The sequence below is a fragment of the Agelaius phoeniceus genome, chromosome 1, assembly GCF_051311805.1.
Source record: "Agelaius phoeniceus isolate bAgePho1 chromosome 1, bAgePho1.hap1, whole genome shotgun sequence".
In the NCBI taxonomy this organism is placed as follows: domain Eukaryota; kingdom Metazoa; phylum Chordata; class Aves; order Passeriformes; family Icteridae; genus Agelaius; species Agelaius phoeniceus.
Window position 1 is genome coordinate 34,284,029 of NC_135265.1, and position 72,089 is coordinate 34,356,117.

General features: G+C 40.4%; 1 protein-coding gene and 1 long non-coding RNA gene across 5 annotated transcripts in view; both read right to left on the bottom strand.

Annotated features, from left to right (window-relative positions):
* Positions 1-14,830: 14,830 nt before the first annotated feature.
* LOC143693658 (uncharacterized) lies at positions 14,831-53,462 on the bottom strand. Of its 4 annotated transcripts, XR_013181603.1 has the most exons (8): positions 53,236-53,462; positions 49,955-50,064; positions 48,671-48,711; positions 48,401-48,565; positions 46,296-46,385; positions 43,710-43,839; positions 42,556-42,675; positions 40,075-42,346 (listed from the first exon to the last, which is right to left on the bottom strand). It is a non-coding gene; the product is annotated as an uncharacterized LOC143693658 (long non-coding RNA). The 4 variants fall into 4 exon arrangements; XR_013181600.1 differs by lacking the exons at positions 48,401-48,565; positions 49,955-50,064 and adding an exon at positions 14,831-16,141 and having other exon boundaries at positions 42,201-42,346; positions 53,236-53,406; XR_013181604.1 differs by lacking the exon at positions 48,401-48,565 and having other exon boundaries at positions 53,236-53,454.
* Positions 53,463-63,328: 9,866 nt separating this feature from the next.
* The window catches only part of SKAP2 (src kinase associated phosphoprotein 2), a 120,628-nt gene continuing 111,867 nt past the window's right edge, over positions 63,329-72,089 (bottom strand). Inside the window, exons 12-13 of the mRNA XM_054633499.2 lie at positions 66,168-66,269; positions 63,329-65,761 (exon numbers count right to left, since the gene is read on the bottom strand). Coding sequence (XP_054489474.2) covers positions 66,177-66,269 — 93 coding nt within the window. The 3' untranslated portion in view covers positions 63,329-65,761; positions 66,168-66,176. The remainder of the gene's footprint in view (positions 65,762-66,167; positions 66,270-72,089) is intronic.

Below are 72,089 nucleotides of genomic sequence, written 5' to 3' on the forward strand. Positions count from 1 at the left end.
GGAAGAGCCAGGCACCCAGCAGAGCTGCAGCAGCACTTCCCTGCCCGGAGCAGGTGAGGGTTCCCCCATGCAGACACTGATGGGAGGCAGGGCTGGGGTATGACCTGGCTGCCCCTCAGGCTGCTCTGCTCGGTGCTCTGATGTGATGGACAGAGTGCCTGGGAGCTTTCACCAGGCTGTGAGAGGCTCTTTGTCTGATAAGCAGGCTCTGCAATGACTGCTGTAGCTCCAGATGTTGTGGCTTACAGGGTTTGGGAATTCCTTGTGTTAGAAATGTTGGCCTGGGTTTGGAGTTCTGGAATTTAATTTGGGAGAATCCTTCCAGTCATCAAAAATGCACCATGACCTGACCAGCACATCTGAGTCTCTCTGGGTTTGAATGTACTCACAAGGGTTTGTTGTGTATGGAAAACACAATGTGCCAGAGCATCTCAGGCCCTGCCAGGGCAGGGCAGAAGCATGGCCCAAAGCACAGAAATTAATTGAGCCTCTTGAAGTTCATTTGAAGGTCTTCAGGGCCTGAACCGTTCTGTACTTGGTGCAGTAGTGCACAGGGCTTTGAAATGTGGTCAAACTTAAAAAGCACAACTACTTGTCTCTCATAATCACTGGCAATGCTCTAGAACTGACAAAAAGTAACTAAATCCCTTTTCATGTTGCTATCTTTTCCCAGTTTGGGTGTCAGGATTGTGCTGTATGCATCTTAATCTTGTCTGCAAGACACATTACTGTCAGCATTATGAGGAGAATATTTTCACTGTAACACAGGCTTTTTTTTAATCACAGGAGTATGGATCAGTTAAATTCTGCTGTACATAATGGACCAATTTTCCACAAAAAAAGTCAGTAGAGGAAAAGAATTTAAATGCTAAATTAACCTACCAACAAAAGCAATGTTTTAGCCCAGTGCTTTCTTGATGTCCAGAACAGATTTTGCTAAGAGTAAGCTTTATAAGGAATCTGTGTCAAAGTAGATCTATTATCTGATAGATAAGTAATGGGCTTCATCAGTCATTTTTATCCATGGGAAGAGGGCAAAGGATGGAAGAGGAAAGTGATGGAAGAGGAAAGTGAGTCTGTTGGAAGGCTGTCCATTGGAAGCATTACCCAGACAGTGAGATTGCATGTCTCTATGCAGACTTGAAAAGACACAGATCATCAGATACCAGAGCATGCCTTTGAAAATGGGTCATAAACATTAGAGGAAAGGATGCAAGGACAAAGAGAGTACCACAGCATTGCACTACAGAGGTTATGTAAGTCTCTGTGTGTCTGTGTGTCTGTGTGTCTGTGCATGTGTGATAAACAAATCTGTCAAACAATGATATTGACTTAAATGATTGTTTATAGCAATATTGCTCAACACTTTTTCAACTCCCTTCTTGAAACACTGCTGGAAACTATATTAAAATACACTGTACAGTAGTGTAAAACACATGGGGAAGCTGAAGAGGCATGCAGCAGTGGGGCTGTGCCAGCTACTGTCTCTCCAAAGCAGTAGCTTAACCCATTTCCAAGTGCTGGAATTCAGCTGTCTGCTCCATCAGGTTGACAGAACTCACCTGGGATTGTCCATCAGCCAGTCCCATGGTATGGTCTAGAAATCAGTATGAGTTTGGGACTACAGGCAGTTTAGATGCTGTCACACTTTTCTTAGAAGGTGAGCTTGCTTAGGACACAATGCAGTTCAGCACATGAGCATCATATATATGAAGTGGTGCCTTCCAAATGGCAGTATTTGCACCCTGGCTGTCAGAATTGGGTGTCACATACCACCACCAGCTCCAAGGTGAAAAATGGTCTGTAAAGACAGCTTACCACAGTTTTTGGCTGATGCTCCCTCCTTTGTTCATCTCACACTCACTTGAAAAGGAGTTCAAATCAGTAGTTGACTTCAATAATATTTCTTGGGGGGGGGGAAAGTGAAGTAACTGGAATTTAAGAAGTTGATGAACTGTGGCAGCAGAGGGTTTCTAGAAGCTCTTTGTGTCTTACTGCCCATAAGAGGGCTTTATTCCTTCTATGACATTCCTTCTATGACTCAGGGGCATGAAATGGGAATCTGGTAAGAAAATAAGTGTGTTTGTTCATACTGCAGGAAGCTTGAAACTGAGATGGGCAAATAGCATGTGCAAAGTCCTAATGCTATGTGACATATCAGAATTGCATCACGCTCCAAACACAGCAGAAATTAAGCTGTTGGACAGTTTGAATTAACTGAAAATAGAGAGCATTTCTGAGCCATTTCCTTAGTGTTGTCTATATTAGAAATGTTGCTGTTCCCCTCCAAAATATGTAAGCAGATGTCTGGCTGGAAGGTAAATGAGCACTCAGGGCTCATCCTCCCCACTGAGGTAAAAAAGAAGCCCTGTGAAAGACCTCCCACATGCTCTGGGAATGCAGCCTCAAGCACCTGGGGTCTCAATGGCTAAAATATTTTTACATATTAGAGGGTGTATGGAGCCCACCAAACACATGTACACACATATTCCAAAATCCTCTATGTACTTGCTTCTGAACAGACCTTGACATTTATCATAATCTGCCAAAACCAGTATACACTTGAGGCTGGAAGATGGAATTGAGTATACTCTGACAAAGTCTGCTGTTGTACCAAACTGAGTGGGGTGGGGCACACTTCAGAAGGCAGAGCTCCCCTGAAGGAAGATCTGGATAAGGAGGGAGACTGGTCTAGCTACAAACTGATGAAGTTCAACTAAGACAAGTGTAAGGTCTTACACCTAGGAAAACATAATGCAGGACAGCAGCACAGACTGGGGTCTACCCAGCTGAGTGGGGCCAGCTCTGTGGAAAAGGGACCTGGGGGTCCCTGGTGGTCAACAAGCTCAGTATTAGTGAACTGTGTGTTTCTGCAGCAAAGAAAACCAAGAGGGTGCCAGGTTACATCAACAAGGACATCACACTGAGGTAAAAAGTCATTATTCCACTGTACTCAGACATTGTGCTGTGGATTAACACCAGACAGAGCCAAGGTCCATGCAGTTGCTTGGTCATTCCCCCACCAGTGAGACCAGGGAGAATATAGTAAGCATAAAGCTAGAAAGCTCATGGATTGAGATGAAAAGAGTTTAACAGAGAAAGCAAAGGCCATGCATGCAAGCCAAGCAAAACAAGGAACTAATTCACAGGGAGGTGTTCAGCCATTCCAGGAGATCAGAGCCCCATCACATGTAACAGTTACTTGGGAAGACAAATGCCAACACTCCAAATGCCCCTCCCTTCCTCCTTGTTTCCCCCCACTTTATATAATGAGCATGATATCACATGGTCTGGAATATCCCTTTGGTCAGCTGGGATCATTTGTCCAGCTGTGTTTCCTCCCAGTTTCCCATGCTCCCCAGCCCCTCACCAGCACGGCAGAACAAAAAAGCAGAAAAGGCCTTGGCTCTCTTCAAGCCCTGCTCAACAATAACAAAAATATCTCTGTATTATCAACTGTGTTTTCATCACAAATCCAAAACACAGCCCCATAGGAGCCACTGTGAAGAAAATTACTACAGGAAAAACTAGCGCAGCTTGGCAGACACACCTGGAATACTCAGTTCCATTTTAGTCCCCACAGTGCAAAGATGTGGACAGGCTGGAGAGGGTCCAGAAAAGCTGCCTCACATGTGATCCTGGATTAATGCACACTTGAGGCATTGCAAGTGATATTTTCCTATCAGGTCAGCTTAAGCACCACATTTAAAGCTACCGTGAGTATCATAGAGGGGTTACAGAGATACAGAAGAGCTTCAGACTATTATTATTATTTTTATTGGTTAGTGCAGTTGTCCAAGTTTCAAGAGGAAAGGCTGATGAAATTTATAGCTATATTAATAATCTTCATCATATCCTCTTTTGCAGATCCCTCTTGCATGTTCCCCTAAAACCCATGAGATCATCTGCTGCTTGTTAATGGAAAGCAGTTTATTTTGAAGGAGGAAGAACTGACAGATTTTTGTTCCCATGAACTGTATAAGAAATCTAACAAACCAAATGCAGATGGATCAATACAGGCTGTTCCTTATTTATCACCCTCTGTCTTCTTCACTTTATTTTTATGGCTATTAAAGATGCTATCATTGATATACAATTTTTGACTGTCTCTATATAATGTACACACTGGACAATGCTGCCATTGATATTCATGTAAAATGCTGGGGTATTGAATGGCCTAGGAAAATGCTGTAGCCTGTCTTTCATTTCCGCTGCATGAAATTTAGCCAGGGCTGGATCTCCACTGAGTAACATTTCTGTTACACTCCAGGAGGTGCAAGGGAGTTTGATCTTTGCTCTGAGTATTTCTGCACTCTCAAGTGTGCTTGAGTTTTCTTTTAGGTGGGACTTTAGCTGGGGAGTTCTTGGGCTCTCTGCTTCATTAAAGTCATTCCCTTTAGACTTTTGATCACCAAGAAAGAGCAGTGATTTAGTTCAGCCCTTTGATTATATTATTTCAACTAAAACTCACTACTCGCTCCAGATGAGGAGGAGTCACGCTCCAAACCATGACATTTTATCATGAGTAAGCAACTGGTGGGAGCTGAGTGAATCCGAAGCTGGCTGTGGCTTACCCCTGCCTGCACCGACTGACAGCATTGTGTCAGCTAATTTGGCTGTCAACAAGAGAATTAAACCTGCTCATGGAAGCATGGGTATCAGAGATTAAAGCCTCTACACTGCAGTTCTGATTGCAATTCTGGGCAACTGTTGTATTACACTAAATAGTTTAGTAGTTGCTCTGCCCTGGGTAACGGGAATTTGGTACTGAGGGTGGTATGTCATGTAGATTATTCCCCCTTCCTCACCACATGGTTTCTCCCCATGCTCTCCTTTCTACACCCCTGGTGGTCTGCCCCATGGATCCCCTCCCCTTGCCCCTCCCCAATGGCATCCCATTGGCCACGGTCCTCTTTCCCCGCCCCCTTTCTTTTTTTTTTTTTAAAGGTCCCCCTTTCCCCTTTTTTTTATCCCTGGGGGATAAAACCCCACTGCAGGTAAAGGTTCGGCCTCTTTTGCCACCTGGGCGGTCGCTGTGGCCAGCAGTGTCCCATCCCAAGCCAATGAACAGGATAAACTCATCCCCACGCGGCAGTGTCCCATCTCAAGCCAATGAACAGGATACTCATCCCCACATGGCAGTGTCCCATCCCAGGCCCATAAACAGGATACTCGTCCCCACATGGCAGTGTCCCATCCCAAGCCAATGAACAGGATACTCATCCCCACGTGGCAGTGTCCCATCCCAAGCCAATAAACAGGATAAACTCGTCCCCACACGGCAGTGTCCCATCCCAAGCCAATGAACAGGATACTCGTCCCCACACGGCAGTGTCCCATCCCAAGCCAATGAACAGGATAAACTCGTCCCCACATGGCAGTGTCCCATCCCAAGCCCATGAACAGGATACTCGTCCCCACATGGCAGTGTCCCATCCCAAGCCAATGAACAGGATACTCGTCCCCACGTGGTGGAAGAGCGCTCCTTGTCTTTTATCTTCAGGCCATGCAGGTCCTTGTGGGCTTGGGTTCCAGCTAACCAGATTGGACCCATACAAAGCCCAGAGAGCCACAGATTACTGCAGGCAACAAAGTCACCCACAAGCTAGTTTTAAGCGAGTCACCCTAAGACTGGCAGCAATCTGGAAGTGGGAAACCAAACTCAGCAATGACTGGTCACCCCACTGCTTTGGGAGATTTACAGCCTGCTATGTACTTTCAGTTTAGGATCTGAGATTGGACTGAAACTGGGCACGTGGAAAGCTTAATTTTCCAGGTAAATCGGCTCAACTCTTCTTAAAATAAAAGCAAAGAAGAACAATGCCCTTACATTCATCAAAAGCAGTTTGAACTGTGCTTCTGCAGCAAGATTCACTTCAGATGTCAGAATAAGAATGTGATGCAGGTCTGGCACTGGGTAACTAGTGCTGTGTAGCTGGGAAATCTGGTCTATTTAGGCAGCCTGTATTGATTGCAGCAATCTTTTCAATTCTTAGTAAGAAGAAAATTTATCCCTTTTCCCAGCTAAATCTGGGGTAAGCAGGTAGAAATCCAGGGCTAAAACCTTAAAATAGAAGGAAGCATTATTCTAGTGTCTCAATTTTCTAGAAACAAATGCTGTGGCATTTAAATTGGTGCATCTATCTCTAGCAACCCAGCACCTCTAATCAGTTTCTCACCTTTACATTTGAATGCAGTGAAGGCAGAGGTACTGCATTTACAATTATAGCAGATTACTTCATCCCTCTGAAAAGACTTTAAAAGATTAGAACACATAGATTATTTATTAACTCTTAGTGAATGTATTTCTAGAATGGGAACAACATATTGCATCAATGTCTAGTTCCACAGTTTAACTATTTTAATTAAGAGGGAAATGTATATTGCTGTAAGGAATTCAGCCCACATACCACTGTGCGAGGCTTCTTCCTGACTGTTTCCTTTTTAGTACAAAACTTTTGTTCCTTTAAACTCATGTTAACAACAGTGATCTTAACACTGGAATCTTCTGTGATAACTCATAAATAACAGTTCTGGCTGAAAAAAGGCTGTTCAGCCAAGCTATCCAAAACTGGCAACCCAACAGTTTACTTGACCCATTTTGATCATAAGCATCTGATTCACAGGTTGGCAGAGAGATTTGTGATGGAGTTGCACTGCCAGCTTAAGCCAAAGATTCATGCTGCCTAAATAACAAAAAACAAAACAAAACAAAAAAAAATAATAATCTTGTCTAAGTTCATGACAGCAACTGCAGTATATCCAGAATTGTTTTCCTTCCTTCTTGGTTTTTGTAGCAAGTCCCTCCCCTACTAAAGCCTTCAGTTGGTTCCTGGATTGTAAACCAGCATGCCTTAGAAGTGGTAAAAAACAGATGAGACAAGCATAAACATGGTGTTCCAGACCTCCAAACCAGGTGCCAGTCCAGATGAAATATAAAGATGTCCACAGCTAAGCAGAGTTTTCCAAGGAAGGCGGAGACAGATCACGACCCATCTGCTGTGAGTGGAATGCCAGCTCCTTCCAGCAAAGCTGGGGAACAAGAAAGAGGCAAACACAGCCCTGGATGCCTGCAGTAGCTGATCAGCCCTGGCACACTGCCGAGCCACAGCCTGGACTCTTCCATGGGAAAAAGCAGGGATCAAAGTCAGGAGACACAGAGAATTCACTGTGATTCACTTTGACAATGTGTTGTCCCAACAGGAAAACAAAACAACGTAATTTAGGTGCTGTCAGGACAAAATGTCACCTTTAAAGAAATGGAGATCTAATTATCAAGGTATCGTTTGGTATGGAACAATTCCCAGACATGGTGACGAATTAAACCCTTTCAAAGCCATGTAAACGTATTTTTCCTTTATCTCTAGTGCTCACAATTTTCACCTGGGCTAAATGGATCAAGCCTAATGATTGAACATTTAAAGACACACTATATAATGCTTCTAGGCTTGGTGTAAAGTGTTATTACATGCTAAGATGCTAAGGACTAGTTTCACCTCAATGTTCTGATTCATTAAACAACTGCACTTGTATGGTGCCATCCTTGAAAGATAAGGCATATCTGCAAAATGCAGCAAGAATTTGCAGGATTACACCTGTATGATTGGGATAATTTGAAAGGCACAAGACCTAAGAACCAGAAAGAAGGACCATCAAATTCATATTAGTCTATAACAACAGGACTTGTTCTGCTAAATAACTGAGCTGCTTTTTTAAGCTCTTCCACTTCACTTCTACAGTGGTGAACTCAAGAACAAAGTGGTTATCAGGAATCACCAAGGTGGTCTGAATAAGAACTGTCTGAAAGCCTGTTCAAATGGAGCATGACGCTTTGGTTCCAAAAATATATTCTTTGTTTTGTATTAAGAAGAAAGTACCATTTGGATATGCACTTTCACAATTCACTGAAATATTGTAAATGGAAGACCTTGTTCCAAAAATTTTCACCACCCAATTTTTTTTTCCTTTTTTCTGGACAAATATACTTTGCATATTTGGACAGGCAAACAAATTTGTGTGTACTTATTAAACCAAGTGCTAAACAATTCTATGGCTAATCTGTTGCTGGTTGCTACAAATAAAGGTAATTGTAACCTGAAAAATTACAGTTAATTACAGTTAAGAAAGGCAACTGTGGAACCTGGTTCTGCTTAGTTTAAATCCTCATCTTTCCTCTGGGCCAAATCCCAATATCCTTTTATGCAGTCTTTTGTTTCCTCAAACTTCCTTTATCTTCTAGCTTAAATTCAGTGCATACACTATAACAGCTGCTGAGGTGTAGTTATGGGGCATAGTGGGAAAGGAACTCTGAGCTAGCAGTAATTTGCATGTTTCATTAACTAGATAATCAGGACACTTGGGCAAGTTTTTTTTTCCCAAGGAAGCATTCTTCACCTGGATATGTGCCATCTCTAAACCCAGAAACTTCTGGTGGAAATGGATGTCACTCCTGAGTCCAGAATGAAAACTTCTGCCTGAAAGCAGACAGCGAGGCACGTTCTCCTCCCGCCAGGACTAAGGGCTGAGCAGGTTTTTGCAGCTGTATCTTATCCCTTCAAATGGAGCCTCTTGCCACCAGCCTCTTCCAAGGTGGAGTTATGTCCACTTCTCCCGCCCCTGTACACATGGAAGTGGTTAATTTCCTGGGAGAGCTGCTCTGGCACAGTGACCATTACACAAGCCTACAAATATAATACTTGGCAAGCGGGTTCCAGTTGGAACTGGGTACTTCAGGGATGTGAACACAAATCTCTCATGGTCCAGATGTCAGCACTGGACTTGTGGCTGCTGGTGCATGTCCTGTTTTGGGACACCGTTCCAACTCCCTCCCCTTTCTAGCAACCAGGAGAGGCTCAGGCTCTCTTGCACAACCAGCCCCACATGCAAATTCCTCCCCTCCCAAATTCAGAGCTGAAGCCCAGGCTAAAGCATTCTTATTCCTGATAAGACAACAGCAGATTAAATGGGATGAACTGATCGGCTGTACTTCTTGTAAAGTTATCCCCAGAGATAAATGCACAATGTTGTTATGGAGGCTGTGGTGGTGTCTGCAGCGTAACTAAGGCTGACAGACTGCTTGCATGTGGGTGGCTGTCTCCTTTCCAGCTGTGACCAGCTGAATTATATCACCTGTCCCACTTGATATATTAGGATATGCTCAAACTCAAGATGCATGTTGCTGCAATAAGGAAATTAATGTCCACCACTGGAGGCAATTAATAATGATTAGGAGCAAACCAGCAGGGTTAAATCTGTGCATTTAACAAAGTGTTCATACAGCTTTTTATACTATACTTCAACCACTGGGTTCTCTCAAATTTCTGCTCCACTTTGGGGGGGGCTAGGACAACCTTATCTTAATTAATGTGTAAACTTAGTTGAAATGTCAAAGTTGTTTCAATAAGACATGTTTATTCATTACTCAATCCCAGCTTCAGCCCCAGTAGAAGAAAGCATCAAACACACCCAAGTGAAAAGGTGTGCACAAAAAACCCATAAACATTCATCTCTATGTCCATTTTCATTCAGAACAGCACAGCTCTAGGCATTTGTGTTTGAAGTCACTGCATCTCTTTGATTTCTGGACTCCTCAGCTAGCACACTAAAAAGCGACAGCAAACTGACACATGGAAAATTTGCAATGCTCAGTTTAGAGCAGCTCCTTAATTACCATAGAAAATGGTGAGTGATTGGTTAATAATTTCCCTTTTGTGGCCAAAATATGATTTCAGATATGAATATTGGGCATCTAATAGGAACAGGATGCTCTTGCATATTTCAAAGCTCCGGATACAGGAAGCCTTGTGGTGTTCAGTGCTTTGTGGACCTCTGTAAGAAGCCACTCAGTATTGCCAACTTAGGTACTGCAAAACTGTTGTGGTTTCTTAACATGTAAGAATTTCCTCTTGTGCAGTTTTAATAATAGTAAGATTCCTTAATATTCCTGAAATTTAGAGCATACACATAGAGTCACAATTCTTTAATTCTGCCTTTTGATTTTTTATTGACTTTTTGACATTTTCCCACCATCTTTTGAAACTGCAAGGACTTAAATCTTGATAGGGCAGGCAGGGAGGGGAGGCAAGAAGCTACAAGCTAAAGAATTCTGCAAAAATTTAAGAAAAACATCATGATTGCAATAAAGTAGGGAGAATATGCAATGGGGTGCATGATGACAGGTAAAGTACTTAACTTCAAAATCTACCTCAAGTCAACTTTACTTCTTTGTAGTATTAGGCAAGCGTTTTCATCAACACTGAGGGGCAAAGATCATAGATGTCACCAAACCAATGAGCCACCCTTGGCAGTAAGGGTGGGAATAAGGATGATGAAGGAGAACCACATTTTAAAAAATACTCCTATTCACATTTTCCATGTTACCTATATCTTTCCAAGTTTTTTATATAATAGATAAAAAAGACTCTAGATAGACTTTATCTATCTGTAATAGATAAAAAAGACTCTACTCCTTTTTTATTCCTGTGGACTATGGCTAGGTGATTTGTAGTCTCCCAAATAGTTTGCCTTCAGCCATTTACTCTGGCTCAGTATAAATGCTATGCAGAAACTCCTCAGAATAAAACTTTGTACATTCAGTACTGATATGCCTCACAAGTGCTGCAAGTTCTTCAGGTGTACACTGTCCAAATTAGGTTCTGCATGTGAATGAAAATACAGAAAGTGTTTTGCTACTAGTAGATAAGAAGTCGTACATTTGCTCATCTGGAAGTATAAGAAAAGATTTTTACTGAAGTTAAAAGTGATGCACCGTACCATCAACTGCAGCCCAGTTGATAAAAAGGACTCTGGGGCAGTTAAAAAAAAGGACTCTGTTAGGAAAGCCCCTTTGAAACTGAAATATCAGATTTTGGGGGATGTTTCGTGCACTTTGTTTTCATAGTGGATCAGCACACTGTCATTTAACTTGCATTCAGTCCCAAATACAGAATTGTCAGACGTTTTTCACTTGTCAGAAAAAATCTATTTCTTTGGTTTTTATGATGATGAGCAAAAGAAGCTGTACAAAATACATTTCACTGAAAATAATAAAATAGTCAGGAAGGAGAAAGAGCCTGTCAGATTACTTGAAACATATCCATTTCTGGAATAGTAATACAGAAACTGAGGTAAAAATAGAAGGGGAGACCAATAGGCCAGGCTGAATGAGCTAGGCAGAGACAGCAGAAGTGCTCAGCAGACACGACACTGCTCTCATCAACCTGGCCCAGAAGGAGTATTTGCTATTAGATGTAGACTCCTGCATAAAACATGGTGGTAATGATTACTCTGAACTGGCTCCTTCTTGTGAAGAGAGAATTGCACTGACAAGAAAAATGGGGCTATAAATATTATTTCAAGACCAGGAAGAGAGACCTTGAAGGGATGAGATACAGACCTAAGATATTTCCTCTCCTGTGGCAGGGAGGACTGTCATGAAGGTTTCCACATCCAAATTGTTGTTGACTGCACGGAGAAGTGATGATCTTTAATGACTACAGTGATATTTATTGAAGGAGAAATCTACTCTGTGCAGTGTGCCATTTCTGAAGAAAGTAACTGATGACAGATAGGAGCTGGGAAAAAAAATAAGGAAAGAAAGACATCTTTCAACTGCATGAAAGGAATTCTTGAATTGATTCAAGTAATTCTACCTAATTATCTGTAAATCTAGGTTCCCTTGCTGACATACAGGGCAAACCAAACAAGAAATGTTGTATAAATTTTAAAATCTGGTTCCATGATAATAATGATAATAAAAATAAAAATTAATTTAGAACTTCTGAAGGCCAATTGTTTTCAAGGTAGACCTGTTTTTTTGTGACAGCTATCACCATAAATCCATGGGTTATCTGCTTTGTCCTGAGAATTGTATTCTTCATTTGCTGAATTAGACTTCAGTGTACAAATGAGAACATAGGTAAACATAGTAGGTTTCTATGAAAGTTAATTTTCTCTGCTATTATTATTTTGACTTAGTTGGCTTTCAACAATTATTTATGCAGACCTATCTCTCTAACCTAATCAGTTTCAAGACATTTTTCTGCAGTACTCAACCTTGGGTGGCAAAAGAAAAGCTATTATTTTGAATGCTGCTTTATTGGACAACAACCACAAGCGTATAGGGAATAATTGCTTAATCTTGTTGTTGGTTTTAAGATATGAACTGTAGCAGGCTGGACTGGACCAAAGAAAGCAGCTGACATCTGTTCACAGGTCCTCAGGCTACGTTTGCTTGATCTTTCTTTATCACAGTGCCTTGATCTAAGAACAAGGAGTGCTGTGTGCAGCTGGAGGATGGAAACACTGTGATGTTTTTTACTTTGTTCATTGATCTGAGCACTGCTGTACACAGATCTGAAGGGTTCCGGTGTGTTTCACAAATCCCACTGAAATCTACTCTCATTTATTCTCTTATTTGGCTATTTATTGTTACCCTTTTTATCCCCAAGGGCCTGGACATGACATATGGGTTCCCACTAGCATTTTTCAAACACTGTGTCTCTGTGGCTGGGTTAATAAAGAGATGGTCAGCTAGTAGCCTGCTTTTAGATTATTTTTTTCTTTCTAAAAATAAAGTTGTGCCTGATGTTTATTTATAAAGCTGGTAGAACAGACTGAGAGTAATTCCAGTTTCTGCAAGTGGAAATTGGAATGCATTATTACTGGGCACTAAATGTTCGGATGCTTTTCTGAGATCCTTAAATCTATTTCATTTCCATGTTGACAGAGATATTAGACAGCTGTTGGAAAATCTGTCCCTTCTTTCAGTGCTACAACAAGAAAGCTTTCCATTTAACTGCCAGGGTTCAATAAAGCTCTTTAATGTACTAATCAGTGTTGAGTGAAGTGTAGGAGAGAATAAGAAAGAATTCTTTCACTTCAATTTTTGTGTGAAATTTTGTCAGCTTTTTCAGCCTACCAGTGTCACTCCTGGCCATGTTCATGGTGGCCTGGAGGGCTGAAGCACATTTTCTGGTTGGTTTCCCAAGAGCTAGGAAGCAGTGTGTCTGTTGGTGGCAGATGTAGCAAGGTCAGTGAGAGGTTTTGCTTTCTGCAGGCTCTCCAGGATGGAGAGGGAAAGTCTCCCCACTCTGCCCTCGGGGAGGAAAGGGCGATCCGACCTTCTTCCTTCCAGACACATTTTGGGGACTGAGCAACTACAGTGCAGGCTTTTTTCTCAAAGTGATTTGAAGTCTTGTGCTTTTCCATGGTGTGAACAGCATCCTAGAAGAGATTGCCTTGTGGCCATCTCCTCTCTCAGTTGCAATCAAGCGACATCACTATGGAAACCACTTGCATGGAAGAATAACATTAGGGAAGGCAGTCTGTGTTGTTAGCTCTCTTTGATGCAATATGTATCTTAGTCTTTTCTCCCAAAAGTAGAATTAGTGTCTGGCTCTGTTCTTTATGGGAGTTCTTCCATCCCAGCTGTTTTGCTTCCCTACTTCCCCAGGCCATTCTTTCCTGACACCTGATTTTTCTTTCTCCTCAGTGTGCTCTCTGAGAGCATCACTCCTTGGGCATTTCACACCACCAGTTCTGCTCTCCCTTTCTGCTCCCACCCTCTCCAGCCTCCAAGCTCTGTTGACAAGATCCAGGCACACTGATGGCTTTGACCTTAAAAAAAAACAGCCCTCCTCTCCTTTTCTTCTTCTTCTTCTTATGGCAGAGGAGGATGAGCAGGTGAGGCATCTCAGTGATGTCCTCTGCCTTCTTCCAAGCGTCTTCATTGCAACTTTATGGCTGTCTGAAGAAAACAGTATCCAGGTGACTACGAGAGTAGCTGCAGAGAAGGATCTGCCTTCATCTGAGCTCTGAGGCCAGCTTTTTTGCAAGGAACTGTGGAGGCAAATGCAGTTCCTGCCTCCCAGTGCATGGAGCTGTTGTAGGGAAGTGCTATTGCAGGTATACACCTGTCTGTCACAGAACATTGCTAAGATAGTTTCCTATGAGACACAGCTCTGATGTAGCATTCAGCAGGCCAGTACCTTAGAGGAGGGCATTTTCTCTCTCTTCAATTACCAGTTGATGCTTAAGGGTTTTTTTGCTTTTTCACATTCCTCATATAAAAAGTTTTTTGAAAGTAGAGTTTTTTACACTTCTCAGTGGCCTACTTTAGATATAATAGTCTATTGTATGTGCTTTTAGGTACTTTAACAATGCAGCCCCCTTGCTTTCCTGGAAAATAAGCAATTACTCAGAAATACATGGCTGAAAAAATATGTCATTGGTGGTGACTACTGAGAAGTAGAGGACTAACTGACTGACTGACTGACTGACTGCCTGGGTTCTCTCCCAACCTTCAGGCCTCAGCAACCCATGACATAGATCCAAGACTCTGTAAAGCTCTATGTCTCTGGTTAGTTATTTGTAAACTATAGATCTTTTTCTTAAGAAATGAGTAAGAGGGTGTGCAGCTCCAGACTCCATGTGTAGATCAGTGTGAAATATTATTGTAACTCCAAAGTGTTAAATGCTGTCCCTTTTTATGGCATGTGATTTCATAAGTTCAAAAAGAATGTATAAATGTATTTTATAATAATTTTCCAGTGGGGTGTTTGGCCCTCAAAAGAGTAATCTAAACCAGCATGCAAGAAGAAATAAATATTTTCTGCTGGTGTAGGCAGTAAGCACATGAACACTCTGGCATGGGTGTAAATGCTGTGCAATTGTTTGCTATTAAAGTTTTAAAATCAATTTTCCGATAGCCTTAAATACTTGGGTAAAACCTTATAATAGTTTGGGCAATCATTTTATCTTTTATAACATAATGGGAATTCAGGCGCATGGTTATGCTAAAATCTTTCCCGCTTGCATACCTCTTACACAGATTACAAAGAGAATGTGTTATAGACAATAAAATCTAGGGGGGGAGACTTGTCATCCCTTTTCTCTAATGCCATTAAGCACAGAGACAGTGACGCTGGCCATTGCTTTGTAAAGGAAAAACAACAAGTTTACAGTTCCTCATTTCCCATGGCAAACAGATTGCTTATTTTAATTTTGAAAATAAAACGATGGAGGCGATGTGGGTCTGTAAATAAGAGTGTGCATCTCAATTTTCTGCAAATGCTTAAGTGGTTTACATCTGTTTCCTCCCAGTTGTATTTCTCAAACATGAATTTCCATTTTAAAAAGAGTCATAAAATCACTACTGTTTCTCTGTGGATCTATTAGCAATAAAATAGCCTACAGAGGTTTGCACAGCCATGGAAAATGTACAGTGATAATAGGCTGTCCTGCTGTTACATGGCTTATGCAAACTTTACATTTATCACTGCGGAACCATCTATCCGCAGGGTTGGAGTACAGCAAACAACTGAATAAAAAAGACCAAAAGAAGGAAGATGATACAGGAAGCTCTATATACACATCATTAATCAGACATGATGAATTCCCAAACTTGAATATATGTTTTCTCAGAGCCAACCAAGAGAAAAAAAATGCTGATCACAACATGAAATGTAAAACTTTACATAAAATTAATCTCCTGCAAACTCATTCTGCATTAAAGGACAGAGAGACAAAGAGAAAGAGAGAGGGGGGAGCATTCATTATCATATCTGCCTGTTAACTTTCATTTGTAGCACTCCTGCTATCCAAAGACTAGCATCTCATGGAAAAAAAATCTTGCAGGCTGATAGTAGAGCCATTCCACAATTAGCAGAAGTCAAAGCATCAGGAGTGTGAAAAGGCAGGAGCTGCAGCCAGGCCCAGAAGGATCTCTAAGCCACCCACCAAGATCAGAACAGCACTTTCCATTAGCCAGCCATGAAGCCAGTGCTGTCTCAGTTTGACATCTGCAGCAGAATAGGGATTTACAGCCAGTTTAACTTCAGCAGAAGGTTGCCCCTGGTCACCTAAGTTCAAAAAAAAAAAAGCTAGAACTGGCAACACCAGAATTATAAGTGGAGGTTTTCAGAGATTTGCCACCAGAGAACAGAAGCTTCACACTCTTCTAATTTCTGCTTGGCCCTGGGTGGGCTGCAGCTGGAAGTCCTTGACAATCCCTGGCATCCTGGCCACAGTGTCCATTTGCTAGCTGTGCCTGCAGGGGTCACCAAGGAGGGTGGCTGGGGAAATTCTGTTTTCCAGTTTGTGACTGGTTAGCATCTTCCACAGGAGCAGTGGGCTGCAGCTCCTGCAGGAGAGGAACACATAGATTAATCTCTCACCAGAAAGCTTCACTGGGCTGTTCCTTGTTTGCTTCAGTCTAAAATAAATATTTATCAGGATGAAAGCACCTGGCTGTTCTTTATAGATGGCAGAAAGCAACAGTAATATTATTGGATGCTTATTAGCTAAAGGGTAATTACAATCAGAGGAGGAAAAGGGGAAGAGGAGACAAATAAAAGGGGTAGAAATGTGGTTTCTAGAGGAGTCAGGAAGACTGGTGAGAAATAAAGCCACTCCCCACTTGGATGGATTCCTGCCACTGTATGAGCTGCTATCTTCACAGCATGAAAGTCAGAAAAGCACCCAGTCCAGGCACAGAACATTAATCTGGTTGCCTAAAGAGAGTAAAAAGGTGAATGAAGAGAAATGATTCCTCAAGAGAAATGTAAGATATATATGAGCTCAGAAAGAGCAATGACTTTTTGTACATTACTTTGGAGTCAAAAGCAAATTGACAAAAGTTCTTTTTTGAAGGTCTATGTGCCAGCTTTTGTATAAATGCATCATCTTTTTCTTTCATCATGAGAAGAATGACAGCAGCTTTTATCACTTGTAAGCATCATGCTGGAAAACATGGAACAGATCTACTGCTGTGGAGTCATAGTTTCAAGAAAGTACCTCTGTGGATAAATTTGGTACTATAAGACCTTTTCAGTGCTTTGGTGGTTTTAGCTGAATGTCAGCATGGTTGGAAACTTCAGTTTTGTGAGTAGGAACTTGGCTGTTGACTCTTTTAGGAGAGATGAGTACATCTCAGTGATAATAAAATACTTCCATATTTCAAGACCAGCAAAATATCCTCAATCAAACAATTCCATCACACAGGAAGAAGCTACTTTTCTCTGCCCTGTCAGATGATACACTGGCATTTTTTGTGTGGCTTTAAATATCTTGAAGGTTTGTTTCTTCAGCTAACTCTTCTGTTGGGGTCAATGCACAGTGTGGTTGCTTGGTTATCTCTGGGTATAATTATTGCCCAGTGATTTTTAGAGGCAGAGTTACTGAGTGCTACAGTGCTGTGGCAGTCCTGACAGTCTGCAGTCCTCGTCTCCTCCTGGAGATGACCTTCCTGGGAGGATATTTTTGTTCTGGTGAAGAAGCTTTGACACTTGAAATTATTATAGGAGAATCCTTTCTAAGGCTGGTAACCAAAAAAGGCAGACCTAAAGAGCAAAGCAGGGACTGATACACTGAGTCAAGAAAACAGTGCTTGCATGACATCTGTCATCAGAGCATCAACAATGCACAGGACCGTGTTGTTTCTCAGTACCTGCCAGTTTTTCATCTTGGACAAAGAGTTATGAGCAAGAGTTTAGCAAACACTTAGGGAGCACAGGAATGCTTTTCAGGTGAAAAAGCAGGGTTGTGGTCTTGGGCAACAGGATTTTCACCATTGGCTGGCTTAAGATTCCATACTTGACTGTCATTAAGGCTCACATACTTTGTTAACATGAGTGTTACAGTTAAATTCCAATTCAGTTTTCAGTAATAACCCCTTTCCTGTCTAACAACCCTCCACAGTTTCAGCTGGGTGAAAGACTGCACTCATAACATTCTGAGCTTTTCTGTGCATGGGCAGATCTCCACAGCCCAGTCCAGATGTGGCTGCAACTTACATGTGGGCAAAATGATTCACAGTTTGCCAGGGCCTGTGGATTCCTCGATGGGGAAGAGTCCCATGTGCCAGGAGGCACATCCCAAGAGTCCATGGATGCCATGCAAGAGGCAGAAAGAAGGGGAGAGATGAGCTGTAGGAAGCCCTAGTTCATGACAATTGGCTTTATTCTCTTTATAACTAGGCTTAAATGCTGATCTCACACTCTGAAGAGAACAGAAAAAGGGCCAGGATAAAAGATAGATGTCTAGGGTCTGTTAAGCAGCATGAACTTTGGAAAACAGAGGAGGTGTGTGCAGTGTCTGTGGCTGAGACTGAGGCCTGCAGATTTATCCATGTGAAGAGAATCTCAGCCAAAGAATGCCCTGATTGTTTTAACGTGACTGGAGCTGACAGGGGCAGTTCACCTCCTGGGCCCAGGTGACTCAGGTAAAGACCTGTCTGAGCTCTTAAGATGGCCCTGGCTGCAGAATGGCCCATGGAGAGTCACTCTCCACCACAGTGGTGAGGAGGAGCTGGTGGGTGCACATGGCACATGGAGGATCACCACTCAGAGACATGAGATATTCAACAGGTGACCAGGCCCTGAAATCAAATAATTTCTAAAGAGCATCTTTTTTTTTTTTTTTTTTCCTGTTTTTATCTGTTCCAGCTTTCAGGCTCAAGACTGGCAGCCTGATTTGTTGCTCAAATCTTCTTTTTAAGGCCATCTCATAGCAAACCTTTGGAAGGCCTGCAGAAGAGAGGAAAATCCTGGCATAAGCACCTTCTTTAGAGTAATTTAAAACAGTGAAAATATGTTACTGCTGCTCAACCTAGTTAAAACCCCAAAACTCAATGAACTCCTGCAGCTTCTACTGACAGCAGCTCCCTAACATCATCACTGATATGAACCTTAGGACAACACTCTCTTTGTTGATGGCACCCCATAAATAATATTCCTACTCATTACTGAAACCTGAAAAAACTCCAAGGAGAGAAATGTCATGTGCCTGAATATAACAATATCTGAAAGCTAATGCTCCTATTTTTTTTCTCATACTGCACAGTATATTGAAAAGACCCAGTATATGCTGTGAGGATAGCTATAATTTCTTTTCTCCAGGAATCTTCACAGTTTCTAGACTTATTGAATGCCATAGAGGGAAGCAACAAGTTTAAAAAACAATTAGTAGGACATGTGGTGCTCATTCTTGGCTGAAACTGCACATTCTCATCTGCCTGAAAATACTCAGCAGTCGTTCATGAAAAATGTTTTTGAACTAATGAGCTATATTTGCATTCCCCTTAGAAAGGATTCAGAATTTTTCATCTACACTGTGCCATGAAAAATGGATGTGTTTTTCACAGAGGTAATTTGAACATAAACCACCGCATCAATGGGAAGACAACCTTTGCAGAAACTTTTTAACTTAGCGCATTCCATTTGTTTTCACTGGGGAAGGTCAAACTTATGTGAGAGATGTAAATTTCATGCACAAACCTAGGTGCTGATGAGATTTGTTTTTGTAGATAATCTGCAGCAGAGAAATTTTTCATAATGTCACCACAAAATAAATTAAAATGTTCATCTTCATATGGCTGGTTCCATTGCATTAAAATAAATGTTGCAAGCTCATTTAATTAGTATAGTTAGGAATGTCTCTTCCCTGCTTCACTGACTCTCCAAATCACAAGTTAATTTGTCAAAATCAGACCATTGTTTTTCCTTCATTCTTCATTACTGAAAAGACAGCCCCATTTAAATAAATGTTTATGCTACAGAGAGCAGAGCCGTGAACAACCCCAAATATTTTTCTAAGCACATGTTGGAAAAGTTTGGGCTGCAAAGAGCTGGAGCGTGCGTGTGCGTGCGTGTGTGTGTGTTGTTATTGGATATTTGACTTGCTGGAAAGGTACAAAATTGAGCAGTCTGCTGTAACTGATGATGTAGCACACACCATCTCTCATGCCAGCGGCTACATGCACTTGGAAGCAGTTTTCTTCTATGTTTTCAAAGACAAATGATGACAAAAGATACAATCTCTATAAATTACCCTAATCAAATCATTCTCTTCAAGAACTCTTGGTTAATCAATTAGTCAGTGCTCACAGTTCTTATGAATATCACTTCAGAGCCTCCCATAGCGTTGTTCTCCTCCAACAGCAAATATTTAGAGCATTTTATTAGAGAAAAAAAAAATAGAAACAAAGTCCAACAAATGAAACCAACAGCTTATACAGCAAATAGGCAGAGAACTTCTGCAACCATATGGAGTCCATTAACATAAAGTGAACTTTACAGGTATGACTGAGGTAGCAGTTACTTTGTTTGATTGGCTCAGTTGTTATTTATCCCAAGGTCTTTTTTGGAGGTCACCTGCCACAAATGAATGGAAAAGGCCAGCAGACCATCATCTGAGCCCCATACTAATGCTTTTTATACACTGCATGCCTCAGGCACAGCTTCTGTGGCACATACTGCAGTGCTATTCTTTAGCCTTCTCCAAGAAACTTTCAACTCGCACACAAAAGCTTTTACATCTCAGCACTATATTGCTTCTAACTGAGAGGATACAAAACAATAGAAGACTCCTGTGATTTTCCTTATCTGGTTTTTTGCTTTATCTGGAATTGGGTTCAGGTTTTTTCTGCTTTGGGGTAGGGATTCTTGCTGTTGACCTGTCTTCTCTAATTGCTTTGTGTGAGGTGTCTGGAAAAGGGCAAATCCTGATTCTCCCCTCTAGGTTCCTTGGCTTGGCAGCCTTTTAAAATGTCATTCAAAATCTGTATCTAATGTGAGCTTTATGACACTGTGAGGGGGAATCAACTCTATTTTCATTTTCAAGAGCTTCAGGATGAACCTTGTTTCATTAATAAATCATGTCATTAACAGGGAAATTTAATTGCAGAGATACTTCATGAATTCACAGTAAAAGCATGCTATATATTAGTGGTTGGCATATTGACTTCCAGACATAGAAACTCATGTGAACTGTGAAAAATTGACAAGTACAACTGCTAGGAAAACCCTTCCAAGATCACCAAAGCAGCTGAAGAGAGAGTGATACATTGAGACCACTTGTTCAAAGCAAGACAGGACCTGGGCTACATCTTTTAAGGAATGCCAGTGATGCCATTTTCTTACATGACCTCTACTTCACCTCCCTATTTCCATTTGTAGCAGACACAAGCATCCCAGAATAGGAAGAGCAGCTGTCATTAGGAGCTTTGGCTGGCCCGGGTTTCTTCAGGCCACAGGTCATGTCCCAAGGCTGGATCAGCTCTATAGCAGGACAGCTTTGCCCTGTGTCTGAGAGGAGAGACGGAAGAGGGTTCTGTCATGCCCTAGGGCTCAGGCATCTCTGTTCCCATAATGGACTTCTCTCTTTTGAGGCAGACTGGAGATCTCACTAGGAGCAGAGTGGTCTCAAAGTGACTCCTGTACCAGTCTGTCACTTTATGGAAGTGCTGCTCTGCTGGTTGCATCCCTTTCCCACTAGCTCCACAGAAATCCCCATGTGTATCCAACAATCCAAATGCCCTCTAAAACCTCATATGCACTTCCAGCAAGGGACTGTGAAGGAGAAATAAAGAACAATTCCCAGCTTTAGGGTAGGTTGGTGTCCATGAAATCCCTTGACTCTTGAGGTTAGACAGAGAGGAAGACAAAAAGCTATTTTAGCAGTTTGCCCCATACACCCATGACATCAGGAATAGGGGCCTTACATCTTCCCCCTGCCCCATGGAGAGTAGACATACCCTTTGGGGGGGATGAATCATTGGCAAGAGGTGACAAGGGGAACAGATGTGCCTTGGGATCCTGCCACTCTACCATTAGTTGCACAATAAGTTGTGAGGAATGTCCAGGTGGAGGAGACAAAAGCCTCCATGCCCTACTTGGGCCAGCTGAAGGCCACTTCCACTTCCTCAGTCCTCTGCAGGAGAGGCCTACAGGATGATCTGAAATTCCTTCCTTTTTCTCACACATAGCCATTTGATACATGACTCCTGTACCAGGTCAGCAGCAGCATGAGCCTAGGAGAATTCACTGTAAAAGAAAACAACAGTGGGTTTATTACTCTTTGACTGATTATTTTGTATAGGAAATTTTTTGAAAAGTACTGACCAAATGTGAATTCATGGGACCTGGTTCTCTTCAGCGAGTCAACTACTGTAGATTGATGAAATCAGTAGGTTCCAATTTGTATAAAAAGTTTCAGTCAAAGAAGACATACAAATCTCTACATTCAAATAGCTCTTATAGAGCTTGAGCACTGCCAACTCATGCCATTTCAGGTCTTTTCATTTAAGACTCTGATTTTGGAATCAAGATATTACTCAGGAATCAGCTTAAATCATTCCAACCCTCCCCTCCACCCCCAAATATCCAAAATAAAACTCTCCAGAAATAATCTTGTTGACTGCAGAAGAAAATATGAACTGAGTTCATCTTAAAAATGGAGAAACCAAAAGACAAAGTTAAAATTTCTAACAGTCATTTTTAGCAGTGATGCTGCCTTGTCTTGCTGTAACAAGAATCATGCCTGGAAAATGTGGGAGGCAAATTCCACCCACACACCAGGGCTGTGAGGCTGGACCTGAGTCCATTTAGGGTAATGAAATAAAATTTGAATGTAATAAGACTTTTCACAGGGGAAGATTCATTCACACGCTCATATCCAAAATGTCCTGTGCTTTTCCACCCACACAGAAGTTACAGATGGCATTTGTTCAACAGAAAGAAAATAGAAAGCATCTTCAATCAGGCAAACTAATCTGGTCCCTTCTTCTTCTCTTGGAAAGGAGCAAGCCAGAGAGCTTGGTTTTTGCTTCAGTGAGTGGATTGCATCAGAAACTCCAACAAGAACTTTCTGAAGAGAAAAAAGTTCCATGAGTCTTTTTTGTTGTCAGTGCCTTCAGGACTAAGCTATGCAAACAGATGCTGTATCACCATCCACAGACAGTGAAAGAGATGCAGTGGTTTCCTAAACAGACTTGTGCAATAAAAAATGACAGGAGGGAACACAAAGTATAACCCTGTGCTGCAGAAACCCATCTTGTCTTTTAAGAGCCTATATATGGTGATAACTCTCCTCTTGCTGTTATAAAAATTCTCAAAACAATCCAATAACAATTTGTCATGTTCAAAAATGTTGCAGATCAGAGAGGAGCAAGAAGGGTGTTTTCCCAGGGTTTTTAAAGTTTTTGCTAAGGCATCAGCCATGCTTCTCCTTTACATAGAGGTGTCTGTGTCCCAAGGACTGACAGTAGCTGTTCTGATCAGTGAATTTCTCTCTCTTTTTCAAGTTGCATCTGGAGATCCTGCTCTTTGAATATTTTCAAAGTGGAGGAACATACACCAGAATAGTGTGTTGTTCACAGGCATTCATGAAGAATTCATCAAGAGAACATTTGCAGAGATTTGTGCAGGCAAGACTGTGAAGAAATGTGATAAGCCTACAGGGTAGGTTACACTAGTATTTATATTATGAATTTAGTACTTGTATCAGCCTCTACAAAGATGCTGCAAACTTCTCTGAATCTGACTCTGTTACTGTTCATCACACCAATGTTGCTGCTGCCATTATATTCCTGTTTATTTGCTACGTGAGAGCCATCTCCTTTTGTGTGTGGAAAGCAGTGCTTCGTACCCAACACTGCCTCAACAAGAAAGCCAAGGCTGTACAAAAGGATCTTAGTAAACTGCTTCCCTAAGAAAACCTGAGTTAAGCTCCCAGTAATGAATACATTTATTAGGTAGACAGTAAAAAGTACTGGAGAGTTAAAAATAAATTCTGCGTTATTTAAACTTAATTTATGAGCAGGAAAATAAGCCCTCTCTTCTACTATTAATGTTTTTTATCTGGGCCATCAAATGTCACACCCTACTGATTTTGGATGTAAGGTCACTGGAAACAACATATCAGTGGTGTCAGCAATACAAATCAACTGAAATTCCCCTAAAAATAAAAATGTCAGGAGTAAAATAATAGGCAATAGTTATTTCATGGTATGAAAGGCTTGTAATATATCACGAGTTCACCTTCTTCTATCTTTATAATATATCACTTTGAACATTAAGTATACCTCCATTTCATATATTTTAAATATAGATCATGTATCTAGCTAAAAACAATACTCTCAGAGAAAAGTGCACCAAAATGATTGTTTAGGTTTGCATGCACTTTTTGAAATGTCTCCTAATTTATAGCAAATGATGAAGCAATAGCCTGGTCTATAAAAGGCAGTGTGGTGATCCAGCTGATGCTTTCTAAGAACATTTCTAAGAACATTTCTGTGTTAAAGGAATATGGAAATATAAAATTGATCTGGGCTAATGATTTTAGCAAGAAGTAGAAGAAGAGCCCTTCACTGTGCCTGACCCTTCATTCAGCCCATGAAGACAAGACCCTGACTAAACCAAGCATTGCAGGAAGCACTAACAAATGCCAGTAGAAAGGCAACAAGCAGAACATACTTATGAAAATGCCTCCTTTGAAGTTTCTGTGTAGATGAACACATCTGTGTATGTTAAATTGTCTTTGGTACAAGTGGGGATTTCCTTGGGCCATCTGCGACTGTTATTAAATGGCTACCAGAAAACAGGTTACTAATTTGGCTTGCATCACCATGCTGAATTATAACTAAACACACTTAACGTCACACTGCACTGCATGTGGCACTCATACAGAGAAAGAGGCACTATAAACCTGTGTTATATGGATGTAGCAACATGAATCTGCACACCCAGTTCAGATGCAGTTGGGTTTGTGATTAACAGCCTGCCAGTGCCTGGACCTTTTGTGTTTACATATAAAGAGGAAAAGACTGGGGACAGACTAGGTCAGCGCTGTCCCATCACTTACCTCTAACAAATCCATGGAGTTTCCAGGAATGCAAACCTCTCATGGTCCCTGAACACTCTTTTAGGGAGTTCAAGCCCTTGGTCCAGTGACCCTTGTAAGAGCAGGAGCCTGGAGCCCTGTACCCATCCCCAGCAGTACATCTTTCGAAGCTCACCCATTGCTACCCAATGAGCAGAGAGAGCATCTTCTTTCCCAGAGTGGGGCTATAGGCTGACTTATCCAGCTTCTCCCTGCTTTTGTCAAACTTGTGACTCCACTCCATTCTTCCCCTCTGATAGGTCTTTTGCCTGATTTGTGTGTCCTACTTCCATTTCATCTTGACTTCAAAAAAGATGAGGAAGTGCCTTCACTGACAGAACATAGCTACAGAATTTTGGGTCTCTGTTGTTCCCAGTTCAGCAGAGATGGGAAACAGCCCTACCACAGATTGCCCTGTGGCCACACAGAGGTAGTGCACGGCTATTTGAGGTGGCTTTTAAATAATTTTGTGTCAGCCAGAATCCTTTATTCCTCACAACACTCTTTGTATGTTTGGGTGATGTTTGTAACAGGTGTAGGATGTGAGTTATCACTGTTGCTGAGGTGACAGTCGGGATGGCAAAGAAAGGCAACAAGAAAAAGTTGTTCTTACAAGATATGGTGAGATGAAATCCTTTTAAGATGGGATGAACATCAGAAGATAAGGAGAAATTATCTTAAAATCTTTCATTTTGAAATGAGAAAGAAAATTCATAGGCCTGTGGGAGGGTTAGGTACTTAAAAAATGGGAAAAAAACCCCACACTGCAATTAGTATAAACACTTCCTGTAAAAAATACCTATGACTGTTGTTAGAAAACATTTTTGAGAGATTCTACTAGTGTGTGTCTCATAAAGCTTCCTCAGGGTCCTTTCCTAGACAGGCAGCCCACTCAACCATCATGTCCTTCGTGCAATAGCACCCCCTTTTCTGTTCAGGTTACAGTTGTGGGTGCCCAACGCTACGCAAATGCTTGACACGCAGATGTGTTGGTGGTGAAACATGAGGTGACAGCTCAGATAGGTGAAACCTGGTAAGCTGAGGATAAATCATATCAACCAGTCCCCACACGTGTTGTTCTTACAGGACTGATGCATCACCACACGACTGCACAAGCCCAAAGGTTTGTCACCTGGAAGAGTTGGGAAAGGGGAATGCAGCCTTGAAGGCGCGAGAGATGTCAGCAGGAAGGTGGCAGTTCATTTCTGCTGTAGATAAAGCCTATAAAACAGATGCTGTAATATTTTCTTAGAGAGTTTGGAAGCACTTTGGAAGTGATAAGAGAACTGCTTTCCTGCCTATGTTTTGTGAAAAATGTTACCACAGATACATGATTCCTGGGCAGCAGTTTTGCTATTCCTGCTAGCATTTTTCTGTTTTGAGTCAGCAGTTTTCTCTGACAAGAGATCTTGGATTTCACAGGAGTGGCACATTCTAGCTTGAACCAATAAGCTGTAGTCCCAAAAAGAGAGATCCTGAAAACACTTCTAATTTTTCATCATTCACACCACACAAGAATCAAGATACTGACTGTGATTAATTGTACAAATCATCCTTTTCATCCTCTGTAGCACTGCCAAAATATTGTCCTCAGCATGGAAGAAGTGATATATATCTGATGAACATAGCTTCACTGTGTTAGAAACTCTCTGCTGTTCCTTGTTATGATGGACTTCTCCATTTCTGACTTGGATTCTGGTTCTGCCTCTCTCCTGCATTAACCTGCTGTGATCTCATCAGGAAAGCTGATCCATGAAGCTGAGGTTATAGTGAATGTTACTTAACGTAATAGCTGGTCTGACAAGTTTTTAAATGTCTTTTAATATTTTCTCTCCTGTTGTGTTTTCATTCACAGCGTGCTAGTAGCAGCTGAGTAGCAGCAGCCACAGAGGTAGGAGTGAAACCTGTATTTTCCTTCTCTGAAGTATACAAACATATTTAAACTCCAGAGGAAACTGTGAGACAGTCTTGTTTACACTGCTCGACCTGCAAACAAATCCTTTCCCCATACTTTTAGCTGTAAGACATTTGAAAATCTATTTATGGCACAAAACCTGAAGTTACCCATGCTGGGAGAAAAAATCCTTTATTTATCTGCAGTGGATTCAAGAGCACTGCAGAAAGACAAGGTCCAAGCTGCTCCACAAATACCTATCAGCCTTGACCTGCAGAAACCAATCATAGGCCTATTGTGTTGTTTTGTGATACAAACCCAGTGCCTCTTCCCTGCAGAAAGTAAACTGAGATGACTCAACTGACTTCACTTGGTAATTCACTCAGCAATCTGATTAAAATGATTAATGGTCATTCTGGCTAGTGCTGGATTTAATTCAAGGTCACTGAAAAAAAAAAAAAAGATAAAAGGTCACTTTGCTGACCAACCTCTATTTAATAATCTATGGATTTTTGTTATTAAAGGAATTAATCTGTGCTTCCATACACAGCACATTAATTATTTACACATTTGATACACAATGACTTCATACAAAGATTAAGATTGAGTCCTAAATTGCTGACATGGGACACAGAGATTGAGTCCTATGATGAGCCTCATCTAGATTGACACAGCTGAATACAAGTTTAAAAATGCGACTTTAAATGTGCACTGAGCCTGCTACTGTATACAGCCAGACCAACTCACACCAAATGTTGCATGTACTGGGTAAACTGAAGTCCAAAAATAAATCTTGCCTTGAGAAAACACTTAGGTTTTGTCACACATTTATTGGAGTATATGTTTTCAGGAAGGTTTAGCCCACCGTCCTTCATTTTGAGATTTGAAGTGACAGATATTTGAAACAAATACTGATACAGCAATTTTATTCAGTCTCTGGAAGTTTGAGAGAAACCTTCTCAGCCTTAAGGCACTGAATTTCAGTCAGAAGTAATTTCTAATGTTGCTTCATCCTATTACTTGTAAATTCAATATAATTAGAGGCATATTCAGTTCATTACCAATTTGAGCTATTGTCCAGGGTTTTTTCAGTTTGTTGCTTTTTCAAAGCACTTTATTAAAAACTTGTTTTGCTGTCATATGTTTTAAAGGGAAATAATATCTCACAACTAATCATTTATTAAGATAATGCAAAAACACAATGCAGAAAAACAACAATATAACCTCACTAGAAACAGATGAAGAGTGAGAAATAACCTTTGCTTGGTTGCACATTAATATTTTGAACTTATATTTGAAATATGTATTAGCTGCATGTTCATCCCAGGAGTGATAAATACAACATTAGATTGAAAAACAATTATTTTCCTTGCTTTTGGGCATGCAGTACCTTATTACCTAGACTCACTATTGTTTCAAATAATGCATTCTAAATTTTCACATGCTTTGCACTTCTCATAAAAGCCTATAATGAGAGACAGGAAACCTGAGCAAAATGTGAAAGTCATTTCACTGTGTTATTATTTTGTTCCTTTCTTTCTGCTGCCTCACTAGGCCAATTCTCAGAAATGACACAGCAGAGACCAGAGGTTCCCATTTTTAGTGTTGGATGGCAGGTAAGAACAATCTGTCAAAACTGCAGACAGTGCCTGCCCATTACAGCATCCTTTGATGTTGAGGGGAGGTTCTAGATGGATTAGGGAGAAAAGAAGTTCATGTATTTTTCCTGGGATCCCACAACACCCACATTAAGAACCATGCTTGGAATCTGTATCTTCTGTGTCACAGGGCCTGGGGCTGTAGCAGGTTAGGTGCTGGGACACTACTGACAGGACTGTGCTTGGCACAGCCGTGCTGAAAAAAATGAGTGGGGATTGTTAATAAATCCCCAAAAGTAATGTTAAAAACAGCCTGATTCATGTTTACAACTCTGAAGGGATGATTTTGAAACACAGAGAGTTCTGCAAAGTTTGAGCACATAGGGGCAAAAGTATCCCCAAAAGCAATAGGTGGACCTTGGTGCAAGTTTTCCATGTTCCTACCAAGTCTTGTTGGATTTGTGCCAGCATCATGACAGCTTCTAACTGGAAACCCAAGGAGAGGAAAACCTCTCTGAGCTGCTCTGCGGTATAGCTCACACTCCTAATGGCACAGCAGCAGGTAAGAAACCCATCCTTAGAGCACTCTTGCAGACCCTCAGGTTTCCCAGCACATCTCTCAGCAGTGAGAGCCTAGCAATGGCTCATTCCTGCTCACTGTCTGGGGGATTTGTGTGCTATAAGTGCAGGTCAACAAGAGAAAAAAATGAGTCTTCCAGTAAACAACAATAAAGGGAAAGTCTCTGAAGTGCAGTCTCAGAAAGACAGTCTCCTAGGCAGTCTTTAACAGTATTAAATGACTATATGGTTATTATTTATTCATTTCACTCTTCCTACAGGCAGCATCCCTCAAAGACAAGTATTCACCTATATGTATGAAAGCTTTTTGTCTTTGTTTTTCATATGCTTTGTCCTTTGCTTATTTTCTTTACCATTCTACTTTTTTCCAGATGAACCCAGGCTAGTGCTCTGGAGAGCTAGATAAGAATGGCAGAATTTGATAACAAAGGGATGAAAACACAAAACCTGAAAAGATGTGAACACAGGGATGCTGATTTCAACCTGCACTGATTGTACATTTTGGACAAACAGTAGCATACAGAGGACTTGTACTGAAGGTTTGGGATTTTCAAATGCCCTTAGCTGCCCAAAACTCACTGACTTTTGACTACAGTTTTTGCTGTTTAGTATTTTATAGGGATGTAAATATCCAGCAGATATATACATGACTTCCAGTCCAAAATAGGGATCTCAAGCAAGGTCTTAGTGGTCCCTGTCTCTGTTGTGCTAGTTGGGGTGGGGAACCAGTGTTTGCCATACCTAGTGGTTCATAAATCCAAGTTATTTCCAAATTATTAACCAGATATTTCACTTGGCCTCTGCAACTTCTTAAAAAGCCTTCCTGCAGCAGTGAAACACAGTGAGCCAGAGGTGGGAATCTTGAGTTCTTGTTGCCCTCAGCATGTGTCTCCCATCCAGGGAGAACAGCAGTCCGCCAATCAAGCAATCCAGCACTTCACTCAGACTTGGGCACGTCCCTGAGAGGACTAAAAGGGTTGACAGGACAGTGCTAAAGGCATTTCTGCAAGAGTAGTTACTACTTGAGTCTTTTGGAAACCACAGCACACAGATAAATCAATCACAGACTAACCACAGCTGGCAGTAGATACATTCACACCTCATGAATGCAAGTGAATTGTCTTCTTGTTTTGTAATTCAGTTGTTTAGTCCCAAGATCAGTTTGCCAGTTTGAATCAGAGCAGATTTCTGTAACTCAGCACTGCGTGTCTCAGCTCGAGTGAAACAAATGCTCCAGTCTTCTTTGAACTTCTGAGTATTTTGACCTTCAGAACTTGTACCATGAATTTTTCAATTAACTAGCTCATAATTAAATCAACTGATTAAATAAAGTTTTAGTTGATAAAGTACCGCTATGCATTCAGATGGCACAGGAGTTTTAATGATATGTAGATTGTCCCTAAGAACAGCTCAGAAAGAGAATCCATCCTCCTACACAGGGTCCCTCCTGAGCACGCAGCCCCCTCGCTGCCCAGGCAGCCCACAGAAATGAAGCACAGTAGCCCTGGAGACAAGGATTCAAGGCACTTTGTCTCTGCCCTTGGCTCCACAGTCCTGCTGGCCACACTGTTTCTGATACAAGCTGGGATGTCACTGGCCTTCTTGGTACCTGGGCACACGTTCAGCTGCTGTCAACCAGCACCCCCAGGCCCTTTTCCCTTTTCTGCAGCCACTGTGTCCCCAGCCTGTAACTGCTCAGGGTAGTTGTGACCCAGGTGCAGGGCCCAGCGCTTAGATGCTCTCTGCTGGTTTTTTATTTGCCTTTTGAGCAAGAGATGCTGGTTTCTGCATAAGTAGACAGCTTGTCTAAAATATCACAGATCCCATGAATTGCTCTCTTTAAAGGCATCAACCTCCAGAGTTCTCAGTCTTAGACAATCACTGGACACAGACAGCAGATGACATAGGGTGGAAATTTTCCATGTAATTACTGCAGGTATACCAAGACCAGGCCACCCTGGTCCTCACTTGTGCAAAAAGAGCTTTCCATTGCATATGAACTTCAGCTGGCTTGGAATCACTACCAGACTGCACCAGGAAAAGCTGCTTGACTTAGAGGTGTCATTTGATGTATCCTTTCCCATCCATTAAAGGTCAGCACCATGACAAAACACAACAGAAAACATATCCTTGAACAATAGAAACAAAGTACTCAGTATTTTTCTAAAAGCTCTTTAGGCCAGTTCCTCAACACAAATCTTTCTTTCAGATGTAGGACTCTGTACAATATGAAACCATACCTACGGCTCAGAGTCTAAATTTAGATTCTCCTCAGAACTGAAACTACACCAGAGAAAAAAGCATTTAACAATGGTCTTTATTTAATTTGACATATCCCTCTTCAAATACTTCCCTTGCAAAATCCTTTTGTGCTCTTTTAAGTAGGACAACTTCTTTTCTTCATGTAATTCAAGTGTGGCATAAAGTGAGAGCTACCCATTTAGAAATACACACATGCACAAGTAGAAAGATAAGAGAAAACAAGTCTCAAACGACCAAACTGCTTAGTGTTGCAAGTGGAGAGTAAGAGGAAAGAGGAAAGAAGAGGGAAGAAAGTAAAAACACTAGAAAGAAAAAACATAGGGAAAGGAAAAAGTTGCAAAACATTTTGTTGGTTCTTAAGATGCATGTAATATTTACCACATTGTCAATATTTTGACACTGTCACTTCAAGTGATGAGTTTGGTTTGGTTTTGGGGGGTTATTTTTGTAGATCTGTCCTCTTGCATGCATGTCTTCTGTCAGTATTTCTTCTGTGTTTAGTTTCATTTTTGTAGAAATATACAAATGGGATTAGGATTCACTGCTACTTCTACCCAAAATAATAGCTTCAAGTTTTGGACATGAGACCTCCCTCCTCTACTGTGCACTGTAGTGATGCTGGCAACAGATAATAGGCTCAGAGGAATCAAAACCAGGCTTCTTAGAATCAAGCAAATGTGCTTAATAACAGAAGGCAACATAAATCCATAAAAGAATTCATACCCTGAAATGGCACTAAGCGGAATATTTTTTAAAACATTTTCAAGATGTATTACTAGATTTTTTAATTCCTCATCTGTGCCTATAACACATTTGTTTGATTTAGTGTCTAAAATAAACTTTTACTACTTTTATTCCTGCTAGCACTAAAACAATTAGCACAGCAAAGGGAAAGTGTATGAAACTCCCCACCAGCCCATCCACCAACACGTCTCTGAAGTGCATTCCCAGCTGAGTAGCCCAGTTTTGCCCTTGGCTTCATAACTGCAGTTCTGTGGGTAAATGTCTCCTACTTGCTGGAAAGGGGATGCAGTTTTGGACTGTGTTAGGAGAAAGAGACCACAGATCAATTTTCCAAAACTCTGGCAGGTTGGGATTGGGATATTGTGATGTGGGTGGATCTCAAGTGGGTGTTTAAACAAGAGATGAAAACAAGAGATGTCAGGCACCACATAAGTCCTGAGCAAGATACTCAAAAGGCAGATCATTAGGTGATGGTGCATGTGGAAAGTGAGACCAAGGAATCAAAAAATGAGGAAAAGACCAGTTAATAGAGAGCAAAGAGACACAGCATTGCTCTACTGGAAGAAGGGAGGAGAAAAATTATGAGAGCAGCCCCAACAGGCTGGAGAAATTTGGAAGACCATGGTCAAAATCAGATTTCGACAAGAGAATGGCTGCTGGCAGGGGTGTGCAGTAGGGCTGGACAAGATCCTGATTAGAAGGAAGGACAACTGACCAGCTGTTCTTCATGGCACTGCCACAGTCACATTAGAGGCCATCAGGGATGGCTTCCAGGCGAAAATGCAGAAATGAATGAAATCACATGGGTCTTTCAGCAGGCAAAGAGCAAAGGCAGGACTCAAGTAGGATGAGCTTGTGGGCCAGTACTATGAACAAGGTTCAGGGATGTGTGAGCCCCCAAAAAGGGGTTCACAGTGTGAGGACTACTCTCAGGAATGAACTCCCTGTGGAGAACTCTTAGGATTGCAGTTGTATGACTGATGAAAGCTTTAAACATGAAACAAAGGGGAGAGGGTTGGGATATTCAGTCTCCATGCCTGATTCTAATGCAAGGCAAAAAAAGGAAAATCAGATAAATGAGATTATTGTAATGGGTAATAGGACACGGAAGGGGAGAGGAATAGGCAGCAAGAGAATACGGGAATAATATTGAAGAGAAGAATAAATGTTTGTGTGATACATTTAATGAAATTTGCTATTTAAAACTGGATTAAAACAGAAAAAATCAAGAGAAATGCTGTGCATTAAGACCAGATACATATAGGAATGAGAATCTCTGGTGCAGAACAAAAGAAAAGGATATTACAAGAACAATAGAAACACATTGGAATAGTAATCTTGCCTCAAACACAGGCATTGAAAGATATGCATTATTTAAAAAAGAAGAAAAGGTAAAAGGCACTGAGGTAGCAATGCTCATTAACTGATGAAGTAGACTGAAAAGAAATAAGAATTGATTGCTTCACTAAGACCCAGAAAGAGGCAGAGTCAAAAATCACTTTTGGAAAGCCTGAAAAAGACAATCTATGGGAATTAAAATAGTGTCTGCCACTCCCTTTAATGGCTGGATTTTTTTATGGCTGGAGATCAGCATCTTGCTTCCAGAAACTAAGGAAACACATCATTAGAAGAATTTCAAATTCACCCTGCAGCAAGCAATGCTTCCAAATACAGTAGGACAAACTATCCTTGCATGAAAGGGACACATTTCTACAGCAAGTAGTCTCTGGCTCTAGAGCAACATCACATCAGCTACAGTTCTGATAAGCAACAAAACACTTCAAGCTAGCTGCTTGTAGCATAGAAGTTTGGTCTAAATGACCATGAGTTGATTCAATCTTAAATAAGCAGAAGGACAGAAACAGGCCTAGACCCACGATCTATGATTTTGAACATAAAATATCCATCAAGACAGAAGGTAAAATCTTAAGACCTCTAGAATCTGAAAGTAGCAAGGATTTGACCTCAAAGGTACAAAAGATTCCAATGAATTTCCAACACTATCCCACCCTTGCTATATGCAGCAAGGGGGAAAAATCATTGTGGAGGAGGACAAATATTCCCTCACAAAAAGGGATGAGAAAAGACACCAAAAGAAAGAGCTGATTAGCAAAGAAAAACTTACCTAATGTCAAAAAGTGCAAGACAGAAGTACAGATGTGTAAGACTCTGTGGGATATCCTGCCAAAGAAACACATGGGACATACGCATCAAAAGAAATAAATGCACGGACAAACAAAGACAAATATTGCTGTTGGGGTGTTTTTCACTGGCCCTCTATTCCAGCAATCCCAGTGTAACTCAATTTTACAAGATCTGCTCAGCAAAAAGCAGCATATCCCCTTCCAAGACAGACTGCAGCTGGCTAATGCTGGAAAGATCTGTGCAGTCTATGAGCCTACCCTGTCCCATGTCACTGCAAAGGAGTTCAGCATATCTGTTTTACTTTGCATGGCATTGCATGTGAGGAAGCGCTTCGTTCCACATCTTCAGTCTGGGCATTTACTTATCCAGATGTCAACAGGACCATAAACCATACCAAATCTGACCATACCAAACTAATTTTGACTATAGGATCTGCATAAGCTTTTATATATTTTCCATAGTGAATCTTAGATGGCCTTGGAGAGAGTAGGCTTGGTAGAAGTGGGAGAGGAGCAAAACACAAGTAAAGAAAGGTGAAGAAATGTACATATTGATTATCCCAGTAAAGGCATGTAGTGATAGGACAAAGGGTAATGGCTTTAAGCTGAAAGAAGGTAGGTTTAGATTAGATATTAGAAAGAAATCCTTTACTGTGAGGGTGGTAAAGCACTGGATTAGGTTGCCCAGAGAACCTGTGGACGTCCTCTTTCCTCCTTCAGTTTAGATGGGATTTTAAGCAACCTAGTCTTAATGGGAGGTATCCCTTCCCACAGCAGGGAGGTTGAAACAAGATGATCTTTAATATCCCTTCCAACCCAAACAATTCTATGATGCTTAAGAAAAGTAAGAACTTAAAGCTGGCCTTTGCAGAACAAATATGCAAACAGGAAGAGACACCACAAATTTCCCAGACCACAATCCTAGCACTGTTCTCTAAGTGCAGACAGGAGAAATGACACACACTGAGAGTGACCATTAGCCCCTGTATTGTTTTGGGGCAGGGATGGTGTTTATACTGTGTTTGTACAGTGACTAAAGCAAGGAGGCATAGAGCTTTGACCCAGATTTCTGAAGGAAGCTGGAATAAGTACAGAATTTTTTTTAAAGCACAGTTTTGGGCCTCAACTACTTTTCACACCAAGCTCAACAATGTGTAAGAGCAGCTGCCTCTATCACTGTGGAATGCAGGGTGCATTCAGACTTCCTCCTGGCAATTCAGAATCCATGGCCAAGTGCAAGAATCAAAATATGCCTGGCTGTAGCCAGGGCAAACGCCATCTAAGAACATCTTCTGTCACTATGGCATACCTGGTCTGTCTGGGAAGGATCTGGGATGACCTGTAAAGCCTGAGTCAGTTTTCCATGCTAAACTCTCTGGGGCTGGGGTTGGTGAAGGCACTAAAGAGCACCAGGCTCACTTAATGTGGTGGGCAGGAATTATTCAGGCAGTATCCCAGAGCTGAGAGTAGACCTGTGATCTCACTGAAAAGCAAATTATGTGGGCAGCAGTGATCTGCACTACTCATGCAACGCATGGCAGTCCTTTGCAATCCTATACCAGTCCTTTGATCTTGCCACTGCCACCTCCCAGTGCCACTGGGGTTTTCCCAGTCCATTTGCTCCTCCTACCACTGGTACACCTGTGCTGGAAATGGCTGCCCATTGTGTCACCACAACATGCTATAGTGTGTGACAAATATTCCAAATAACATCTGCCTAGAGAACCCAGAAATTCTTTTTTGGGGTAACAGAAACTTTTAAAAACATTGAATGTCACACAGGGCATACACTTCCCCCAGTGTGAAAATAATGTGTGTGGCTCTGCTCCTTCAGGCGACTTCTTCGTGCATCAGGTAAGTGATGAATTACCCTGTCAGTCAGAGCTCTTCCTTTCAGGGAGATAAAGAGCATGTGCCTGAATAGAAGTTAGTTGGCTTTAGCTGCCACACAGCCTCATGGATGGATGTGACAGGTTGCTTCTGTGGCACACAGTTCTGGGAGATGACCCTTAGATTTGGTGTGGGATTCTGTGAAGTGCTGCGATACAGTGACCAGAAATAAAGTTCGGGCTTCTGAGCATCACCCAATCTAACCAGAAAGATTTTAACCTTCTTGTCGTCATGATATGACAGCCATGAGCGTAGTGAGCCTGGTACAACCAGGCTGGTCTATTGCCAAGGAGTCTGAAATGCATTTACAGCATGTGGGTGCCTATGCCAAAGAGATTGGAGCATAAAGAAAAGCTGCAAAAGTCCTACTTTATTTTTTACTGTACTGTCTAATAGATGCTCTGTCAAGTTATACATTTCTTGCTGTGACAAATTATTCCTCTTCTCCTGACAGGACCTCCAGCTGAGTCCGCTGTGCTCAATTAGGAGAAAATGCATATTTTAATCCACCCCATGGTGTAGTAACATTTCACTCTGTGGCCTTGGCAAAGGCATCGCTTAACTATTTCTGCAGTGGTTTCACATGCAGCACATTATTATAATGTCAGCAGCATTTCCGTCTGTTCTACTTTCCCTGGCAGTACTCCCCTAGGCATTGAGATGTGGACAATTAAAGACCACTTCATCATTTTGGAACCACTGATTTCCTTACCCTGATACAGTTCATCTCTACACATCAGCTGCTCCCACTGTCACAGCCATCTTTGCTTTCCCAGGCCACTGTGGTCTCTTGGTAAGCTGTTGTGACCACCCTACACTGACAGACTGGAAAAAGGTGATCCTACACCCTTTCCAAAACAATGCATCAGGTCTGTGTCCTCCTTGGTAGTCATTACCAGCTCCAGATCTCCTCTGATCTCTAGCAATGAATGGAGATCCCCTCATACACCCCTTAATCATAGAGTGCCCATATTATATGGAAAAATGCACCCTCTTTCCAAAAAATCATCAGGACTTCTGTGAAATGTCTTCTAATTTTGTAGTCACGCTTGAAAACTACCCAGGCATGACTCAGAAGTCATGGAGAGTTGATGAGATGGGAATCCACATGACATTACTTTTATGGTGCAATATGGCTCTCTTCACTCTTTGCAGGGAAAACAAACAATTAAGGGTTATTTGTGGGGAAAAAACAATCCAGGGAGAGGAATAAGCTGCACAGGGGGAAAAAAAAAAAAAGAGGAAAGAAAAAAGTGGAACAGTCTTTGCAAGAAACCAGCATCTCTGTGGAACTATTTGGTCATGCTGGTAGATTCAGGATGAGGCCTGCCCAGATGGATGGCACTGCTCTGTTTTGACTGCTTCCATGCTAGTTTTGGCCCATTGAGTCTCAGAAACACTTCCAGAGAATTCCTTAATTTCAATTTCTGATTTTTAGCCTTCTAAAGTTTTTTACAGGATTTTCTCATTTGCTGTTTTCTTACCTGCAACCAGAGTTTTCATCATTAAAAAATCTTGTTTGCCCAGAACAAACTCAGAGTCCCTGATGTATTCAGTAGCCTGAAAATCCCATTAATTATTTGAAACCTCGGTTAGCTGAATTAATTCAATGTCTTTGACTCAACTTGGATAACAAAGGTTTGACTGTATTTCTCTTTCTTTTATGTGAAGTGTGCTCTCTGGTACTACTTACCCTATTAAAAATATATCTTGCCTTTTAATCAGCACAAGCAAAACAAAGATAAGCCTGCTGAAAAGGGCTTTGAAAAGCAGTTAAAGTAGCAGAGGAATTATGTGCAAGTCTGTAGAGTATATTTATGGTTATAAAACATCATATAAAAATTTAATTGGTACCTATGAAAGACACCAGCAGCTGTGTTGAGAGGGTTCTCCACAGAACAGCTCAGCAAGGCAGCAGTAGAACAAATGTTAATATTTTATACTTCTCAGAGTACTGGAAGCCTGTCCAGGAGCTCAATGGTTTAATGGCCAAACCAACTTGGTCCTTAACTTCTCTAATGTGGCCAGCCAAGGTTGGCCAGGGAAAGAGATCAGTCTGATCAAACACATCTGGTTAAAGTTTCAAGGCTTTGTGTTAGCACAGGTAGCCAAAGCAAGGAAACCAAGTCAGTTTGAGACTGGGATAGCTGTACTAAAAACCTCTCACATTCATCACAACACATCTGCAAGTCAGCAGAGCCATCCCAGAGCTGTACCTCTGGTGGCTCTGGCACATGGGGGGCCATCTAGTCTGTTATAACTAGCTGGGTGATCCCACAACTCCTGAGGAAAACCTATTGGCAATTAGAGGCCTCTGGGGCATGCTAGTTCCCTCATTAGCAGCAAGTCCGTGTAGCTACTTAAGATACAAAACCAGAGATATGTGCACAACACCCTGGACTTTCAGTAATAGCACCGAATTTCTGTGAGGGAGCACTGAGGTCCCACTTCTCATGACTTGAGCTGCTCATGCAGCACCACTGGTCATTTTGACACTGTGCATCTTTGTCACCTTCTGTGGTGGGTGTGCTGCACAGACTCTGCGACTGGAGAGCCAGCTCAGCCATTAACTCCTTTGAGACAGTTGCTATTGCATTTTATTGTAGCTCTGTGCTGGATCTGAAACAGTGCCTTAGCAATGAAAATCTCCCCATGAGATATGGCAATATCTCATTAACAAAATTACTTTTTTCCAAGAGTGGTTTTTGTGTAAACATAAACCCCTTCATTTACAAAGAGAGCATTTCAGCAAACATCTCTTCTTCCTATTTTAATGTCATTTGCAAGAACATGTATTTTTTTCTTGTACCCATATGGAGAGGTGCAAGATCCTTCAGGAGCTGTCTGATGAGGTACATTTTTCCAGCAATGGTGAGTGCATACACAAATGTAATCTTGGTTTGACTTTTGTTTAGTTGTACTCCTATTGCTTAGCTTCTTTCTCTTACTCAGCTAGATTAATCCTAACCCTGTTGTTGCAGGATCTTATTGTATTGTCATATTACATGTCTCACACTGCAGAAAAGAGCAGAAAAGTCCTTCAAATAGGATTTATTTGAAGCAGGTACAACCTCCCTGGCTGCCCAGTACAGCCAGCCCAGACCATGTTCAGTCAGAGGCACTGGTCATCCCTCCAGAAACTTCAGCTGTTCCTTACACCCTAGCCCTTCTTTACACCATACCCCAACCGGGAGATAATCAACACTTGATGTGATTTTGTTTTTTCTCTCTCTTGTTGTTTTTGTGGGGTTTTTTTGGGTTTTTTTTTTGTTGTTGTTGTTGGGGTTTTTTTTTTTGGTTTTTTTTGGTTTGGTTTGGTTTGGTTTGGTTTGGTTTGGTTTTTTTTGTTTTGTTTTGGATTTTTGTGTGGGTGTGTGTGTTTTAGTTTGGTTGCTTGGTTGGTTGCTTGGTTGGTTGGTTTGGTTTTGTTTTGGGTTTTTTTGCAATCAAGGAACCAGGAACAAGAAGAGAAGTTGAGGAATGGCTACAGGAAATTCAGTTAGGGAAACAATGACATATTTCTGAAAAAAACCTTTCAGAAAAATAACTTCAGGGGTGAGAATTAAACAACCTTTAGTTGTTTTCACAAGCACAAAACAAGCAAGTTGGGGAGTTTGTCACCAAGCCTTGAAACAAGAATGCAGGAATGAGATTGATAAGGCAGGAGAAATGGGACAGGCAGCATTTACCCAATCCACATTGTCGAAATAGGATGGGGGAGTTAACTGAGACTGTAGCTCCTGCATAATTCACAGAAATGGGGAGTAGGACAAGGATCAGCTGAAACAAATACTGGCTGTGGAGCCCTTGTGCAACTGGTCAGGCCAGAGCACCAGCAGAAGACTGATGAACATCTGGGTGATTGGATGTGCTAGCAATCCAAGAGGCATAGGAATACTCCTCTCTGTCAGAAGTGACCATACAGAGATCCTTGTAACTCTGTGAGGTGTAGGACATAGATGTTCACCTCTTTTTCCCAGGCTAGATTTTCTTGCCTTATTTTCACCAAGTTAAACTTGTATAAATTTATCGCAGATTCCCATCCCACTGGGAGTGCTGAAGCATTCAAATGCAAAAGTGAGACTTATTTTTACTTTCTTGGTGATAGATTTCTCAGTCTAGAAGACAGAAGAAGGAGTAAAAACTCAGGTCAAAGCCTTGATCTGGCAAAGGAAATGTTCTCCAACTTCTTCTGCACGTGTCTCAGGGACAGAAGCACAGTCACAGCCAGTCATTCTGTCAGTGCTTCTATCACAGTTTTGGGACGCGGATGACAAATCAAATCACATTAAAAACCTGCAGATAATGAAACGAGTTGTGAGGTCAAAAAGGGCACATTAGTCCAGCCAGTGCCAGAGTTTAGGGTGAAATCCAGCACTCCTAATGCCAGCTCAGTGCCTTGTCAGAGCATGTTTTCTCAAACTGCCCTACCCAACCCTGAATGCGACAGCAGCACATTTGCATGCCACGTCCACTGCAGTGAGCCTCACCTTCAGGAAAAGGGTACCAGCTAATTATGAGCGAGCTCTCTGACGATCTGCTCATTTACAATTCCTCCCAAGCATGGGTTTGGGATCGTGTAATACGAGGCATAGTGCCGGCCACTCCAATAAGACAAATCAAGAGAGATGTGCAAATGAAGAGATGAGCATTTGTCCTTGAGGGAGGACGTTTAGCATACCTAGAAACACAACCATTTTTAAAATTAATTAATCCCCTTAAGGAATTGTGAGTGATGGATTAGAGACCTTAACTGGGGAAGCAGTCTGTGACACAGTGTGTGTTTGAAGAGGCACTGAAAAAGGATGTGAGTTTGCAGTCTCACGTGCTTAAGCAAAACCATCAGCCTCAGAGTGGAACATATTTATTGGCTGGGGAAGGAGAGGCTCAGGGGGACCCTCAGAGCTACGTGCAAGCAGAGGAATATCTGTGGCACCTACTGCTGTCCAGCCAGCCAGCTGTGAGAGCAGCAGTGTGAAAAGAGGAGGGGGAAAGCTTAAAACATCACCAGGGAGGAATACAGCATGCAATGACATTTTAGAAACATATTCTTGGCTCTGAAAATGGTCTAGATAAGCAAGGTAGCAGACGATATGTAGATTTCTTATTTAAATGGAAAAGAACAGCAGGACATTGCTTCAGATGTGCTTCCTTACTAAATCTGCCTGCTAGTTTTTGAGTCTGAGTCATCTCTATCTTAGTATGCAATGTATTCCACCAAGTAATGAGATTTCTTTGAGTTTCCACTGTATTAGATTTCTCTGCACATCAAATATTTAATAAGAATTAGCATCCAGCCATCCTCCCTCCTCCCTTCCACAATAATGTTAACTTCTACTGAGACACCAACATTTTGCTATTCACAGTGCTGCTTTGAAGGGTAACTTAAAAAGCCCTGTATTTTTCCAAGGGATTTGCTGTGACCCTTTGCAAACACACAGTAATTAAGAAAAAGAATGGCCAGCAGAAAAAGGTATGGCAAACTGAAGGTGTGCAAAGAGACTTCTCATTAGTCTTTGTGTCAGTTACAGTATCTAAGGAACAATTTCATAGCAATAACATATTTATTTGATGTGGCACAGATATCTGGGCTCACTGTTACGGATGGCATTTGCTCTTAATGCTTAAAGCACCTCTTTAACAAAATGGCACTCCATAAAAATTTAGTGTGTTCCTGCTGTAATTAAAAAGCCCTAGTCATTTTTGCATTTATGATATAAACTATAATAGCTGTAAAATCCCGCAATTAATTTGCGCCAACATTTCATACTTGAGAAATTCTCATTACAAATTTCATTACTTATTCACTTATCTGTAATTTGTCCTATATAACCTAAAGAATATTAACAAATTTAGAGTCACTTTTGCTCTATTAAAAGCTAAATAGAAAAGCCTTTCACCTAGCAAGCCAATTGTGATAACATTCTCAAGCCTGCTCCAAAATGGTGGTCAGGCTACACAAAAAGAGATATTCTTTATGAAGCACAAGCCATAAATGACTGGCTAAAGCCCTTTGTGATGAATCCCAAGCTGTTCCACTGCACCCTCATCAGTTTAAAAGCACTACAAAGTTTGAGTGCCTTACAGTGTGCCTGTGAAGATGACCCACAGCTAAGGGCAGGACTGGCAATAAAGCAGCAAGAAAATGATGTCTCCAGACAAGAGTGACTATGCAGCATCCAAACAGAGGGATTTCTGTTCCCTCTACAGTTTGCTTCCTGCTGATCACGGTGATAATTTGTACTCTGGATGTCTGCAGGACTTAGGGGGTTGTAAAATCTTGAGGAGCTCTGACACAAAGTCCCAGTTTCCCTACAAATAAGTGATGGTGGTACCAGAACAAGGCAAAAGGAAGGACCAGCAGGAGAGGGCTGCACACGTGGGACAACAGGATGGGGAGAGAAATTTCTGCTGCTCTGTAGTTTCTCCCACCTGCTGAATTCATACAGTGTGGCAGCAAAACCACCCAACTCCTCTCGAAATTTTGACCATATTTTCTTCATGGCTTTTTCTTCTCTGTCATCCCATGTGGGACCAGAACTCCAACCCAACAGATGCCAGAACTCCACTGAAAGCAACTGAAATAAAGAAAATTATGTCCAAGACTGCTGACAATCCCTTCCTCCATCCAAGTCCACTCCAACTTTCCCCAATTTCAAAACAGCATTTCCAAACATGCCTTTCATGAACTGTCACCCTCTCTGTTTATTTTAATTCATTTTTACCCAAAAGAGGATGCTTTACTCCTTTCCTAGTTCTTAACTATTCATAGGACAGTACCACTCACCTCACTCACTGTACTTGGGATATTCTTGCCAAGTCTTGTGAATGATGGTAAAATACAATAGAAGTGACAATAGAAGCCAGAAGGGAGCAGACAGGAAAAGTTGAAACTCAGATTGGTCATCTGGCAAAAAAGAAATAAAGATATTTTCTTCCTCAGGATGCAAACTCCCCCCCAAAAAATAGCCCATTGAGCAATTTGCAATACAGTTGCAGTAGCACAAGCTTCAGGCATGTCCTGAGTGTTTTCTGATATGCTAAGAAGAAATAATTTATGATCTCCTAAAGAATAGGTAGGGTGAAACAACAGAAAATAAACTGGGATACCATCAACCTCATTTAACTGAGAACACTTAGAAAAGTACAAATACTAAGATTTGATAGCAGTGGGAAAAATGAACTTGGACTGACTTTGCGTCTTGACTTTGCAAACATTATGAAATCCACTATAATCCATAATGCAAATTAGAGAGATGATATAGAAAACAAGGCCTAAAAACAAGTAGCTTCACCTCCCTGCAACAGAACAAAGCCTAGACATACGGGATCAGGACAGTGTCACTCCGTTTCCAAAAAACTAATTTCACAATGAACAGAGACTCAAATATGAGTACACATGTCTGTACTATATAAAGACATGCATATATCCTCTCCATCCCAACAATATATAACACTATATTGGCATTTTACTAGCTTTTATACAACATTCATTTTATTTCAATCTGTAATTAACTTCCACAAAATTTAACTGTTAGACAGGAAATTACTATTCTAGCATAAATAATCTTGCTTCTGAAAATGGCAGCTTTAACACAATCAACAACACAATCCATATATGAAAGAAAATGGCATACTTATTAGCTTTGTGTGCTCCACATTTCTAGAATACTGTGGTGTAAATTGAAATTTTATATGATTTAATAAACTTATATGATATTCAAGTACCCACATAACTCTAACAAACTGTACTCCTCTCTTAATCAGGGCTCTCTCTTACATGCAAGGCTCTCTTTCATTATCAAAGGCTTAGCTTAGCTTATGACAAACCAGACACTATTAAAGTACCTTCAGAAAAGTACATTAACAGCGCCACAATCCTTCAAATATCCTCCCTTAATTCTGGAGGACAGTTGTTGTAAAGGGGAATATATGACCTACCTTTCTTCCACCATGAATCAACTCTGCAGCAAGTTATCCAGCATAATTTCCATTGGGCTGTACAGCAGAACAGTGGCAAAAACCAAATACACACAGGCATGTGTGGGGATTTGCATCAAGATGACAGATACTAAAATGGAATAACAGAAAAATTTGGAAAGGAGAAAGGTTTATTTGGCCTCAAATCACTGGTTAGCTCAACAGATTATACACAAAATTTAACGTTTCTTTGGTGCATTAGAGGCAATATATGATGCCATATGATGCTGTTATAAACTTGCTGGCCCATCTAGACAAATGGTCCTCTGTAAAAAGAGGAATGATGCACAGGGCTTCTGGTTGGAACTAATTGTGTTCTCCTTAAAACCTGTGTAATGCATTGTGTGTACTGGGCACACACACACCACTCTGCAGCTGCCTTAAGAACAAAGACCATCAGTACTCTGACATGGCTATTTTTTATATGCTGGGTGCCATCACTTTTCTCGCCAGGATTATGACACCCTTGACATTCTTCCCTGTAGAATTAAAGGGTGCCTGGTAATTAGGGTCAATGTTTAGCCAGGTTATCTGCAAAAAAAGTATCAATGAAGGAATGATTCAGTCAGGCCACCACATTCCCTATAAGCCACCCTCAAGCATTTGCAAACAAGTCGAGTGAATGAAAGATGTTCCAGTTGCTTCCTTTGCTGCACAAAATGTCAGCAGAGCTATAAACAGGGGCTTTCAGAGGCAAAGGAATTGTCACTGGTTTTTGTTCTCTGCTTGTAAGTTTTAAACATGACCTTCCACCCTAGGCTTTTAATGTATTTTTTTACTCCAGAGTACAGACCATTGCCCCTAAATTCATGCCTGAAATACATTTTCTGTGTTTGCAGTACTTTTAGAAATTATGTTTATGGAATATCCTTGGAAGAGAATGAACTCTTTATTCATAATACATAAGCTTTACATTTTTAATAACAGAATTAGACCTTCACTGATTTTATAACTATACTATTAGCCAACACACTCTGGTTTCAAATTAATTTGAAATAACTCACACAATGACTTTCTGCAGTCAGGATTGGAGAAGCATGGACTTTGAAGTAGGCAGAGTCTGTTAAATTAAGCAGTAATTGCAGCTTCTGCTAATGAAAGCAGGGAACATTTTCCCTATTCCTTTGCACATAGCCCAGATTTCTTCTGCGACGGCAGAATGGATGAGCTGCTGATCACCTTTCGCTAAAATCTGATTTCAGAAGTGACACAAAGGTCTCTGAATAAACTGCCTTTCTCAGTATATTTTCCCTGCTTATTGTATCATGCAAATAGGTATCCTGCATAATGATAACGTAAATGAACACCAGCACAAATTCCATGCCACCTTCTCATTAAAGAGCCATGATCAACATTTTCCAGCCTCAGTAGGATCACATCCCACTGTGCTGAGATGCACAAACACACGTGACTGGAGAGAGACCTCTGCAGATCTCTGTGACTCGCTGCTCCAAGGGAAGGAAAGCTTCCCTTCAGGACATGTGAGAGAGCTTTTCTGAGGGAAGATTACAATGTTTGCCAATCTCTGACATAACTAGGGCCTAGCTGTAGTGTTTAGGCGCTGCTATAATGTCATTATTTATTAAACAAGCCATATGAATCCATAGTGTATACACATGCTGGATTTCAAGACCAGTAAGAAACACACATGATTATGGAACAAAAAGTATCTTTGGGAAAGTAGTATTGGGATAATGCCTCAGTCACTGGATCCTAATAGTGTATGGAGGGGTTAATTTCAAAAGACACAGCATCTGCAAATAAAATGTTATATTATCTTGGAGTGGAAAAAACTCATGCCACCCTTCCCTCCAAAATCTTCTAATACCTTAAATTTTCACAGGGCTAAATACTGCAGTACTGGACTCAAGAAATCCCAGCTATTTTTGAAAGGGCTACTACTGCAAACCTGTAGTAATATACCCAAAATCCAACACCATTATCCCCATATATCAGGGGAGGGAGTAGCTGGAGCTGTTTGCTTTGTCTGCATACTTCAGAATCATCTGCTTTCTTTCCTGCAAATGCTGCAGCCAAGTCAAATAGACTGACACATGCTAAGAAAGGCAGCTGGTGCTGGGCAGTTTCTACCCAAGGAGGATAAAATGTTCTTTACTTTTGAGGGCTGACAGGTCCTCATATGATAAACCTGTCAAAAGTGTTACCTAACATTGTTGTCTGCATTGCAATCTGTCTCCCAGTAACTCTGGGTCTGAGTAGCAGTAATAGAATTAATTATACTTCATTTTGCTGTCTTTAACAGTATTGACCAAATTTAAGAACAAATGAGAAGCGCTTATCAAGCTTGAAGAAAATAATCCATCAGTGGCACAATTTAAATTCTCTGCAGTTCTCTTATTAATCAAAGTAACACTTACTATCCTATCTTCACTTCCCATTAACAGTCATTAAGCACTGTTGCTGATTGAAGCAATTTCTTTAGGGATCTCAACCTCATTTTTAAGAGAACCTTCTACAGTGGAAAACAATATCATACAGGAACAGCGACTTCAAGAGAGGAAGAAGGTTCTTCAATCATGTTCTGACCTTGACGTTTCCCTGCAGCAGAAGTTCACTAAGTACACAACCAACATGCTCTAAACTTCTGACTTCTTTCTTCCAGCAGCACCAGTGCCCCTGTATTAATCAGGGAGGAAAACACCACTTCAAAAGATGGTTATAGCAAGTAGGATAAGTGTCTAATTATTGTACTGGCCTGCATTGGTGATTATTATTTACAGAGTCTTTCCATACACATGGAACCAATAAACAAACAACAAGAAAAATAAAAACAAACAAACAAAATAACCCACCCCCACCCCCCCCAAAAAAAAAAAGACAGCTTATTCTGTCATCTTACTGTCAACCCTCAGAGAAATCCAAGCTTTGATGAATCTCAAAGGTAATATATGGTACAGGCAAGATTTCTGATGTTGACTTTTTCTCCCTATTATAAACAATGTCACAGATTGATAGCTTTTGTTGGAATAAATGCAATTCTTCTCAGAGGAAACCTAGTACCTGGATGTAACACAAAGGGGCAGGGAAAAGCCTGTGCTATAAGCACTGAGCTGCAGCAGCACAAATCAATATGTGTTCAGGGCTGGAGGTGCATTGTCTGAGCTCTACATTGTCCATCCTGGACTTGTAGGTGGGACATGATTACATGGGGTAGCAAAAAGATTTTTAAAAGCATTTAATGGTTCAGAGGGGTTCCTGTGACTCTTTGCACTCTCAAGGAGTTTATTCCTGTGGAGGGTGTTTTTATGGGTGCCTTGCAAAGTCCTAAGTTTACTGATTTTACAAGTCTTCATCTTGTGCAATTGTCCCCCAGCTCAGCACCTCCCAGAGTATTTCAGTTTCACTGCTTTAAACAGTTCTAGGGAAGAAAATGGTACCTTTCCTAAACAGCACTGTGAGGCTGGAGAAATCAGGGCTAACCCTTATTTAAGCAGTAGCAAAAATGCCAACCTGGTGTCATAACCAGGTTTATGTGCAAGGCAGATGTTCGTCACATCACAATTCAATTCAGAAAAGACGTATTTCAAAGTCTGAAAAATGCACCTCGCCATTTCCACATTTCTTTCAGAGAAGGGTTTTTATTGACTGGGCATTTTGTTACCCATCTGGCTCTTGGCCTTTAAACACAAATTTTTCTGACTGGTGGCCAAACCAAACCTAGTATCAGCCTTGTTTGACTCAAACCTCCACCATTCAAGAGCTCATAAGATTGATCATCAATGTTCACACTGTGAACTGTTTCCAAAGTTTCCCACCCATCATACTGAGTAACTGAGTTCACTTTATCCTTTCAGGGAAGAAAAATCCATCAGTGGTGCTAAATATAGAGTCATCGCTTCTGCTTAAGAAGCACTTGACCTGAAAATTAGTGACTGCCAGGGAATATTTTAGGGAATAATCACCAGATATCTGCAAGGATCTCATTCTGTCAATGTCTCACTTGTCAAAAAACATGTTACTGGCCTGAGAGCCATTGGGTCTATCCTAGTGCAGCTATTTCATCCCCACTGCCACAGTCCTTCCACTTTGGGGAAAGAGAGAAAGAAGATAAAAGTTTGGCTGTGTGTTCTGCCTACTTTCCACATCCACTTGTGTTTACACTTTATGAAAGTACAATATGACCTTGGAATTTGGTGGCCAGACTGCATACTGATTTCATCCACATATAAACAGGTTGAGTATCAGGTTGGCAAAATTCAGTCTAAAATAAAGAGAAGAACTAAAGACTACTTAACTCCTATGCAGCTAATGACACAATTCCAGATCCCACTATATGAAATGTTAGACTAGATTTTGGATCAATGTAGTACCTACTTCCATTAAGCACTTTAAAAGGAAAACATCTTACCAAATGTCCCATTAGGCTGACAAATTTACAACACTATGAATTGAAAAACAGAATACAGCACTGTGTTCAGGGAGTATACTCTGTAGTATTTCTTCATCTATATGAAGAAGGTTGGATAGCCTTTCACATACTTACTTTCTCACTATTTATCAGGTCCAGACATGTGTATTAAAGTAAATTAACAATCAATTGTTGAGTGAATTATGGCAACTGTAGTGGGACTGAATAGATGCACATGGGAACATAGTACATTTAAGCTTCCATCTCTGCATATGCCACTTACCATTAATGCTAAAGATGATTTGGGGGAAAACCTTTTGCCATTTACTCTCATACAGAGGACATCTCCCTGGCAAAACCCATGCTGTAGGGTGCGAACATTCAGCTCTATCCTTCAGTGGATCCATGTGGAGGCATAAAGCTGCGCTGGTAGAAAACCTAAGACTGTCTTGATGTACATATGATTGACAGAGTAAAATAATTTAAAACAAAGGAAGTATAGGAATAAAAAACACTATAAGAAGATAGGAAAGCTCTGTGCACAAAATCTTACCTTCTCTTTCTCCTTCTTGAGTTTAGCCCTGGTTTTAAGTCCTGTAAACCAGACAGAGTACAAAGCCACTAATTGGAGCACAGCTATTGAAATAATTTATGCCATAGCATCCATAGCTTTCTATCATCTTTCTAGGGCACTAGGGCTGCAGTAGCCATGTATTCTAATAAGTTAACTCATTGCATTATATAGCCTGTTAGTCAAACGAATTGTTGGGTACAATCTGTTCCCAGTCAAGCCAGGGAAGGCTGTTTGTGCAACTACAATGATATTTTGCAAAAAGTAAGCACATTTACTACCATAGTCATAGAGCTGTAGATATGTTTGTCTTATTAAAATGGACAGATATATGATAGGACTAGGGGAAAAAGTTAATTTTTAATCTTATGCTTTTAATTTTTAATGTGAGCACCATATTATGATAAGCGCTTCCAGCACATCTTACATAATAGAAAAATAAAATATCTCTGCACAGAACCCAGAGTCATATAATGTTGAAGGTCACTTGCCATACAACTTCACAAAGAATCCATTGATATGATGTGAGAGCGAGGTAAATAGATGTAATTAAAATATGCTAAAACCAATAATAAAAAAAACTGGCTTTTGTTTACTCTGGAAGCGAGCAGGAGCCATATTACCTCTGCAAACTATTTTCACTTAGCACGATTCAGGCGGAGTTATTGCCATGACCTTTTAAAAACGTACAAGTGCGGAATCTATAGCCTTTGGGAGGCACCGCTGCGGAGGCAGAGCTGGCCGTGCTCTGGTGCTGTGTATTTCTGCATCAGGAGGCAGCTGAAACCTAATTATCCTCAATCACACCGAGGTGAGCCTGGGTGGTGACAGACCCTGTGCAGGTAGCGGAGGTGGGCACACGCCCATGGGGACACCGCTGTGGGCACGAGCATGTACCCACTGCTCGCCCAAAACCCACCAGGGGAGACTCAGGGATGAGTTATAGGCAGTGTCACTCTCTTACAATAACAAACACTGGTCAGAAACAGCAACCTGCAAATTATGTACAGGGAGCTGGCAGGCTGCCACCATCCCACAGACCTTGCAGCCACAAACCACACCAGATCACGGAGGTCATCACAATTCCTTGGTCTCCAGCCATCCAGTATTAAAAAATAACAGTTGGCTTATCAGCAACGTTGCTGAAGCCCAAGGACAGCATAGGAAACCCCATTTTATATTTCTTCCTCCTCCTCTCCCAAAGCACTAGTCCTTACAGTTTCATCCTCAAAGGTCATGAATTGAGGTGGGGAGAGTCACACAAACCTCCTACTACAACAGGTGTTTGCAGCAGTGCCACTTCTGGAGCCATTGAGGGAATTTTGGAATATTCAGCAGAAGTCAGAGCAAATTTTTTGTAAAATTAATCTCTTCACCTGAAGGAAAAAAAAACAACCAACCAAACAAACAAAAAACCCAACCAAACAAAAACAAACAAACAAACAAACAAACAAAAAACAAACAAAAACCAAAAAAACAGAAAGAAAGAAAAAGGCTTTTTCTGAGCCAGTGACTGAATTTTCCAGAAATGCCTGTTTGCCTTTGAAACTTCACCTGCAAGGGGTAAGTCAAAATTCAGGCTTGCTCTCCAAGGTGCCAGCTAGTCTGGCTCATCAGAGCACTGGAGTGCCTGTGCCACCAGTGAGTGAGTCACTCAGGTGACCCTGTTTAGTGACAGCACCTTGAGCAGCCACCATGCCAATCCTGTGCTGCCTCTCCTATGGGTCAAGAATTGATCCCAGTAAGCAGAAGAAGCACAAATACTCCTAATGCCACCCTGGGTTTGTGGCTCAGTCCTCAAAACCCCTAAGCAAGATCTGAGCTGCTGCTTGGTGTTATTGGAGGGAGCAGTGCAAGATTTAGGGAACTTAAGTACAGAAGTACACCCAAGACCTTTGTGCCAGCAAGGCAGGAATACCATTGTATCACTTAACACTCATAAACAGTGCAGGTCAACAAAATAAGTTACTTTCTCTTTATTGCTCTTAAACCAGCTTTAGCTCTTTTTCCATATAGGAAATTATTTGCTGTCTTAATGTCCACTGAATTTCCATGATGACAGGACCTACCACACAACCACCACACAGAGCATCCTTTAGTGCTCTGCTTCACAGTGTGCTCCCATTTCCACAAGGGCTGGAAAGGGATCCTTGTTGACCATGGTTTGTTTTAATGTCTCCTAAATGATAATAAATTTAGTAATGTTTAAAAACAAAAAAACCACCCTATTTTATACTGTTCCAAGTAATATATTTCTCAATATATAACAAAAAATAAATTTAGCTTCTGGCAACCTAATTTGTAGATAACTCTGGTCGTTCGAAGATAGGATTTTTACATTAAACTTGGAATCCGCATGACTGTTTAACATCATTAAGGGAATATTATATTGACTGCAAGTAACTGGTTTCCATGTGGTTATATCAATCTATTTCTGTAAGACTGTACACTAGTTGTTCCCCTAGAGTACTCCTTGTAATGCTGAGAAAGTGTCAGAAATAATGACTGTCTACCTATATCTGCAATAAAACGTAGAGCATGGATATTATAGTTGTAAGTATCAAAGATTTATTTCATGACTGCAGGTAATGATGAATCTTTTAGCACAACTAATGTCTAGAGGAAACCTCTCTTCTTCTCTGAGCTGTCACATGGAGACTATTTATAGGGCCCTTAGTGCTGTGGGGCTTTAGCATAAAGAGGCAATGTGTCTGAGGTGCCACCGGATGGAAATGTTAGCAAGGGCTCCCTCTCATTGAAGATCTTTTAGTAGATAGCATTAGATTCCCTCTTTGTGTGTTTACGTCCCCCCAAAGACAGGGGACAGATGTTTAACATCAGACCATTAATCCCTTAGCCCAGGTTCCTGTGACAGCGAAAACCCAACAGAATGAGCCCTTTGCCTTTGCTCAGTGTAAATGCTGCAATTTACTGCTGATTTACAGAGTAGGGTCAGGCCATTAGAAACTTGGCAATCTTCTGTACAGCTGGAAAACAATATGCATGATAAGCTAAAATTCAATACCTTCTTGCACTAATTAAATGGGTTCCCACCAGGATGAAAACACAAATTACAAACAGGGCTTTTCTGCATCCCTATGCATTTTTCCCTGCAGATGTGACCACGCTTTATTTTGGTCCCTTTCTCCTGACCACAGTGAAAGATTTAGCTCTCATCTGCAGCACTGCTTCCATTGTCTATTTTTCCCATTCCCTGTTCCTGTAATCTCGGTTTTAAACTGGCAGGTTTGCTCTTCCTTGCTGGTCAGGGCACGCAGGTGGATGATGAAACCAGCACGGAATGCTACAAAAATCCCATCCTAATTTCATTACACAGATGGGCTTTTAGACGACAGATGCATCTTTTAAACTAGAAGCTCACCAAACATTGTCACTCCAGAAAACAAAACAACGGCAATACAACAGCATCCTTCATTGCAAGACCAGGATAATTAACCTTACTGCAGGACAGTGCCATGAATCTCTGTCATGAAGTGTCATCTGGTGACATCGTGAGCATAAGTAAATATTTAAGCAAACTTGTTCTGAAGCATGGAAATAATAAAGTGACAGATCTTGTAGAGAGACTATTTTAAGGGGGGGAAAAAAACCAGCCCAAAACAGAAGAGCCATTTCATACTTCTGAAATATGCCTGAAATAATTGGGATTCACGCATCTGAAATACAAACTCTGTCATTCATCAAGCCAAATAATAGTCTTTATATACTTATAAACCCCCGAATAAAAATCCAAACAGAGCATGTGTGTTCAGGTGGGACTCTGGAGCTCTCCCAACAACATTTTGCTGAATAGTGAATAATATTCAGCTCAAGTATGGTTTGCTTCCAGACTTATTCACTGAGAAACAACGGCAAGATTCTGAACAGCTGGAGGTTTAAGTAGAAAACAGAAATAGCTACAGGCTTTAACTCAGATCCAAATGGTATGAATAATAACAATAAAAAAAATACCTGGTAACTATAAATCTCATCAACCAATGCAAAAGAACATTCTAAATCTATTAATATTTCCAGAGACATTATCTCTCTGCCACCCCACTGCTTTGTGACTTGTTGTATCAGCGATATTATTTGCCTTAAAGCATGAGCTAAGTGTTTTTCTTCCCCTGTGAGGAGAATCGTCCACAACCTTCACAAGCTACAGCCCACTGCTCCCCTGCAGGAGGACTGGAGCATCATTAACAATGAGAGACACTTCAGGCACAAGTTGAGGCTCCAGCGTCTCCAAACCTTTCTGTCTCCCATCAAAATTCATATCCTGTCACTATTCTAGGAGCAGAAAGGCTTCTCATTACAGCATCATTCCCCTCTTGCAAGAAACACTGATTGCTGCACTGGTGGCTTTGGAAGGCAAAGATGTAATTTAGCAAAATAATGTACCATGCTGATTAATTTAATGTAGCCCATGACTAATTATGGTAATTCATTACATCTACAATTAGGCTAAGTAATTTATTGCACTGCAGTCTCATAAAGCAGAGGATTTATATCGAGTTTTGAATGTCACCCAAAGGACATTTCTGTACCTTGTCTTTACTGAGGCGGAATAAGGCTGCCAGCTGAGATGAGCCCAAAAAAAAAGAGGGGCGGGAAGCCCCCCACGCACCCTTCCTCTGCCACATTTGATGTTTGTACTGCGGGCAGCGTGCAGGCGCAAGCCTCTCTGGCTGCAGCCTCCTCCTCCTCCTCCTCCAATGGCACCCTTGCGCAGATTATTTGGCATTGCCTTCTCATTTCTCTTAAACCACATCGCAATTTAATTCACTGTGAGACCTGGACACCTGATACACCAAATGGAAAACCTGCTGGGCTGTCCCTGAATATGATTTGGAGATGACCAAGAGGGGAAAAAAAATAAAAAGGAGGAAAAAACACCCCACGCTCATTGTCTGGGTTTCTGTGCCGCTTTTGCAGAGTGCATTGCAGTGTATCTCAACAAAGGCTTTCGCTCGCCTTGGAGAGATGAAAGGGGGACATCTCCCTTCACTTCGGAGAGCCGCGACACGCACACGGCATTACTGTGAAATACAACCTCGCTCATACCCTGCAGCAGGGTTTGCTCCAGCAATGCTGCACTTCGGAGACCAATTTGTTTAGCTGATCACTGTCTCTTTGACGTGGCTGCAAATGTTACCTTTCTTTTTCAATCAAAAACACAGCAGGGTGTGCCATCTGTTTGGCACAGCCTTCCCTCTCTTCCCCGATGCCTTTTTGTGCAGATCATTTTACATGGCAATTTGCACGGATCTTTTATACCTTGATTTTGGTAAACATTTCTGCTTTCTTTTTTTAAATAATATGTCGCTCAGCTGAGTATCTTCAGTGTTTAAAAAAAAAAAAAAAAGGGATAAAAAAAGCAGTGTGATCACAGGCAGTAAAATAGAATAAAAAGTATTTTAAAAAAAATATTTTCGGAGCAAATGGCTGCCTGTCATTACATTGATTATTTAAAATAGACATGTTTACCAAGACTGGCTAACGCATTTTACACTGCTGTGTTCCACATCATTTTCCTCCTTATATTTTACCTGGCAGGCACAGCTAATCAGAAGATTAATTTAACCATTTGAAAGACCTTTTTAAAGCAGGTTAACAAAAAAATAGCCACCGTATTAAATTGTCATTATATAACAAAAGCTAGCAGTAAAGCGGTTAACTATTTTTTCCCCAGCTCAGATGCTGCTCAGAGCAATGAAACCCCCTAAAGTAGGAACAGATGATCAGCACCACAAGCCGAAGCCACGGGGATGCTCATGGAGTTGGGAATGCTTTGCGGCATACAAATGAATTATCCTCATTCTTCTCCTGCCGGAGCATATAGGCCAGACCTCATTAGGATTCAATATCGCTCTGCTTTTCTAATGTTAATGTTCCAGTTATATAAGAAATGTGAAAAGGGGCTACGTATGGGGGAGGCAGGGGGGAGCTGATGCCACATTTATGGTCAACACGATGCTATAATTTGAAAGGCACAGCTTCATATTTTTGAGGAAATTACTGTGGTTTCCTATCTTCTCTCTCAGTCCTAAAGCAGCATTTTGTCCTCTCCTCCCTCTAATAAGTGCGTTTCAATGGCGTGCCTATCCCAGTTACAGCCGGTGCAATAAGAAATTTTATAGCTTCATTTTTTTGGTGGGGGGGAAGATGCTCTGACTAAACATCAGATTGTGAAAGCTTGGAGTTCATTTTGCTGTGAAAGGAAACATTGCACTTTATGTTAATAAACAACTGTAGGAGTTTTCACCATCCAGGAATAACTCAGACATTAGTCTGCGTTCTTTTGTCTGGAGAGCAGCAAGCAGGGTAATGAAAACAAAACCCGCCGAGACATAAAAATACAATTTATACCTTTTTATCAAGCAAAGAGAAAGTTGGTTAACGTTTGAAAAGGGAGCAGTAATGTATATTTATTGACAATTTTATTGTAATAATTAGATGTTTACACAGTCTGGACATTGTGGCTAAATCACTTCCAGCATGTTTATTTGTAAAGGGCTGTTTTCAGGGCAGTGCAGTAGGCTCATTAAGAAGACAGACTGTATTAAGATTCAAAGAAATTATTACTTCCCAGGCTTTGCTTCACTGGTTTGGATTTAGAATAAAATATAAAATAATTTGGAAAGAAAAAAAAAAGAAAAAATGAAGAAAAAAAGAAAAATTAAAACCCCAACAGCAATACCATCCAAACACCCAGCAGACTGCTGGAAATGATGAAGTAAAATGGAGAATATTTTCTCCTGTAACGGCAATTTCATCTTTTTTGTTCCAAAATAATCTGGTATTATACATTCGAAATAATACACAATATTGTGGATGCCATTTCCAAGTGTCTCTTTGTGGCTCTTAATATATATCACTTAAATACTTGCTTTTATTTTTGCACTCCAGCTAAATGACTAAATGATATTTAAAGCATATTTAAGGTATATTTTCCTCCTTTTACTTTATTTTTCAGGCAGTGGTGTTAGTCCACCTTTAAGAAGTCTTTACTCAGCATTTGGTTTATACATTATTTGATGTGTAGGTGTCTTTTTTTTTCCTTCAGCCAAAGAAAGATCACTTTTTACTGCAAGTCCTCAGAAATGTTCATTATTAACCTGGAAACTATTGCATGTTTGATTTTTTTTTTTTTAATAGGCAAAAATAACAAGTGAAACTTTAATACTTGTTTTTTAGGCAGAAACCGATTTGGGGAACCAGTTTAACATGATTTGTCTGATCTGGAGTGAATTTTACACATGCTAAGTGTGCCTAAACACAAACTACAGATTCTTCTGGTTTTACAAAGGTAAGAGAAAGGAAGGCAGCTGAAATTGAAAAAGCTTCCAGCAACACAGCCTTGACGAGCAAGTGCTTCTACATCAAGTTAAGAGCACTGTCCTGCATTTAGTGCAGTATCCGTTTTAAAATTTAAAATGTCTTTAAAAATTAAGGCAGCAAATAGGCTATAATGTTGCTCCTGTCCAAGTATGTTTCCATTACAATTAAGAAATCAATATGCAGTATTTATTGCTGAAAGATTATGCATAAAGAGGAGCACATAAAAGGTACTGTTGCTTAAACCTTCCCGGCTTTCCTTTAGCTACTGTTTAGCCACTTTTCCCCAGAAGCCGACTCATTAAATGCCATCCAGTCCATTCCATATAAATGCTGTATGCTCCCTGCTCTCACAAATAAAAACAAAGATGATAAAAGAAACGGATAAAGAGATGTCAGCTTGCAAAGAAAATACTGGGTTATATTTCCTGAGAGCTGCACAAGCCAACTCACAAACTTGAAATATTACAGATTTGGTTTTACAAGTCAATCACAGCAATATATTTGGCCTTGTAATTACTGTCAGTTTTGACAGGGAAGGCAATAATTTTTTTTCCTGACGTGTGCGTTTCAATAAAATCAGGTAGCCACATCACAGAACACTTTCTTACAGAGAATTAAAAGGAGTTCTCAGAGAGATAAAGAATACTGCCAGGATTAAATATATGTCATACATTCTATTCAAGAGTATGGGAAAAAAAAGGGGAGGGGGGACTATCCTTACATATGGATCTGATCCAAAGCCTATTATAACGATGAGAATGTTTCTATTCACCAGAGTGAACTCTGGAAAAATCCCTTTCTGTTCTCAGAAGAGACAACAGACAAAACTGAAGGCTATTTTATCTTTTTCTCTATTTCCTAAGATAGCCAACTGGTTAATGAAAATTAACTACATAAGGTGAATAAATGGCTACAATCTGAAACTGTAGCTATTTTGTTTTAAAAAACAGTGAAATAAATGCTTTCCATTTCAATTAGAATCAATGTAACACTATAATATACTGAAAATTGGTTAGGATCTGTCGCAGACACACTTTGAGGCATACAATACTTTAAAGAATCCTTTACCTTTTGAAAAATATACTAATTGTGAACCAAATTAATTACTGAGGTTATGCACTAATAACCTTGCTGGGTAAAAAATAGTGATCTTGGTTTCTGCTTGGAGATTGTGAAATTGTAGAGGGATAAGGAACACGTAAACCCACAGAGCAGCAGCATTTTTAGTGCACCAGGCAAAGAATAAGACTGGGCTTGTATTTATTCTGCCGTTTCAGAACAGTGTCAGCTCACCGCTGACTTACAGAATTGCTAAAAAGTGGCCTGGAACAGACCTTAGGAGGTGATTTAGTACATGCCCCAACCCCAAGGCAGGAATCGCCATGGTTCAGTCATTCCTAGCAGGTGAGTTCATTCCCTGCAGGTTCTCCAAATCCTCCAGAAATGGAAATCACAGAAACTCCCCAGGCAACCAACCCCAATGCTTCACTGCCCTCACCACTGGAAAGCTTCACCTTGTGCCTGATCTGCCTCTACCTGGAAGCAATGTAAACCTGTTATTTCTTGGTGTCATCCATGATTAACGTGATCCCATTTAGCAACTAGGGTTGTGAGACTTACTGAGAACAAAAGGCCACTCAGGCATTCCTAGCATGAGATGGAACAAACCATAAAAATTACCAATTTGGAGTTTCTTCTAAAACCATGTCCTCTGTCACCCACCCTTCACTCGGAATGGCTGGAATTACACCCTGGGCAGACTGGAGCAGACACTGCACAAGCTCCTGGCAAGGAGCTGCATTTCCTGCTACTTTCAGAACCTGCAACTCCATTAAGTTCTCCAGATAGGACTTAATTATGAGAGCAATAAATTTGGCCTAGAGAAAATAGAATATACTAGGAGACATAGGGACTGTCAGTGGCCCATATACAGATGTTATAATTCTGTGTCAGTATACTCATATAACAAGATAAATCCTCACTATTATAGACTTATTCCTTGGCTGAGAGAAGAGGCACAGCCAAAGCATTAATCTGCCATTGACAGCTGTCTATAATAAAGATTCCTGATATATTGTACCTGCCCCTATACAATTCCGATTTGGTAGAGAAATGGAGCAGACAATGAAACAGACAGGGTCAAACACAACTTTTCTCACATCTGGCATACCTGCAACGTTTTCAGAAGAGTAAAACCCAATTAATCCTGGTATAATCAATCAGACCTCAGCGCAGAGTGTACAGATCATCAGGGTGTGAACTGGGAGTTCAAAATGAGTAGGATGTAAAATACTTCCATCTGCTTACGAGAACTATCTTATGCCAAGGAGATCTTCTCTGGAGATCAAAATCACCAAAGCCGTTCACTTTGTGCTCATAATACTCCCTGTATTTGTTAAATGCTGGGTACAGAGTGATTCTGAACATCAGGAACCACTTCATAGGTAAATTGGTACCCTGTATCCAAGTGGTTAACTGATGGTTAGCACTATACTTTGAACTACAAAACTTAATTTTCCACAGTATTAACAACTTGATTCTAAATCCTGTATCTCACAAGTAGAGAAGTTGCAGGACCATGTGCAATAATGCTAAGGGAACTATGTGACTAGTGCTTACTCTTGCCAATGAGGAGTTAATACTGTGCCCTCAAATTAAGAATTACCTACATAACTTTTGCTGAGTTAAGGGGGGCGTCAAATGGCTAAATTCCCTTGTTTCAGACTATACATGCAGAACTGACTGTTTTCAAGAAGCAGACAGTGGAAAAGACAGAAGATGTTTGTGTCATTGACAACTGCCTGCATTTCAATTTTTTTTCTGTAATACCAGCAAAAATGACAACACTCAGGATGAGCAGGATGCTCAAAAGCCACAGACAAGAGAAGGACATACACTACCAAGTATTATGATGAATGTAGTCTGAATAGCTACTGCAATTTCAGTTAATATATTTAACAAACAGTATGTCTACTGTTACTGTTAACTAGACAAAGTTATTGAAATAATTGTCTGCATTATTACAATTAATTCATAATCAAACACTGTTTACCAAATGAAATATATGTGGCCTCAGTAGCTGCTCTGTACACTGTTCTGTGATCCGTGTGAGTCACCCTGGCCAGTTTTAGACTGAATTACTCTAACACATAATACCCATGTTTCAGATGTTATGACATCTAAGCAAGGGGATTATGCAGGAAGGCCTCTTTTACATAAGCCAGAATGTGCAAAATAGAATTCCACTGAAACACATCATTAGCATTTAGTGAAACAGGCATGATGAAATCCCTCTGTGGTCCACGTGTGCTTCTTAGAATCATCAGCTAGTCTGAGGACCCACAAATGGGAACATATCACATCATGGTTTTGTATGCCATTCTGTCAGATCAGGCTATAATTCAAAACCCTGATCCAAACCTGATGGACAAACACCTGCATAAATTTCTAGCTCATTGAATTTATTAGAGATGCTCAGAAGCAACAGGGCAGCTGAAGGACCTAAGATAATATCAGACATAGATGAGTAAGGCTCAGCTTTCAGCTAAGGGCCAGACATGTAGCTCTTTGTTCTCCTCTGCTCACCAAAGCCTGACAGAAACCACCACTGTATGGATTCAGGTTCCCACTCTCAAGTAGCATTCACATAATCTGCACGTGAAAAATTAATTTGACCCAATTCTGTCAAAATCTGATGTTTCAGGAAGGCATCTCATGATACATGTTCTCCTCTTCACAATTTTTTTTAAGTAAATGAATGCAGGAGTAAAGTGAAGACAGAGTATTCAGAGAAATACAAATCATAAACATGCTTAGTGAGAGATATTATTCTGGATGATGCCTCTGCATTTTGAACTTTCACTCACCTGAAAATTTACAAAGCTCAGAAGACAAGATGTTTGTTTCCTGAGCTCTGCCTTTAAAGCAGTACCAAACACATTAGAGGGAGGCAGCTCTGGTCACAAGTCAATAATGACCTATAGGTGACCTTGGGTGGCTATCAGAGGACAGCAAGTAGCTGAATAGGTAGTCTCAGTGTGGAAGTGGTCAAGCATTCTGTGTGAGTCTCAGAATCAGAAACAAATGAATGGAAAGGAAGCTGGTTAGTTTAGAGACCTTCCAAGGCAGTTCTCACAATTGCTAATGTGGATTGCCTATTTTTCAGTCAAGTAACAGAACTCTAGATGTACAGATTGTTCACTCCTTCCCCTTTCATTGAGGTCTAATACCCTAAAACTAAGTCCAAAATCAGCTTGAAAATAAGGAAAGAAGTTTCAAAACTTCAAAACATTAGTCTGGAGTATTTTACACGCAAGCAAAAATTACTGTCACAAAAGACATAGATTTTGATAAGATACTGCTGACACAATGCACTAAAATGGTGGAAAATAACAAAAGAGGAGCTAATAGGATGGAGCCTTTCAAGAACTGCAAATAGTTGGGATTTTTTTTAAAGCTAGAAATACCTTTTTTCTGTGGTAAAGGTAGCGTGGCCATTATGAGCATGTCAATGTAAACACCAGAAGGGAGAAACCAGCATCAAAACAAGATTGTAAGTGACGATATAATAAACCCCACTCCTTCCTACACACACATGTGCATTCATGCCTGACTGCTTTTAATTTAAATATAAGTAAAGAATGGCAGTCCTCTTGGAAGAGAGCAACAGAAAAGGAAGATGGTTTCCTGATGCCATGTGACTGTTTACAGATTTCATCTTTTCTCTTCCACACTGAAATGAGTCTGAGAGGCTGAAGACCCCCAATGAACAAAGTGAGTAGCCCCAGCCTGTCAGACTGTCTGTGCTCTGCTCTTCTCATGCTGACCCTATTAGATTTGACTATTAAAAAGCAGCACTGGGCCATGTCAGCTCTTGGGTGGGAGGCTGCCAAGGCACACATCCATGCTGCTGGCTTTTCAAAGATTGATAATGATCCTGTGCAATACTTTTGTCCTTTACCCCAGGCAGTTCTGCACAGGGGTCAGTTCTGGGGTACTACATACTCATCTTGTAGCATGAGGTGTAAAACTAAAGTCCTTATTGCCATGGCCATTAAAAATCCCACAGCACTATTTACAAGTATGGAAGCAATTACAGCAGATTGGAAGTGGCCAAACTGGTAATTCTCTTCTGCCAACATAAATCCTCCCACTGTAACTTAATGTGGATTTTTTTTTTCATCTCACAGCATAAACTTTAAAGTGTTGCTGTAAAATGCTCATTAGCCAACAAATCTCTTTATGGAGTAGCACTTGCTTTACAATAAAGGGTGAAAGGAAGTTTGCTCTATGGGTTGTGAGACAGTGAGGATACTTTAGGATAAAAGCTCCAACATATCAGTTTGCTAAAGCAGAAAATTAATAGAGATAGATTGGTTTTTAGTGGCATTTGAAACTATCTGCCTCTTCATCTACCAGCAGCTCTTCTTCTCAGACTGCCTGCACTATTGTACTTTATTCTCTGACACATTGCTACAAGATGACACCTTGGATTTTTAAGCTTTTCCTGTTAATTAAAAGACTTGTCCTCCCAAAAAGCTGGGTAGAAGCTGACAGTTTCAGTTTTAAATTTGACTTATGTTGACATAGCTTTCAGGTGCAGAGGTTTTTCCTCTACTTTGCTTTGAACCCAGCAACTGCATTTCTATGAATTTCTCTGTGTGATAGTTTGGACTAATGACAATTCCAGAAAGCACAAAGAGAATTGTCTAGATCCCATTACAAAATTACTCCTAAATAAATCTGTAAAAGGCTATGATATAACAATTCATGAGTTATCACTGCCTGATCTGCTTTACAATTAAAGAGAAAATAAACATATATATTCCTTAGCACAACACTGTTGGATAAGAAAAGCTGAATTCCTTTAACTTGCACATCCTGCCACCATCTAAGCCCCCTTTACTTCTTCCTGTAGGATGGAAAGATGAGTCAAGTCACAATTGCATCCCAGAAGTACCAAATCCTGTGCTTACACTCAGCTTGAATCCACAATTTTAAGTTCATAATGTGAAGCTGATTGGTGCTGGTCCCTCACAGTAAGACAATGGATGTTGGGAAGGAAATTAACTCTAAGACAGAGATGCAGATTTGGCAGAGCACTCCTTGCTGAGCTTAGTGTCAGATTTCCTAAATAAAGATAGAATTAAGCAGACTTCTGTCTGAGAAATATCAGCCTCAGAGAAACCCTGGTAGGTGAAGATCTTATAGAGTTTATCAGTACTTCATGCTCTGTAAAGTTGTGTATGAGGTTTCCATGCATATGCTTATTCCCACAGTTACGTACTAACAAGTTTTTCATCAACTTGAGTGAGAGATGAGAGAAGCTTCAAATGGCTCATGCAACCAACTGCCATCTACCTGGGTACTTTCACCACATATTAATATTTTACAGCTTCCCTATAGATCCCACTGAACTTTATCAAGCCAGGATTCTAATTTACACCCACAACCTCATTTTGCTTTATCTGAGATAGAAAAATGGATTTCTATCATTTGGCTTAGAGAAATAAGAGCTGTTCTTTTGTTTGGTTCAGCTTATGGAAATAATTGCATCTCCTTCAGAAAGAGGACAAAGAACATTCAGCCAAAAAAAAGCACTTTGAAACTGTATTGCCTGTTTTTGAGTTATTGTTTGAGATCCTGATGCAAAAGCAAGTGAATTCAATAGCTTCTCAGTTTCAACAGTCTTTGGATCAGGTTCTAAAGGGTTATTCTTTACGTTCCTTCTAATACTGTGTCATACTCAGACTGCAGAGCCAAAAAAAGGAAATAAGTTTATGCATTTAGCTTTGAATTTAGAATGGGATCTTAATTAGCATTCACTTTCAGCTTAATTCTAGTCACAGAAAGTTTTTATCCTTAATAGGGGAGCAAAAGGTAAGCTGAGCCATATCACTTCTCTAAATCTTATCCATACATCTTTCTGATAGAAGAACCAGTGCATGCACCGCCATCAGAACATGTAATTAGTGGCAGTATGCACAAAGAGGTAGATCCTAACGAGATGCTGCAAAAATATGTGAACCAGTTATCCGTACACAGAAGCACATGAAAAGATACTAGAGAGTGGCATGATTATATCCGGGTGCCTCTGCTATAAAAAGCATTTGTATTACCCTTACTTCTCTGAATAAATTCAAATGACAGCCCCATTTCATTTCTTCATTCAGTCTGGAGGCCAGATGGCATTAGAATCATTTACTTCACCTTGTTGTGCTTAATTACTACAATCAACACACTATTTTCCAAATTAATCATAACAAAGTAATTTCATTAGTAACACAGCAGGCTGTTGAATTATTAGCATCATAACAGTTTGCAAACAATTAAACTTTATTTGAACCTTAAAAATTTGCAGAGTAGAACATTATTATAAGATCTAATGGCAGTACCATACAAATCCAGAACACAGCAAATAATCAAGTAAAACGCTGTACAATGTGAGTTAGAATCACTTTTTAAAAATCTGCTCTCTCACCATTTACAGAAAGGCAAGCACAATCTAAGTGAACAAAGAAAATTAAGCAATTAGCATCTTCTACCTGAGTTTTGTCTGAGTTGTATTAACTGAGATATTCTTATCCAAAAAAGGTTATGGAATTCGCACGGATTTAAAGTAAACTTTCATCCGCGGTGCATCGCTGGTTTATTCTGAGATATTACCCGTGAGTTTCGGGACACCTTTCACGTTTTGAATTTAAGGCAGTTTATTTACTCCCCCCTAGCAATAAGCCCTAAGAAGGGGGAAGCCCTAAAAGAGAATTACAGACAAAAGCCACTTGATGTCTCTGGTTGTCACCACCCAGGAGAAGCCGCGCCGGGCGTCTCTGCCCCTCATCGCTTGGGTAAGGACTCCCTCTCCTGGAAAAACGGCAGAAGCGGCGCGGGACAGCGCGGAGGGGGAAGGGGGAAGGGGACAGGGACGGCACCGGCACCGGGACCCGCCTCCGCCCGTCCCACGAAAATCTGCTGCCACCCAGCGCCGCGGCCGCGCAGCGCAGGGACCGCGCCGGGGCCGCCCCCGCGCCGCGCCCCGCGCCCCGCACCGAGCGAACGCACCGCGTCTCGGGAGCAGGGGGAGGGCTCATTCCCTAAAAAGTACATGGTGGTGGTGGTGGTGGTGGTGGTGGGATTCGGAATTCTGTAATTAATAAAAAGCCATTTCGGTGGGCAGATTTATGGCGCTGCCATGTTAACAAGGGAGAAGGAGCGTTTCCAGCCCCGCTATTAACGCTTCACATTCTGTACACAATCCACCAGTACGCTTGACAAATTAAAGTAGTAAAAGATCTGAAGACTATAATCTATCATTTTAATGCTTCGCTGATAACACACAGAATCAATTCCAATGACTATCTCTTTAAAAAATTACAACAAAACTCGGTCCCGTTTGACGCCTATTAGAATTCAGTGTACCAGCAAGTACCATACATTAGCTGACACAGAGCACAACATCTTAGTTTACTGAAAGGATCCAAATTCCGAGTTCAGGCTGACGTTTCCTTTTAACCCCCAGAGTCCGCGGGGTCTGCCTGAAGCATAAACAGCACAAGCAACTACACGGGGACCTGCACAGGCTCAGCAGCTCACAGGCTGGCCTGACCTGCCTCGCTAGCAGATTAAGGGTCTCACAAATCAACTGTCTGGGAGGACCCAAAAAAGTTGATCTTCCATGCTAATGGTTAAAGTACATCTCCCAAAGAAGGTTAACTCTGACTTGCCCAACCACTTGTCCACAAGTGGTAGTATTTTAGTGTACCTTTTTATGTTTCAATCAATGTTTTTGATTAGCCACAAAGTTCTGGCTTTGACACAAGAATGCAGGTAACTGTTGCTAATCCACACAGGGTGAAGATGAAGATCTCTGTCGCACAACCTGTATCAGAATTCCACATAGCAGCAAGGTATCCAGATTTGACTCTGCAAAAATATCTGTAAGGTACAGGTAAAATATTTCACACTACCACGGACAAAAATATTTTTACCAGCAATTTATCTTGCATTGACTTAGCAAAAATTTTAGGGTTTAATGTATTTTCACAAATTTCCACAGAATTACCATAACAAGTCAGAATGGTACCACGGCAGTACTACCACACAAGCCCATTTATTATATCAGCAAAATAATCAAATCTTCATTGTGTGTCAACAAAATAGTAATTAACAATACAATACTAAATATAGAAAAATTAATCATTGGCTAAAAGCATAACTTAAAAACATCTGGAAACAGACTACCCTGAAGACTTGAAATATACATAAATTTCCCTCAACTTTCTGATAAAACTGCACACGATGAACAGTGAGCATTAAAAGATTAATGAATGCATGAATTGAGTAAGAGTTTACCCTCAAAGTTCTGCATAATTTTTGTGAATCTGCAGAACAGGAAAAGATAGCAAAATTCCCTGAGAGAACACCAACCTACATCTATACAGAGTGCTGCTGACATGTTCAAAAAAGAGCAACAGGAACTATATGGCTGCTTGTGCCCCATATGTTAATTACCATCTATTAATTTCCTAGCATTAAAATTCTATAAAAAGTGCCTAAGCAGACCATTTCCATAAAGTTATGATCAATTACAGTTTATAATGTTTAATGTACACGAGGCAATGATCTGACTACATTCGCTGAAACCGCAAAACATGTACAGCAGAATTGTCTTCCAGAGGCTGGCTCTGTAAACTGCAGCTGCACACCACTCTTCATTTCAAGTGCAGATTTCTCCTGATTAGGGAGAGGGAAGTTGAAAGTTCATCATTAGCCAAAAAACCTCAAACATGCATGTCAAGCCCTGTCCAAATATCCATCCCCTTCCACAGTTTTCTGCACAGATATATATGTATTACTAAAGTAACAAAACTAAATATAAACAACATCAATTTTATTTTTTAAAAAATTTGGAAAAGAGAACACAGTTATTAAATATATAATCTTTTGTACCCTGTGGTTTAATATTTCATCTAGAACCCCAGGGAAAAAAAAAAGTACTTTAATTGAACCTTCAATATATTTTGCTATAATCTTTATGTTAACAGGACTCCTACAAAGGTTCCAGGAAAGACATACTTATGAAACAGAGAACAAGGGAACATATAAGCCATTACAGAAGATTGGATTAAAATGTACTTACCCAGGCCTCTCAAATATCATACATCTCCATTATGTAGGCTTTAGGCACCAAGCCAATGGTTCCCTTCATTTCTCCTACCCACCAGCCAAATCTATTGTACTCCTAATTGAAAACAATACGCAGTATTAACCTTTAGTCTGATATAAATGCAATAGAGTTTTGTATGCAACTCCTTATGGATGCTTTCCCTTATATATAGTTATAATCATTTCAACTGAAAATTAAAACATTTTATCTTTTTGTTATAGGCATTCACATGCAGTTAGGCAAAGGCAGAAGGTAAATTTTAAAAACGCCAGGCATACTCAAGAAAATTTCTTAATTATGGCCATGCTTCTCTAACACCTACTAAAAATAGCCGACCTCCTTATCCTCTGTTCATCAAAAATACAAAAACCTTGTCTTTGTAACTAAAATCTAATAGCACAACATTGACATATAACAATCAACAGGGATTATTTTAGTATCACAAGCTAAACTCTAAGAAACCATCAACTTATTTTAAAAACTACTTCACTCCAATGTGAAGGGAACACTATATATCTAATACATAATATCTTTCTATGGACAAAGTCTACTATTGCTTTAGGCTTGCAGGAAATTCTACAGCAGATCTCATATTCCTGACAGATGACTAATGTACTTCTGTTTCAAATATGCTTAGGCTTAGTGAGATAAATACGAAACAAAATGAATTATAATCATTTAAAGAAATAATATCTTCCAAAAGCAGTACTAAGTAAGAGTATTGCGGTATTGTGGTATATAATTATTGTAAAAATAAAATAATGTAATACTGATATGTAATTATTGTATGTTGTGTCATATAAGAGATATGAGATATTTTAAGATCAATCCTAACAATGGTTCAATAAATTGTAACAGCTGGAATTGCACATACACATATATTGAATTACAAATGAAGCATTATTAAAACAGAGACCATACTCAAAACTGAATGATTAGCAAGATAGAAATTACTTTGGAACAAATATGCAAAATACAAAATACACAGATATCTCTGATAAGCAGCATCTGCTTCCTGCTACACTGCTCTTTTGATGAGAAGAGGAAAAGGCTCTTTGAAGAATTTTGAACTACTGGTCCTACTGAGATGAAGCTACTATTTTGAACTGTAGGTAAAGTTTTTTGGTTATAAATAGCCAAGTGGAGCTTAAGGGTTAATGGTGTTTCATTAGCCCGAGCTATAATGATTTTCTGCTGGCATATTTAGCCTGGTCAAGAGTTCTCTGGGGTCCTATGAGGTGCTTAGTGTACTCAGCTCTCTCTGTGCTTAACTATGATGGCCTGCTTTCATGTGGGCTTTTTTGTTTTTTCTTTGCCTTTTTTTTTTTAATGCTTGCATGCAAGCACACACAGTTTCGTATTTTCTAATTGTGGAAGGGTGAACATTAGTCTTCAATTAAACATTTTCTCCCTTCACTTAACAATGAATTGGTAATGTAAAAGATTCTATCCTACTATGCATGAAATACTGCAGTAAGTGTGATTTAAAGGAAATCCACTTAAAAAACAGCAGGAAAACCTTCATTTACTATGTGAACATGCAAACAAAAAAGCTGCAAAAATAATTCCACCTTCTTCCCCCTTCCACTGCAAAGCAGACTGCTGGGGATGGGTTTGGTCTTGAAAGTCCAGAGGTATCTGAACCTGATCTTCAGTACACACTGCTCTCCACAGAAGTTAATAACCTTTCCCATGAGGCTTCACATTACACCCCAAATCCTTAAAGGCGAAACAATACCCTGACACTGAGGTTTATAATCTTCCAGATCAGCCTGTTTAAAAATCTATACTTTATCTCACAATACACTGTTTAAATATACAAACTAGATTTCAAGACTGAAGTGGGAAATTGCTGAAAGGAGCAGCACTCACGTATACTACTGGAATCTCAGCAATAAATCTCTCCAAGAGAAAGCAACAAAAGATTTTAAGCTGCTACACGGAATTCGCACAGTGACTGACAAGAGTGATTAAGCAAGTTTTGCTAGACATCAGCCAAAAAAACAAACAATACATGAAATGAGGGAAGTGGCTCAGTTAAGCAGTCATTAAACTGCATATGACAAATGGCACAGAAAAAGCTTGTGGATTACATTATCCATTGAAAATGTTCCACTTAGCAACACTACATGGACTTAGAAACAATTGTTTTTAAAGAAACAATTCAGATAGCTCAAATTAAAATTAAAAGCATGCTGCTCTTTTGAAAACTTTCTGGGTTTTGCTACTTACTAATACACCACTTACTGCTCTGGCATGAAGCTAAGTGAGAAGATGAAATGAATGTTGATGTAACAGACTAGTAAACTAATTTAAGGATTCACTGCAACCATTATACCATACAGACAATATTGCAACACAGAAGCCTTTACTTTGCATTACTATTCTTTGCATGGGTCTCGAGAGCAACATGAAGCCCAATTAAACTATCTGCAGTCTATAGGAGTCTGAACAAAAATACAATGCAGATACCTGGCTATCAAGAACATAAAACCTTAATATCTGGTTTTAGAATAATTAGATAGCGTTCCCTTTTAAACTGATTGAAGAATAGACATTTCTCTTTAAAACTCCTAACCTCTCCTTCCTATCCTCAGTAACATGAAAAAGTGCTCAACCAGTGAGGCAGATAAACAGCCCCCCTAGTCCTTTCTTGAAGTCACACATAAAATCCAAATTGATGTATTGTTTCTATCAATGTTACAAATTATAAACTCCTTTGCAGCAATATAATTTCATTAATACACTGCTTTTGTGAGGTCCATATGTCTATCACTGCTGCTTAAGATGTGTAGAATAAAACTCTGAAACCCACATTTGTGGAAAATAAGGATTAATATACAGAAGGATATGAATACAGTTAGGGGTTTTATATGAATAAAAAAGTTGGGAAACACTGTGCTTTTGCAAGCATCAGTTTCAGATCTCAGGTACCACTGGGTTTACCATCTGGTATCCCTCACTGCATTCAGCTCTTAATATCACTGCTAACATAGGCAAGCAACTATACTTCAGAAGGACTGATAAAATAATGAAGAGTCCTTTAATCTACAGGAAACCATTGTAGTCAATTTATAAGAAATATTGCATCCCTTTGTAGGATGTGTAATTATTTTCTATTAATCATGTGCTATAAAGCTACATTATGTGGTTATTCTGTTATCACTAGAAAGAGGCCTGCAGTCAGCTCCTGACAATGTTAGGTAATTACTAACACAAAGCTTCTTTCTCCTTATGTAGAAACGCTATCAAGATCCAGAGGTGCTGTGATGCTCGCTGTATGAAAATAACTCTCCAAAGAAATTCAATAACTGCAAAATGAATTGCTCCAAGGCAAATAGAGGGATAGGGAGAGGGGGGCAGGGCCAGATCCAGCTGCCCTGCAATGAGGAGAATGCACAAGTGTGCGGCCACGCTCTGCCATGTGACAGGGAGCACATTTGCCATACCAGGCAATGTTAGCAGAGCCAGGGGGAGGAGGGGGCCACCACAACCCCCACCCTCCCTGGAAGACAAGCACCAGGGCACTGGAATATATTATGCCAAATAATATGAAACAACAACCTTAACAAATGATCAAATGCTTTCTAAGCTACTTCTGCATTTCCACTGTCATAGAATGGATTGTTTTTTTCCCCAGCAGAAATTTATTAACCAAAGTGAAGTAATTTCACAGGGCAGGAAGGAACAGGTTATGATTTAACATTTAACATGCTGGCAAAACACTCTGTACAGCATGTTAGATAGCAGGGGGTGAAAGTCCCATCAGGGTTTCCAGGCTCCTTAAATGCTCTCAGCTGAACACACTGTGAGCAAATGCTTCTCCCTGTCCCCATCCCACCCCTTTCACTGCACTGATGTCTAGGTACCCAGGGCTTCATGAGACACTGATCATAAAACCTTTTGTACTTGGGGAAAAGCAATAGTTAGAAATACACTCCCTATTTTCTACAGATATCATTTAAATACAAGATTTTAGTCCTCTGCAGAAGAGATTTTTGATATTTTGACATACAAAAAGAGAAAATTTTTATACTTGAGGATTTCCAAAGCAGTTGCTGCCTTTAGAACAGTTCCTCTGCCTTTATGAGATTCTCCAGATGCTTTGTACCATATAAACTTCTACTGACTTCAGCAAAAGTTGAGAACATCTAGTTCTTGTGCAATTAGTCTCCATTGTTGAATACATATGGTATGTTTTTTCATGTTTGTGGGGTGGGTTTTTTATTTGTTTGGTTTTAGAAAAGAGTTGCTGAAAAATTATCATTGCGTTTCAATGCCTTGAAGAAAAAAATGGAGTTGTATTTTAAAAAAAACACAACCAAAGTATATGAATTCAAGATTTTTCTCCTTCCTTCTTCTAGTGGCAGTGTGAATAATACTAAGTCATGGGCTGAATACCTGCAAATTTTAAAACTGAAAAGCAAAATGTATCTATAGTCTTGTTTGGGGTTTAAGTAAGTAGCATCTACTATCAAGCTAAATATGTGTCAGAAGCAGGGATAAATTTTTTGCAAAGAACATTCTAGGGTGTAATTTTAGCAAGATAATATTTTAAAACATCTCCAATTCATCCAGTAGATTCATCTAGCTAAAAAGTTTTAGAACTTCCTTAGGTGTAATTGTTGAATGATACACTATCAACCAGGGAGCAGTTTTGGCACAGAACAGCATTTTCTCTAAAAGCAGAGAATGACAAATGTCTTAAATAACTGAATGAGACTTCTTCACAGGTAGTAGAGTTGTTTTAAGACAGCAATAAAATGGTCATCTTTAAAAATATAAGCACTAAATTTATTGTATGGTTGCATTATTAGGTTTTATTTCCCACAATGACATGAGAAAAAATATACAGCAATTAAAGATTTCCAATATAAATCACAGTAAGCAGACTGAGTTCTGAACCAAAACTGCCCCCAGAAAACACCCTGGAACAATAGGAAGGCCATTTTATTTTCTCTTAGATGACACGTTGCCAACTTTTCTTCTAATCTGATAGGTAAAGGCTTACATATTATCAGTATGCAAAGCAACAGAGCTGGAGTCACTTGGCATTAGTTCCAACCAAACTTCTGTTTAAAGGCTTTCACTATTGTTTTTAGACATATACTTATTGTTCTCCTACCCCACCCAGAAAGATCAAAACTAAACAAGCCAGGAAACAGGTAATGTACAACTGAGTATTGCATTTTAGTTTTGATCAGAAGCATCCCACTGAAGTGAATCTCCCAGAGCTCCCACCTTCCCCCCACTTGGCTCCCTTTGCACAGCCTCAGAGCACACACACTACATTTATTTAAACACACTACATTTATTTCATTCCACAAAACCAGGCTAGACCACTTTGGATATCCAACAGCTTTGGAAAAGCGTGGTGTGGACAGCAGGGCTCAAGCACTGAGTGTTTCACCCTGCAAATCTGCTCCTAGTGGTACTCCCTATTTGCTAAAGGAGACATAGGCAGTATGGCCATGGAACAGAAATTATGGGTCTCAATATGATCAGCCAGAAAACAACCTAAAAAAATAAAACACTCAGGACTTCAGTATGTCTGGCATATATTTAAAAAAATACTGAATAAATACATTTTATTAAGATTATACAGATAATGAACAAAATGTTCACAGTGATTCTGAAACAGGTGCATGGTTAAGTTGCACCTTTATTTCATAAGCAGTAACCTGAGCTGTGAACTTTCTTTGTCCTTTTACTAGGCAAAAAATACAGGTTGAGATGTGAGCATTTTAACATTTGTTGTATTGAAAGAACAAAAATCTGCCACACATGAAACCTACAACCACTGAATGTAGGGTTATCTAAGCACCAAGTTAACACTCTACTTTCTGAAAAAATTTGGAGCAAAAGGTTGCCATAGATGAGGTTTCCATGAACCAT